Here is a 70,979-nt window from a genome sequence, read left to right as displayed (position 1 = left end):
GGCGGCAGGCACCCTGATCACACCGCAACAGCCTTGTCCAGCACAGCCACATCTCCGGGGTCACAGGGATGTGACCCCCGCCCCTGTCAACCAGGGTGCACCTCCTGGGCTTCGGGTCACTAGGCAGCTTGCCGTCCAGTGGGGTGGGACGGCCCAGCCCACCTTCCAGGCCATCTGCCCTGCCTCCTTGGTGGCAGCGTCTGCGTGCAGCCTGCTGGCCGGTGCAGGGGCCCCACAGCCCTGAAAGGTAACACCTGTCTTAAGCCTCTCAGAGCCTGACAAGGACAGGTATGGAGGAACTTGACTCCCCTGAAAGGATTTGGGCCCTTGTCCCGGGGCCCAGCGAGCCCATGGAAACATGACCCGCCCCTGTGTGAACAATGCCTTTCATTGGAACGTTGAACTGGCCACCAACTCACTGAGTGACTTTGGGCAAGTCATGTCCTCTCTCTGAACCTGTAAAATAAAGATGAAAATAACAGCTTCGAGGCGCCTGGGTGGCTCAGCTGGTTAAACAGCTGACTCTTGATTTCGGCTCAGGTCATGATCTCAGGGTCCTGGGCTGGAGCCCCGAGTCTGGCTCGGAGCTCCATGTAGAATCTGCTTGAGATTCTCTCTCCCTTCTCCCCTACCCCCCCTCACTCATGCACGTGTGTGCTCTCTCTCTCTCTCTCTCGAATGAATGAATAAATATCTTTGAAAAAAAGAAATAAAAAGAAAAACAACTGCCTTACGAGGTTTGCAACCCCTGTGTCACTTGACCATTATTGCACATTTTGTCTGGCACATAGTAAGTATTACTCTGGACTGGAGATGCTTTTTTTTTTCTTCAATATTGAAAATCACGATAAAGTACACCTAACACAAACTGTGCCATCTTAACCATTTTTAAGTGTGCAGTTCAGTGGTATTAAACACATTCATCATGTTGTTTGCAGCCATCACCACCATCCGTCTCCATAATTCTTTTCGTCTTGCCAAACTGAAACTCTGCGCCGGCTAGACACTAACTCCCTGTTCCCCCTCTCTGCCAGCCCCTGGCAACCACCACCCTACTTTCTGTCTCCATTGGAGAGGCTTTTAAAAAATTCCAGAATCTCTTGGAGAAGGGAAGGGAGTGCCTGGATGATCACTTAATACTTCAGGTAGCAGCCTGGACTTTAAGTTAGCATTTATGTCGGCTGACTAGGAACAGAGCTGAGTGCAAGGATGCGCGAGCCTTGGAGGGTGACGGTACAATCCAGTTATGACCCAAACTTGCTCGCCTTCTTATTTTCCTTTAGTTTTATTTTATAGAGCTATAATTTATATACAGTAAAATGTACCCTGGATTAGCTTACTAGGGCTGCCGTAACAATACCATAGACTGGGGGCTGAAACACCTGAAATTTATTATCTCATGGTTCTGGAGGCTGGCAAGTCCAAGATCAAGGTTTGGCCGAGCTGGTTTCTTCTCAGGCCTCTCTCCTAATCCTGTGTCCTCACATGGTCACATGGTCCTCGTCTGTGTCTCAATCTCCTCTTTTTGTAAGGACAACAATCCTATTAGATTAGGGCCGACCCACGCGCCCTCATTTTAACCTTCCCCTTTCCCCAGCTTTATTGAGGTACAACTGACAAATAAAACTATATGAGCCTAAGGTATACAACATAATGATTTAAAGTACATATATGTTGTGCAACGATCACCATAATAAAATCCGTCAACACATCGCTCACCTCACCTCTTTTTGTTTTGTGGTGAGAACATTTAAGATCTACCGTCTTAGCAAATTTCAAGTATACAAGACAGGATTGTTAACTACAGACACCACACTGCACGTTGGAGTCTCAAAACATGCTCATCTTATAACAGAAAGTTTGTGCCATTGACTAACATTTTGCCTTTCCCTGACCCTTTGGCCCCTGGCAAGCACGCTTCTCTCTGGTTCTGAGTCTGACTCCTTAAAACTGCACACGTAAGTGAGATCATAAGGTGTTGGCCTCTCTCTGACTTATTTCACTTACAAGATGTCCTCCAGGGCCATCTATAGCATCACAGATGGCAGGGTTTCCTTTTCATGGCTGAATAATATTCCATTGTATTTATACACCACATTTTCTTTGTCCATTCATCCGCTGTAGGAAACTTAGTTTTTGTGCCTCCGCTCTTGTGCATAATGCTGCCATAAATGCAGGGATGCAGATGTCTCTTTGAGATGGTGATTTCATTTCTTTGGATCTATACCTATAAGTAGGGTTCTGGGCACATAGGATAATTCTATTTTTAATTTTTTGAGGAACTGCCATGCTGTTTTCCATAGTGGCTGCACCAATTTGCATTCCCACCAACGGTGCACAATGGTTCCCTTTTCTATACGTCCTTGTCAACACTTGTTTCCTCTTGTCTTTTTGATACGATAGCCATTCTAGCGGATGTGAGGTGATAGCTCACTGTGGTTGTGATTTGCATTTCCCCTGTGATTAGTAATGTTGAGCACCTTGCCATGTCCCTGTTGGCCATCTGTGTGTCTTCTTTGGAAGAATGTCAATACAGACTTCATTTTAACTTAATCACCTCTTTAAAGTCCCTATGGTCATCTGAGTTGTGACAAAGGGATACACCCATGTGGCTGAATGGCACAATGAAGATGTGAAAGGTATCCATCATTGCAAAAATATCACTCCCGTGTCCCTTTGTGGACAGTTCCCACCTCTAACCCCTCATGTCACCATCAATTCAATTCGTCCTTTCTAGACTTTCACATAAATGGGATTACTCAGTGTGTTCTCTTTGGAGTCTAGCCCCTTCCCTCAGCAAAAATGATTTCAGGGTTCTCCTGTGTCTTGTAGATAATGTAGTTTCTTCCCCATTATCATCAGTAGCAATCCTTTGTATGGATGGACCACCATGTGAGGGATATTTGGGTGGCTTTCAGGTTGAGGTTTAAGAAGATAAAGGTTCTGGAAACATTTGGGTCCAGGTCTTTGTGTGGCCATATATTTCCATTTCTCTTGGATATCCCCGCCACCCCACAGGGTGGGGTGGGGGGGCTAGATCACTGGGTTGAATGGTGGGTAGATGTTTAACGCTTAACTGTTCTCTGGGGTAATTGTGCTGTTTCACACGCCCACCAGCAGTGCGTGAGAGTTCCAGTTGCTCATTAGCACATCAACACTTGAAGTGACTTTAGTTCCAAAGGGCGTGTGCTGGTATGGCATCGTGGCTGAACTCCCATTTCCCCGATGCCTAGCAATGTTGACCATCTTTCCATGTGCATATTGGCCACCATATATCTTTCCTTTCGCCCATGTGGGGTTGTCCTTTTTTATTGTAGTAAAAGATTCATAATGTAAAACTTGCTGTTTTAGGTGTGCAGTTTGGTGTTGTTAAGTACATTCATGGTGTTGTGCAACCATCCCCACCATCTGTCTCCAGAACTTTTTCATCGGTGCAAACTGAAATTCTGTCCCCACTGACACAAACTCGCCATTCTCCTCCCCTGCAGCCACCTTCCTACTTTCTATGCCTATGAATTTTACTACCACAGGGGCCTCATAGAAGTGAAATTATAGTGTTTGTCCTTTTGTGACTGGCTTATTTCACTGAGCACAATGTCCTCGGGGTTTGTCCACGTTGTAGCCTGTGTCAGAATTTCCTTCCTTTTTATGGCTGAATAATACTCCATTGTATGGACAGACCACATTGTGTTTATCCGTTCAACCATTGGCTGACATGTGTTAGCTATTGTGAATAATGCCGAGATGAATATTGGTGTACAAATATCTCTTAGGGTTTCTGCCTCAATCGGGTAGTCATTTCGCTACTGAGTTATGAAAACCTTACTTTTGAAGTAACATCTGAGTTTCAACCTTAGTGATGGTTAACTGCTCAGTGTTTCAGCCAACATCTTAGTTATTGACTAACACTGAAGTTATCCACCAACCCTAACTTTTAGCCAAGGTCTTAAAGATCTTGATCTTTAAGTTAGTCATGAGTTAACTCCTTGTTTTTTAGCTAATGTTTTAATTAGCGAACTAACCTCTTTGCTTTCAGCTAAATACCTTACTTCTCAGTTAACACCTACCATCTTCTTTTTCAGCTAACGCTTTAGTGGACATTAATTTCTTTGTTATTTCAGCCAGAATAAGACAAGACCCTGACGAACTGGGAAAGGAAAGTGGGAGGCTTAAGAAGGAAATGTGAAGATGTGAAAGACTCAACCTCTATGTGAATTGAGGGAGACCTTCTTTACCTCACCTGAACTGTATATTGAGGAGGAGGATGAGCCCCATCTTGTTCTCTTGACGCCATCATTGGGCACTGAGCCCCTCAATGGGCCCAGCCCCTTGTTCTGTACATGTTTAACGACCAAAGTATAGGAATGTGCCCAGCTTAGCTGCCCTTCCCAGCCGTGCTGAGGCCGGATAGGCTAACAGAGCTTTGAGCAACACGAGCCTTGATATCTCCTTCCAGCAAATGGGTGGCCCTAGGCCAAGCATGTGCAAGGTTATATCTCCACAGTGAAAAAATAACTCAGGGATGAGCAGGGTTGATTTATGGGGACTGGCTATGGGAGGAAAAAAGACACATATGAGCCCGGGTTTGGAGCTCATGAGAGGCTGGGAGGAAGACGCAGAAAAGGCCGAGCTGCCAAAGGGAGCCAGGGTGCTGCAGTCCTGGGGTCAGCTTGGACATGGCCTGGAGTCATGGAACCAGTGGTATGTATCCTTGGTGGCTTCCCAGTGTCCATGGCACCAAGCTGCCTCATCCTGTTCACACCTACTCACCCCCTCCTACTCTCACACAAATCCCTGTACCCTGTGGTGCAATCATGCCCGAGTGGCCGTGTCCTCGGCCACTGAAAGCCATGCAAATTCACCGTGCCCTTGTAGTCAGTACCTGGAGCCCAGAAGGACTTTTCCTCTGCCTCAACAGAGTTCCTGCAGCCTCAGTGCAAATGTCCTCACCTCTGGGGATCCTTTCTCAGGGTCAAGTCTCTTTTGGGATTTTTTTTTTCTTTTTTGTAAGAGTCTTTTTGGGATCTAAGGCTCTGTGGCTATAAATAAAGATCTGATCTGAGCCTGGCTCTTCATTAAAGTTTTTTGAGTGGATGAATGAGTGAGTGAGTGAGTGAATTAAGTCAGTAAAAGAATGAATGAATGGACAAGCGGGTGTGTGGTGGGCTTAGGGTCACATGCAATCTCCAGGGATGGGGGGAACTCTGGAGGCAGGGACCCTTACTCTCATATCTTGCTGACATGTCATGTGTTATCCAGAAACACCTGGAACCCAGGGCCCAGGACCAAAAAGTGCAGCTGGCCCTTCTATGCCTCCTGTCCTAGAGTTTCTAGGGGATCTGGGGTCTGCTCCCTGTTCAAGCCACCATGCTGAGGCTGTATCTGGGTCAGATTAGGTGCCCTGCCCTAGCTGAGTGGGGTGCTGTGGGATAGCACCTTGAATCCTGGCATTGTCTGGCTCGTGAGCACTACAGAAGCAGCATCCTCTGCTGGGCCCAGGCCACTGAGCTCTGAGCGTCCATCTCCAACCTTGCGTGACTCCCACCTCAGCCTTGTACCCCTGAGCCCGATGTGTGCCCCTCGGTGGGTCACCTTATCTCTCTAGACTCACATCTGTTGCACTCCTGCATCTGCATGACCTGACCTACACTGGGCTTCCCAAGCTTATCTCCTACCCTGACCCCATCAGCCTCAGACACATCCTAGTTCTTACCTCTGGACCTTTGCACTGGCTGTTTCTTCTACCCAGAATGCTCTTTCTTCCCCCAGATTTTCATTACTCCCTTTCTTTGGGTCTCTGCCCAAAGGTCACTTTCTCAAAGAGGCCTTTCCTGACCATCCCAGGAGATATGAGGTCAGCCCAGCCCTGCTGTACCTTCACTCGCTGGGTGGTCTCAGTGCCTGGAAGGGGACATCTCCTCTATTTGGGGGCCCAGAGTCTCACGTCCCAAATATGCGGGGAGCACAGAGCATTGGACTGCAGGATTCTGGATCCTCTACATGCTGTGGGCTGCTGGTTATACTTTGTTGTAATATGATCTGTCATTTCTCGAATCCCCTAGAGGTATGGTATCAAAAGGCTGGTTTTACAGTTGGGGAAACTGGGCTCAGAAAGGAAAGTGGCTCATCCAAGGCCACACAGCAGCAAGTGGTGGAGACTGCCAATCCACATCTTGCCTACACCCTTGGCTGCCTCTCTTGGCTCAGCCTTTGCCCCACGGTTTCCCTAACATTTGCTACTTGCTCTGTAAAACAGATCCCCAACTCCAGGAAGCAAGGCATGGGGTAGTAGAAGACGGAGCCTATACCCAGGAGGAGGCTGTGTGACCTGGACCAAGGTCTACTTAGATTGGCTGGACTCTGAATTTTTATTCCATTCTGTGTCTGTGTCCCTGCCTTGCAGTGGGCGAGTCGGTGCCCTGATGTGGTGCGGGTAGAGAGAAGCAGGGTAACCAACTCATCCTGTGTGTCTGGGACAATCCCAGCCTGAGCATTGAGCGCCGTGCATCCTGGAAACCTTAGTCCAGGGCTAATGGGGCCTGTTGGTCATTCTCAAGCAAAGGGAAGGCAAGGCAGGCAGGAGGCCCAGCGGTGGAGAAGGCTAGGAGGTGGGAGAGAAAGTGTGTGAGTGGCAGATATGGCTGCCTTAGCTTGTGGAAGCCCCCTGGGTCGGGGAACAGGGAGGAGAGGGAGAAAGGAGGAGCAATTGGGTTCCAGGGGCCTTGAATGCCGAGCACAAGATGTGGGCATCAGGAAATGCTGTGACTTTTTGGAAACTGCTCCCTCAAGGAAGGAGAGCTCGGGAGAAGCAAACTGAGCCCCTTGAGCTCTCTCTGGCCTCAGCAACCCCAGCCCTGGAGGGAGGGGGAATGGGGCTGACCCTCTCACCCAGCCAGCCTCCGGGAGCAGCCAGACACAGTGGGTCCTTTCTTCCAGAAGAAGAATTTGGTAACAAAACACCGAACCACACCCCCGTGACAGCCTCTGCCTGAGGGGCTTTGCAAGGGGTGGGCAGAGAGATACCCAACCCCAGACAGCCGCTGCTGCTCCGGGAGGTTCTGTAATTGGAAATACTCACCCTGTCCCAAAGCCAGGAGCCAGGGGGTCCTAGGGGCCAGCTTAACCCTGGCCTGCTCCTGCCCAGTGGGGGCGGCACATGCCTGTGGTTTGGGGCGTTGGGGGCCGAATCCAGCTGGATTCTTGGCTGTGAGCTCCAGGAGCCAACGCAGCTGCCCGAGGACGCGGGGAGAAGGCAGAAGTGCTGACCGGGCTCCCCCAGCTTCGTGCCTTGCTCACTTCCTCAACGACCCACTTTATGGAGGAGGAAACGGAGGGCCGGGGAGAGCACGGGGCCTTCACCCAAGCTCACTTCGTAGGCCGCACACTTTGTCTGAACCGGTGGTGGCGTCCCTGGGGACGGGCTCAGGGCCGCTGAGGACAGACAGTGGCCTCAACGTGTCACCTAAGTGGGGAGCGGGGACAGTATGGGTGCCCCCCCACATGCTTGCAGCTCTCTTTTAGAGCTCCTTCTAGGAGTAGGGCTTCACAAAGGCAGGCTATGCAGTTAAAGCAACATCTGAAAACCCTCCTCCAGCCTGTTGGTTCTCAAGGTGGGGTCCCTGGATGGCCAGCAGCAGCTCCTAGAACTCATTAGAGATGTCCCCTCCTGGCCCCTCCTCGGACCTACAGAATCAGATACTCTGGGCGGTGCCACAAGCCCCTGGGATGCCGATGCTCCAGCAGCGCTGAGAACCCCAGCTCCTGTCCAGTGCGACAGGGGACACTAAGGCCCAGGGCCTCCCCTTGCTCCCCCTGGGCATCTTCTGGCTTCCAGCTTCCCTCCTCTGGCTCCCCAGCAGCGTGTTCCTCTCTCTGAAGTGAATGACCTCTTTTGGCTTGAGAGTAATTCACTGAGGTGGCCCCCTTGTCCCAGTCAACTCCCAGCCAGGACTCAAAGCTCCTCGAGGGCAGAAGCAGCACCTGATTGTCTGGTTCTTCTGGGGCCTCACTGCGCTGCTGGGCAGTTCTGAGGCTGATTGACACGCTTAGTCAATCAACCCATTTAACAAGCTCTCTCTTTAAACACCCGATAAACTAACTACCTCGCACTTCTGCCAGGACCTGGCAAGCTGCTCCCCCATTGCTCTGGGGTGCAATGACCAGCTGTGCCCTGGCATCGACAGCGGGACGGTCTAGCCCACGGTCCCCGGCCCAGCCCAGATTTCTCCCTTTGTCAGGGTCTCTTTCCAAACCAAGAAGTCACTCAGAACGGAGGAGGGCCGGGTAAACTCAGAGATCTTTGATCCCCCCCACGCACTGTCCTGGCCTGGCGTTCACACTCCTCCTGTTGACTCCCTCCCCACCCCCAGCCTCTCCGCCTGCCTAGGTGTCACTCTGTTCTAAGGGCAACACTTCAAACTGAGACGGGACTCTGTACCTGCAGGGCTCCTGGAATTGTCACTTACTCTCCTGGGTTGACACCTGCCCGTCTCTCTCCACGCTCCCTTTTACAGTGGCCAGCCAGAGCTCCAGTGTTCTCTTATTCTAGGAGTGGGGTTTCACCCTCAGAGCTAAATCTGGACCCTAGATCAGATGAGAGACGCTCTGTGGCAGCAATGAGATTCCGAGGTGGCTGCAGCTTGGTGTGTGGCTCTGCCCTCCTCTGAGCCCGAGTCTTCCATGAGCGTACAGTAATCCCAGAGCATGGGGCTCCGCTGCCACATGACATCTAAGCACCTTGCTCTAGCCTGAGCCAGAGGAAGGGATTAGGCTGTGTGGGACCCAGCACAGGGGGCAGCTTGCTAAAAGGCTCTCCCTCCTCTTTCACTTCCCTGGGATCTGGACAACTGTACCAGCCTCTGCCAGGCTCCCTGCCTCCAGTCTTAACCCTGCCCAATCGGCCCTCAGCATAGCTGTGACCACAGCACGCCACTGTGAATCTCCTCGGAGAACTCCACCCTCCCCAGGACACAGCCTGAACCCTTAGCCTGGCATTCAAGGCTTAGCAATCTGACCCCAGCGCCTGCCATTGTGCATCTTTGCCTGCCGGCCTTTCACCTGCCTTCGGGCCCAGGACACAGCATTCTCCCCAACACAGCAGGCTCATCCCGCTTCCAGGCAGCTGCCTTGCTGTCTCCAGTGCCTGGGACACACCCCCTCCTTCCTCTTCAGCCCTGGCCACTCATTCAGTTGAAAGCTCACTCCACACTACTGAGCGCCTTCTGTGTGACAGGCCCCGTGTACTCTGGGCAAGAACCACTACAATCTGTTTCCTGCTCTCATGAGCCTCCCGTCTGGGAAGGAGGGGTGATGCAGGATCCCTCGGTGGGGGGGCGTGGGGGGGTGGGCAGGGGATTACCTGGGCAAGTGCTGAGTGTGCATGAGTGAACTGGGGAAGGAAGGAAGGGAGGAGCATTCCAAGCAGAGAGAGCAGTCTGTGCAAAGGCCATGAAGCAGGAGGGAGCAGGACCAGGTGGCCTTCTGGGGTACAAGCCCGGTGCCGTTGCTCAGAAGAGCCCCACACTTGGGGTTTAAAACCCCTAGTTGTCGCCTTGAAATTCGTAATAATTTTATGTTCGAATTTGTGTTGCTTGAGTCCAATGTGGAGCGTGTACCAGGGACGTGGAGGCTCAGCTGGCATTGTGGCACGCGGTCCCACCTCCTGCCACCAGCCTAGGACACGGAAGTTCCCATCAGAACCCCATCTAGCTGATGTGCCTTCCGCCGGGGCTTGGGTGCTGGCGGAGAGAGGGTCAGGGTCACACGCCCCCGGCACCTCAGAGGAGGCAAAGCAATGGGTCTTCTTGCCCCAGCTGACAGGGGCATCTAGGTGCCCAGCACAGAGGGCTACTGCCCTAGCAGGGAGGGTATGCTACCCTGTGGAGTGCCTGTCCCCATGGGTTGAGGTGGCAGGCCCAGGAAGGGGGACGGTCTGGCTTGGACTGCCACCTGTCTAGGCCATGGCCCACTGGTCCCTGTGGGAGGGGCGGCCCAAATCAGCGGGCACGTGAGTGCTGAGTTGTGAGGCACCATCCCAGGTGCAGGCGCCGTCTCCCACAGTGTCCCTGCGCTCAAGAGAATGTGACATTAAGTAGCCAATACAGAGCACCATGAGAGAGAGAGAGAGAGACAGAACAGAGAGAAAGAAAGACCATGGAAGAATGGGAAAGGTTTATGTCTTAGTCCTTCAACCATACTTTATTCCTGCCTTTTGAATCAGAGTTAAGGGGCCTCCAAATTACGCAGCCGGCCCAAGGACAGGGCACATGTGAGGACTCAGGATGGGCAGAGGGAAGTGGCCAGGGGCAGACTACTGTGCACACGCGCATGCCAGAGGGGCTCGGGGAACCATCTCCTCTGGCTGGAACGGCCAGGGGACTTAAAGCCGACTTCACAGGCAGAGAACACTGGACCCAGAGAGAAGGGCCTCTTCGCCGTGGAGTGCCCTGAGACGCCACGCAAGCTGCAGACCCGATCACAGCCGTGGCCTGTACTGGGAGGCAGGGTGGTCTTCAAATCCAGGGTGCTCTTTGGGTTCCAATCAGAGTGGGGGAGTGGCAAGCAGGAGGGGGTGGCATAAATAACGGGGTCTGGAGCCTGCCAAGTCCCTGGGGCTGCCTGCCCCACCTACCCATACCCTGCTCTCAAGCACCCAAGCAGCCATTCTGAGCCTGCCCATCAGATAAAGGCTAGTCTTACATCATATCTCTTCAGGCCCCCAGCGCTGAGGGAGCCAGTGCTCAGCCAACAGCAGGGGTGAGTTTCAGAACAACAACAGGAGGAGGGAGGATGTTGGAAGGGGAGATATGCTTTCCCTCTGACTTTCCTACCATCTCCCACAAAGCCTTTGGCTTCTTGGGGCCATGTTTTTCTGGTGTAGAGAGACCAACACCAGTGTCTTTCAGGCAGGCATTCAACCTACACCCGCTAGGGCTGTAAGATCAGATACAGGATGCCCAGTTAAATTTGAATTTCAGAAAAACAATGATATGTTTTTAGGATAAGTATATCCCAAATATGAGATGAGGACTAAACAAGTGTTCGTCATTTATCTGAAATTCAAATTTAAGTGGGTATCCTTTTGTTTTTATTTGCTATATCTGGCAACCGTACACCTGGTCAGCCTGCATGCTTCACCTCCAGACAGTAGCCCTGAAACTCACGTAAGCTCCCTCACAGCTGAAGCCCAAGTGAACATTTTCAGGAATCTCCAGATGAAAGGGACTTAGAAATCACGTTTCCTCATCTGTGACCTGAGGCCCAGAGAGCAAGAAGGCTTTGCTTGTAGTCACCTAGACAGAGTGTGTCTGTCCCGGACACTTGGAAGGCGCTCGGCACTTCCAAATGCTCCTTGGGCCACCTGGTAGGTGAGTGTGCAGTTGCTGCTTCCATTAGGGAGAGGCAGGGGCTGCTTGGGACTCATGGGAAGTCTAACCCCAGTGTAATGCAAGACTTGACTCTGACCCTAACCTAAGGCCCCAGCGTCTGTAGCCACCACCGTCCTCCCTGGTTTGGTGGCTAAGGATGTGGGGTTCAGGGAAATAGAGGTGGGTTTGAACCTCAGCACCTCTGCTCACTGGCTGGGTGATCTTGGCCAGGTGCTTCTTTTCTCCACGCCCTAGAGTTCTCATCTGTAAAATGGGGATAATGATATGCCCACTTCATAGAGGTAGTGATGACGGACTGAGGGAATCCATGAAGCCAATTCCTCCTGCCCACCTAGACCCTTGGCAGGTGGCATCCAGCTCTGTCCTCCGCCTCTCGCCACCCACGTACACTGACCCCTTCCCCCTGGGCTGGCTTCAGAAGCCTCCCCTGACTTCAAGGCTGTGAGGTTGCTTGGGGACCTGGAGAGAAAGCCCCCCATCGCACCAGAGTAGTTGTGGGGCCATTGCAGAGAGAACCAGAGGTTCCCAGGCTCACAGAATCTATCTCATCTCTCATCCTCACCACCTCTTCTGTGCATTGCACCCCTACAGTCGCTCTGCCCAAGGCCCCTGGGCAAGCCATCCCCTCTGCTTGTTACACCCTCTGTCCACCATCACCTGACAAGCTGGAATCCCGACTGCATCCCCCAGGATGTCCACATCTAGCAGAACTACAATGACAATTGTGATGATAGTCAAATTGTACCTAGTCTTTAGTAGGGACTAGGCACTGGTCCAGGCACTTTGCATATACTGAGTCGTTTAATTTTCACTGTAGCCTAGACCATAGATTCTGTTTCCATCCTAACTTTACAGAGAGAGAGAGGGTCGCGTAACTGATCACTGACAGAGCCAGGACCTGAACCTGGGCAATGCAGCTGTAGTCTGGGCACCCAAGTCATGGCCATGCTGCTGCCCTCACACCATGATGATCCCAGCCCCTAACACAGGTCCAGTGTGTAGTAGGTACTCAATGAATAATCATCGAGGACAGCCCAGGTGGCTCAGCGGTTTAGCGCCACCTTCAGCCCTGGGGGTGATCTGGAGACCCGGGACTGAGTCCCATGTCAGGCTCCCTGCATGGAGCCTGCTTCTCCCTCTGCCTGTGTCTCTGCCTCTCTCTTTCTCTCTGTCTCTCATGAATAAATAAATAAAATCTATAAATCAATCAATCAATCAATCAATCAATCATCATCATCAACTACATGGCCATCTGTATCATATCAGATCCCAGGTTTCTCTTCCTGGGTCTGTTTCCTTGACAACACATTTACTTCCAGAGGTCTCATGGTCTCAGAACCTAGTACACAGTAGATGCTCAATAAATGCCTGATGAATAAATAAAAGAATTAATGAACCAGAAGAGATGGTGCTGGGGGCCTAGAAAGACAAACAACGAGGGAGAGGGCCAAGAATTTTTCCTGCAAACGAGGCCACTGTGAGTGAAGCCTGGACATCAAATTCATTCCGATGACCCTTTGTTATGCACTAAAAACAGTTGGCAGTACAGGGTGGCAAGGGGCACATTGCCCAATTCAAGAGGCAGACTGTGGGGGCGAGGGCAGTAACAGGCTTGCAGAAAGCCCCCCAAGGGTGCTCTGTCCAGCATGCTTCATGGTCAGCCACTCACTTTCAGTTAAAAAAAAACAAAAAACTCTTGGGCTACCTGGGTGGCTCAGCGGTTTGGTGCCTGCCTTTGGCCTGGGGCGTGATCCTGGAGTTCTGGGATCGAGTCCCATATTGGGCTCCCTGCATGGAGCCTGAGTCTCCCTCTGTCTATGTTTCTGCCCCCCCCCCCCGCCCCGTGTCTCTCATGAATAAATAAATAAAATCTTAAAAAAACCTGTTTTATTGAGATATAATCATATGCCATAAAATTCACCCATTTGAAATGTGCAATTCAGTGCTTTTTAGCATAGTTACAGAATTGTGCAACTATTACCACCACCTAATACATCACACCAAAAGAAACCCCGAATCTATTAGCATTCACTCCCCATCCCAACCTCTCCATCCTCAGCTCTAGGAAATCACTACCCTACTCTCTCTGACTAACCTAGTCTGTGTTTTTCATATAAGTGGACTCATACAATCTGTGGCCTTTTGTGACTGGCTTCTTTCACGTGACATCATCTGTTCGAGGTCCCTCCACACTTCGACCTGTGTCAGCACCGTATTCCTTTTTGTTACTCAGTAACATTCCATCGTGTAGCTATATTGCATTTTGTTTATTCATTAATCAATTGATGGACATTTGGCTTTGTAACTACTTTTTTAGCTATTAATATAATGCTGCTATGAATACTAATATGTGGATGTATATCTTCAATTCTCTTGAGTATTCTGTTCCTAGGAACGGAATTGCTCGAACATATAGTAACTCTGTAGCTAACGTTTTGCTCCCTCTTAATTTGGGATAAAAAATGAATAATATCTTTCTTCAACAATTAAAAAATACATCCCAACACCTAAGGAGTCCTGTAGATTCTACAAAGTCCCACATAGGGGACCCCTGAGGGGTCCGGCATGCCAATGGGTCACGTCAAACTCCCAGCATTGTCACCTGCTGTCTGACTCTGCCCAAGTGTGTCCACCTCCCTGAATCTCAATGTCCTTGGCTATGACAGGGAGATTTCCATACACAGTTTGAAGGGATGGTATGAGAGGCACCTGAGATATCACGTGAAGACCACCTGGCCTGCTGTGGGGTCTGGACGTGAGATGGCAAATGTCATTTAATGCAGCAAACATGTGCTTCTTTGTGCCTGGGGCTGGATGCTTTCATTTTAAAGATAGGAAGACAGAGGCCAGGGAAAGACTAGGATTTTCCCAGAATCAGGGCAATGAGGACAGGCACAGGGGCCCCTGCCTGCCCCTCAGTCACAATTTTAGGCAAAGGAGAGGTCGAGCTGTAGCACTCCTGAGTCATGCTGAAGCTTTTCAGCTTGACCCCTTCTCCTCCTGCTAACTGAGACGGTCAGCTGTGTCTTGGGTGGGGGGTTCTTTCCCTCTCCGTGCCTCAGTTTCATCATCTGAAAGATGGTACTTCCCCCCTGGGCAGTGTGATTAAGTGAGGTAACAGGATTAAGCTCTGAAGCCTGGTGGATATAAAGGGTTCGGCTGTTGCTTCCAGCTCTTAGGAGAGTCACGGGGGCCACGGGGGTGGTGGGGAGAGGGTAAAAGGAAACACTATCGTTTAGAGAAATTAGGACTCCGGGTGCGCCCATGATAATGGCTAGATGAGGGCATCAGCAGCAGGTTGCAGGGGGTGGAGCCGCCGCCGGGAGCAGCAGCGGAACTAGCAAAGCTGAGCGTGCGCGCCGCGGGTGGGGCCCTGCGACCCCACCCGGAGCGAGTTTCCCGACAGAGGTCCCAGAGGTCCGCGCTATGGTCACCGAAAACCTTGTTCAGAGGCGCGCAGCACCGTTTGGAACAGCCGTCGGCTGGGAACACTGCACGCGGCCAGCGACACAGAAGGCAGGTGCTCCGTAGCGGCTTCACGCGAGGGAATAGCGACAGCCGAGGGAACAAACTGGAAGGAGCCCTGCACCCACCTGCGCGGATCTGTTGGGCAAAAGGAGCCAGACACAGGGGGGACGCGGTGCGTGATCCCGTGGGTATAAAGTTCAAACACAGCCGAGTCGATTCTATGGTGTTAGAAGTCAGGAAAGCAGCCCTTCTTTGGGGCGACTGCGGGGGCTCCTGGGAGCCGCTGCGACATTGGGTGACACGAGAGTGTTCAGGTTGTGAAAATTCACAAAGCTCTGCAGGCGTCCTTTCTGCCTTTCTCCGTGTGATTGATTTCCTGCGAACGTGGGTCCTGGAAACTAGACGCGTGTGCCCTTTGCAGGAAGGTGCACAAAGGAGCAGGCCTTGCGCACCGGAGGATGGTGGCGTCCACCGGAGAAGACAAGCCGGGGCGGAGAGGAGGAAAGGGAACAAGCACTGCACAGGCCAGCGACAGAGGGGCCCCGCAGCCCAAAGGCACAAATGTTTTTTATCTGTGGCACTGCGCTCGAGACAATTACAAGCTCAGAGACAGAGAGAGAGAGAGAGAGAGAGAGAGAGAGATCCCGTGTCCAGGCCACAGCTCCTTGCCCGACGCCTCCGCCTCCGCCTCGGGGGCATTTCCGTGCCCTCTGCAGCCCGCCGTGTTTGGGCAGTAAACCGAGTCATGATGATAACCACAGCGCTAATACTAATGCCACCATCTCCCGATGTTTCCCAGGTGAGGGATGGTCATGGTTGTTATTAGTGGGACTGTCACTTTGTTCTCATTCCTGTCGTACAGATGGATAAACTGAGGCTCGGAGAGAGGCGCTCATCTGCCCAAGGCCACATCGGAGGGGTAGAGCCGGGGCTGAGGCAGGTGTATCTGCCTCCAGCACCTCATCTGAACCGCCTGGCCCGGCCTCCTCCTTGGGACTGTAGGGAGGACACTACCACCCTTGCCACCCCCACCGAGCAGGGGTGAGAGAAGTAAGACCCATCCTCAGCTTGTTTCCAGGCCCCTTCTGAGGGCCAAAGCAAGTGACCTCCTCCTGCCAGGTCCTATAAACTCTGGGGAGGGGTCCACATGGTTGGGTTTGGTCCTTGGCAAGGGGCAGGCTGTGATCTGCTCACGCTCGTTCATCCAATGACCCAGGCCATGCCCTGGCCTTGTCAGAGACTCTCTCCAACTCACAGTGTCTCTCTGGGCCTCAGCCTTCCGTAAAATGAGGTTGAGTGGTGAGAGGCACTGGCCTCTCATGGTCCCCTCGCTTCCCCCTTACATCCTCAGAATCTTCTGCGGAGCTGGATTCTGAGCTTAGCCAGTAGCGGGACCCAAACTGGCACCTGGCCGGCTTTCTGGACTGGACTGGACTTTTTTTATTTTCACAGAGGAGGGCCCTCACAGGACTGGCCCCTTCATTCCTTCTCACAGGAAGTGTTTACGGGCACCTCCTGCATGCTACTGCGGAGAGGAGTCAGATGGGCTCCACTAGCCAATGCCAGGGAGCAGAGACATGGGTGCGCTGCCTCCCACAGATAGACAAACAGATGTCCTGCGTGCCGGCATCATCTGTGCTCTCTGCTAGTTCTCCTGCAACGAGCAAAAATCCCTCCCCATCTCAGGGTGGGCAGTGGACAAACCGTGTGAATCGAGAGAAGGGGGTGTAACTGGAGGTGTAGACATTGCAGCGGGAGCAGGAGTCTGTGTTTACAGGAACTGGGGCCTAGTAGGAGCATCAATTTCTCTAACAAGCCAGAAGGAGTACAAGTAGGTGGTGGTGGTGGTGGTGTGCATGTGTGCATTTTGGGGAATGCGGGAAGAAAAGTAATCTTCATGCCGGCGATCCTTTCTTTCATTTTAGACCTTTTAGGTTAAAATCAGCAGCACTACCACCCAGTGGGCCCAGACTCTGGGGCATGGCCTGCAGGGGTGTGGACCTTGCGCTGTCTCCAGCTTCAGGATCTGGGAGAGTCACCTCGTTTTCTTGCTCGCCTCACCTGGAAGGTAGGTACAATGCCAGCACCCACCCTCTAGGTCACTAGAGGACTGAATGAAAGGATGTACTTGAGGTGCTTCGAGAGTGTCTGGCTCCTAGCGATGATTGCTATTAATTTAGGTCAAGGGTCTCCCAGCTTGAATGAACACACAGCCCCTACAGATGGATATGTGTTTATGCAGCATAGGTGCGCTCCTCAACTAGCACGTGATGTATCCCGGAAAGACATACTCGGGGCGCCAGGGTGGCTCAGCGGTTGAGCCTCTGCCTTAGGCCCAGGGCGTGAGTCCCACACGGGGCTCCCTGCAGGGAGCCTGCTTCTCCCTCTGCCTGTGTCTCTGCCTCTCTCTGTGTGTCTCTCATGAATAAATAAATAAAATCTTAAAAAATATAGAAAGCACATACTCAAATGGATTTTTTAAAAAGATCATGAGTAGATATGAGTGTTCTAATCTTTGCTCACCCAGGGACTGCAGCCAGGACACCCCCTGCCCAGCCCAGAGCTTACTCTCTGCCCGAGAGACAGCTGAGGGGGCTGGGTCAGGGGCCAGCGTCCCAGATGCCCCATCCCGTGGGTGTGCCACTTCCTCATGAACCCTCTAGGAAGGAAGGCATTAGACCTCCCACAGGGACCTGGTCAGGGAGAAGGACACAAGGTGGACATTTGTATCTTATTTCACCTGTAAGCCTTGCCTCCAGGTAACTGTTCTAAGCATTTCATGAATATTAACTCACCCCACTCTCAACGAGGAGAATTTCTATACTAACTTTGTTTTAGCAGATGGGGAACTGAGGCCCAGAGGGGTTCAGGAATTTGCACAAAGTCACACAGCTGAGAAGGAATAAAGCCAGGCTTTGACCCAGGGTGTCTCCAGGGCCCGCCTTCTTTCTCATGCTCACCATGGCTGACCTCACCTCTGGCTTCCCAGGGTGGGGAGTATCTATTCACAGCCAAGACCCGGGGTGCGGGGGGGTGGGGGCAGTGGATCTCACACCCTTGGCTTCCCCCAAGGGCCTGCTGCAACAAGCACTCTAACCACTATATTATTTTTACCTCCATTTATAGATGCAGAGACTGAGGTCCTGTGAGATGAAATTAGCTGCCCCCCAGTCCCCTAGCTGAGAAGCAGGAAAGTTGGGAATTCAGACTCAGGCTAATCAAACTTCCAAGCCATGCTCTTCACCACCAGCTGCGCTGCCTCCGGAAAGCCCTATTTTAAGAAGAGCACTGGAGAGGGAGTCCTGAGGCCTCAGATCTAGCACTGACTCTGCCATTGGCTCACTGTGTTGTCTCAGGTGACTCCCCAGAGAGGGTCTCAGTTCCCCTGGGCAAACATGTGCCCTGACGGTCCCACTGTGTGTTCAGGGCAGGCACTGCCAGAGTCCAGCAGGAAGAAGCTATTTGGGATTTAGGATCCCTAAGTTGGAAGGCTTCCTGAAGGAGGTGAGACTTTAACCTCCCTTGAGGGGGGCCCTGATGGCCACACCCTGCACAGGCTGCGTTGTCAGCCCATTTTGCAGAGTAGGGAGCAACTGACCTGAGGTTACACAGTGAGCAAATGGCAGTCTCTGAATTCGAAACCAGAGCTGTCAGAGCCCTTCTCTCCACGTCACTACATTGGAAGACAGCAGGCCGTGCCCACCCCAGGAACTTTAAGGAATGGAACTAAGATACGAACACCAACATTCAGGACCCAAGGCAGGGTGAACCTGGCAATCAATAGGTGCTCAGTCCATGTCTAAGGGAAGAAAGAAGGACGGACGGACGCCCCACAGCAGTCTCCAGCCCGGCAGGCCTCAGGCTTCCCACCGAGCAGCCAGGCCCAGCTGGCCCACTGTGGTTCAGGAACCTGCAACATTTTGGGGCCGTCCCAGAAGCACACTTCACATAGCGCACATATTAGACTAATTAGAGCAATGTTTTCCGCTTTGCTGGCTGCCAGGCAGCTCCTTGGTGTGCCCAGCCCTGGCTCAGGGGAGGTTGCTGCCTTCCAAAGCCAAGGGCAGGGCAGGACTGGGCCCTGAGAAGCCTCCAGAATTGGGGTAGCTGATACATTCTGGGCCAAACCATCCCCCTGTACCCCTGCCGGTGCCCACCTACCCACCGGGTGTGCGGGAGCCACCAGCTGGGGGATCCTGTGGGTCATGTAACATGGACACTTGCCCTTGCACAGCATGGAAGGCGAGAGGCACCTCCATGCGGTCCCCATCCCACAGCATCCTTGACCTTCTTGGTTTGTGCACACACACACACATCTGCCCGAGGCGAGAGTCACCTCTCAAGTCACCTCTCAAGGTGAGAGGCCTTGGTGCTGCCTTCCAGGACAGCAGAACGAGTCTGAACCGGTCACTTCAGAACGTGGGGGGCCGCGCCACCAGCAGGCATGTTATGGTCCTGTCTCAGGAGTCAGGCAGACCTAGGCTCAGACTTAACCACTTTTCCCTTGGTCTCCTGATCTGTACAATGGGCTAGTGTGGAGAACAGCATATATCTGGAAGGGTGGCTCCAGATATACTCCTGGAGTAAATCTGACCTGGCCCCTGCTCACTCCAGAATTAAAAAGGTTAGCAGGGCGGCTCAGCTGGTTAAGCATCTGACTCTGGGTTTCAGCTCTGGTCGTGATCTCAGGGTTGTGGGATGGAGCCCCCCACTCAGCTCTCCGCTTACAGGGAGTCTGCTTCTCCCTCTCCCTCTACCCCTCCCCTCCCTTCTCCTCAGCCTGTGCTCTCGCAGTCTCCCCCCCCTCTCAATCAATCAATCAAATCTAAAAGAAAAAAAAGTTAGCTGCATAAGCAAAGCACTTAGGCCAGTACTGGGCACAGAGTAATCACCGTGTAAGTGTTGGCTACTACTGCTATCACTACAAACATCATTATCATTCTGATTCAGCCATTGATCACGTTTCTTAACTTCTCTGACATTCAGACTGCTCTTCCGAAAAATTGAGATAGTCCCTCTACTTGCCTCACGGGGTTGTTGTGGGGATTGGATGTGCTAGCGTCTACACAATAGATTTCCACACAGTACCAGGCCTACAATTAGCGCTTTGTATCATGATCCCGGGACCTGGGATAGGAAGAACTGAGTTCAAGTCTCTGTATTTGTTGCTGGGCGACCCTCAGCAACTCCCTTAACCTCTCTGGTTTCCTCATGGGTTGGGATACAGCTGGTGCTTCATAAATGTGGTCCCTTCACTGCCTTCCTAAGCATGTTCCCCCACACAGCCCACTGCCCACAGAGTGGCCCTTAGAGGTCACTGAGCCTGCAGAGAGGTCCTTGATACACTGGGATGAGCACTCTTATCTCCCACAGGAAAGCTGACAGGTGTGGCGACATCTCAGGCTCAGAGTGGAGGTCCCCCGAGTGTTGGGAGGAGGGCATTGAAATTAAATCCCAGTGCTGTCAGAGGGCAGATGGGGACATCATGAGGCCTGGGTACCCTGGTGCCTTCCTGCATCTCAGTCCCCCATCCCTCACCTGCTTACCTGGCCCCTGCTGACTCCCTTCTATCTGCCAGGAAGGCATCCACCACCCTCTACCCCACCATGTCCCCAGACTAGACTCCAGCCTCTTGGCCTTGGAGCCCCCGGCAGGACCTGCTACCAATGAGTCATAGCATTGACCGACCTCTTTCACGCATAGGATAGTGCTGACTTCTCCCTGACTCTGGGAATGGGGGTTTCCATCCCTTGTCCACACTGAGACTTCCCAAGACTGGGCCTGGGATTCTGACCCTGTGACCCAAAGTTGTCTGCTAGACTTTGCTCTCACCTCTACCTCTTTCTAGGAAGAAAAAGAATATTTCACAACTGTCGGGGCTCATGGCAACCAGTTGAAATAGATGCAAGCTGCAAACAGCCAGCTCGGCCGTATCAGGACACCTGGCCTACACCCTTGCCTTGCACGAAGTATGGCATTTTCTGCCTTACACTGTGGCTCTTTATGGATGATTCAACCTCCTCTCAGTCCTGTCTCCCCAAGGTCTGGGCCAGGGTGATGCTATATCTCACCCTACTATTGCCCCCAGTACACAGGTACTGCACACAGTAGGTGCTTCAGACACATCTGTCCATTCAAAAGCTGCTTGTATGCCAGGCCCCACACCGGGGGCAGGGAACAGAAGCTGATCCCATGCTAGGGTAGGTAGTTAGCAATACGAACACAAATGTGTCAGATGATTGCAGATGGTGGAGTACAAAGGACATCCAAAGGGGGTCGTAGGGAGGGCATCAGAGGGAGTGATCTGCTATTTAGGTAAGTGGTCAGAGGAGATCTTTGTGGGAAGGTGACATTATTGCCAGACCTGGAGGCTAAGAATGAACCATCCATGGAAAATCAGAGGCAGGGGAGATAATGAATGGGTTCAGCATGTGCAAAAACCCTGAGTTGAGACTGAGCTTGGGGAGATGGATGAGTTGGGGGTGGGGTGGGAAGCGGAGTATGTGGCAAAGATGCGACGAGGGGCTCTTGGTCAAGAGTTTGGACTGTCTACGAGGGTGACAGGTGTGGATTGAAGGACTCAGACAAGGGAAGCCACATCATCTGATTTATATTCTGAAAGAATCCGTCTGGCTGCTGAGTGGAGCACAGGTTACAGGAGGGTTGTAAGCATGAAGAAGGGGATGATTTCTTCCAGTAGTTTAAAATGAATAAGGTTCGACTTAACAGAAGATTGGAATAGCACCTCATTACCCTTGTTCCTTTGAGACAGTGGACTTCCGGAAATTTGAGCTTTCTGAATAATAAATCAGAAGAATGATGAGCTCCCACCAATAAGGAATGGCAGTCTACAGAGCACACAAGCCCATAAACTGTGGAGAGCTGAGATCATTTGCCAAAGTTCCAATAAATTCCAATAGTTATAAATTAAGTGAAATTGAATTTTAAGGCACTCTATCTATTAGAATAGTTACAGTTTGGCACACCAATGTACTTGGTACAAGACAGTGTTTTAAGCAAATCTGAAATAGTTGCTGATTTCAAAATCAGATTTCATGTAAAAATCTGGATTTCTGGCTTCTTTGGAATATTCCAGAACTCTGGCAGCCCTGGGTTCTGCATTCTCACCCAACCACAGTCAGGAAGCAGAGCCAAAGCCACCTCTTTCAGATAGGATGCATGTGTTCCAGTTTGCTGTAATCTCCACCTTCCATGCTGTGCCCCCAGGCCAGTCGCTGGTTATTCTAGGCACCTGAGCTTGTGATTCCTATTCTTGTCTCCAAATATTTAAAAGTCCTATAATCCAAGGTTTGGTGAGGATGTGGAGCAACTGGAATTTTTATACTTTGTGGTGACAGTGTAACTCACAAAGAGTTGTGTTGTGTTGTGTCACTTTGGAAACTATCCAGTAATTTCTAGTGAAGTTGGAATCATTTTATAAACTGAAGACATGCATTTGCCATAACCCAGCAACTCCTGCCCTGGGTTTATACCCTAAAGGAACCTGTGCTCATGTGTACCAGAAGACACCCACAAGTACTATTTGCCCGAAGCTAGAAGTAACCCAGTGTCCATCAACAGAAGAATGATAAACCAATTGTATTGTATCTCTACACTGGAATATTATACAGCAACGGTAATAAATGAGCTATAACTTCATACAATGGGAATGAATGTCAGAGACACAATGTGAGTGAAAAGAGCAAGTGTCAGAAAAATATAGACAGAACAATTCCATTTGTATGGCGTCCCTAAGCAGACACACTAAACAATAAGCAAAGGAACTGGGCAGACATGTTACAATTAAGAGGAAAAGGAAAGGAATAATCTGAACACAGAACACAGAATGTGAATACAGAGTTCCAGCTGGTGCTCACCTCTGAGGGAGGGAGGAAAATGTAAAGATTCTAAGAGGGTGATGATGCTATATTTCTTAAGCTGGGTAGTGGAAATGCACAGTTTGCTACATTATTATTATTATTTAAAATTATTATTGATGATATGAGTTATTTCAAAATTTTTTTAATTTTAAAAGACGTATTTTGGAGCACCTGGGTGGCTTAGTCTGCTGAGTGTACAACTCTTGATTTCAGCTCAGGTCATGATCTCAGGGTCGTGAGATTGAACCTGCATTAAGTCCTGCTCTGTGTTAAGCAGGGAGTCTGCTTGAGATTCTCTCTCCCCTTATCTCCCTCTCCTGCCTTTCTCTTTTAAAAAAGAAAGAAATGACTGGTGGTTTTTTTTTAAAGACATATTTTGCTGAAGGCAAATATAATCAGGAGAGAATAAATAGCACACATCTTAAGTGCTCATCTCAATGCATTTTCACACTTGTATCCACTGTCATGACTATCACTTGAGCAAGATATGGAAAGTTTCCGGCATCCACGGAAACTTCCTTGTACCCCTTTGCAGTCACCCCTTGCTGCCTGGAGACAACTGCTGCCCTGATACTGTTCACCGCAGGTTAGCTTTGCTTATCCTAGGGTTTCACATACATGGATTTTTTTTTTTTTTTTTAGATTTTATTTATTCATGAGAGACACACGGAGAGAGGCAGAGACACAGGCAGAGGGAGAAGCAGGCTCCATGCATGGAGCCCGACATGGGACTTGATCCCAGGTCTCCAGGATCACACCCTGGAGCAGCACTAAACCACTGAGCCACCAGGGCTGCCCTACATACATGGATTTGTGCAAGATGCACTCTTTTGGGCCTGGCTCTTTCCCCTCAGCACACGATGTTGGAGATTCATCCACATTATCAGTTGTTAGTGTGTTTTTGTTGCTCAGTAGTATTCCATTGTGTGGGTGTTCCACAGTTTATTTATCCACTTCTCTGGTGATAGACTCTGGCTTGCTTCGGTCTTTATTGACACGAACAAAGCTGCTACGAACATTATCACACAAGTGTCTGTGCAAGTGCATGTTTCCATTTCTCTGGGTAAATAGCTAGGAGGAGAACGATTGAGTCATCAGTCGTGGATGTGTGCTTCCTTAAGGTAACTTGAAAAGCTCCTTACCTGCCCGACTTTATTTATTTATTTATTTTTTTAATGATAGTCACAGAGAGAGAGAGAGAGAGAGAGAGAGAGAGAGAGAGAGGCAGAGACACAGGCAGAGGGAGAAGCAGGCTCCATGCACCGGGAGCCCGACGTGGGATTCGATCCCGGGTCTCCAGGATCGCGCCCTGGGCCAAAGGCAGGCGCCAAACCGCTGCGCCACCCAGGGATTCCCCCTGCCCGACTTTATAGGAAACTTCCCAGCTGTTTCCCAAAGTACCTGGCCATCCCAGAGCAGAGCAGGAAAGCTCCAATTGCTCCGTGTGCAGAGCACAATACTCAGTTGTAAGCTTTATAGACATTTAGCTATTCTGGTGGGCATTACAATGGTATCTTGTTTTAATTTTTTAAAAACCATTTTATTTATTTATTCATGAGAGACACAAAGAGAGAGAGGCAGATACACACATAGAGGGAGAAGCAGGCTCCCTGCGGGGAGCCCAATGCAAGACTTGATCCCGGGATCACGACCTGAGCTAAAGGCATACGCTCAACCTCTGAGCCACCCAGGGATCCCTGGTATCTAGTTTTAACTTGAACTCTGATATTTTGTAGATTCTTGGTATAGAGCACCATTTCCCTTACTGGCTATTTGTATAGCTCCTTTTGTAGTATATGGGCAAGTCTTCTGCTGTTTTTTTTTATAGTTGGATTATGCATTTGATTACTTTTGATTCATAGTTATTTATATGTTCTGGGAATAAGTCCTTTGTCGGGTCACACACACACACGCCTATATGCATTTACACACACTGACAATTTTTTCCCAGTCTTTGTCTTGCCTATTAGTTTTGTTAATGGTGTCTTTTAATGAGCAGAAAATTTGAATTTGGATGAGATCCAATTTTTTAAATTTTTTGTTTTAGGTTAGAGCTTTGCCTCCCTAGTGGAGCAAAGATATTTGTTATGTGTCCTCTGGAATTTTGGTTCTGCTTTTTACATTTAAGTGTATGATCCATTTCAAATTGTGTGTGTGTTTTTTTTTTTAAAGATTTTATTTATTTATTCATGAGGGACACAGAGAGAGAGGCAGAGACACAGGCAGAGAGAGAAGGAGGCTCCTCACGGGGACCCTGATGCGAGACTTGATCCCAGGACTCTGGGATCATGACCTGAGCCAAAGGCAGGTGCTCAGCCACTGAGCCACCCAGGGATCCCAGATTGATTTGTTTTCAAGACGAAAAAAGCTATAAATATTTAATGTAAACAACTCTACAAGTTTGGGAGTAAGAATACACCCATGAAACCATCACTATCATCGAGGCCTTAGATGTATCCCCCCCAAGTTTCTTCATGCTCCCTGTGAAAATTGACTTTTGTGTATAAAGAGATCTTTTCCCTCTATATCCTATTTTTTCCATTTGTTAAAAGTATTTTTCTTTCCCCATTGGGTTGACTTAATGCCTTCGTTTATTATTTTAAAATTATTATTCTTTAAACTGCTATGATTCTCTTTTGTAGATATGGATGTATATATATTTCACATTTAGAAAAGGGCCTCTAAAAAAAAAAAAAAAAAAAAAAAAAAGAAAAGGGCCTCTACATCAGGGCCTCAGAGAGCATTATTGTGCTTGGTGCTTGGGAGAACGCAGTGATCTGACAGTTTCTTCCTGCCTCATTGGTCTGACAGTCTAGCCATAAGACTGGAGCTTCTGAGTTACGGTGATGCAGATGTGGTTTCTTCTATTTGGAAAGACCCAAGTGGAGGAGGAGTTGATAGAAACCAGTTGCCCAAATGCAGACGGGGGGACACCTTCCCAGGTAACATGTTCATGTGAGCAAGTTCTGATGGTCTTAGTGGGCCACAAGCTCAATCCGGGTCAATAATTTAAGGTAACTTAAGACCCCCTTCACTGCCTTCATGGTTTTCATATAGTTATTACTGTGTACAGAGGACAGGAGGAAACCGTGGAGACTCGACAAAGGTCCTTCTCCCATCTGTCTCATACCCTCTCCTCTATCCAATCCTATTTGGGGGTCTTTTGTCCATCTCTGGGAGAGGGGCAGGACAGACAAGAAAAATGTGGAGGGGGCTGCATAGCAGGGAGAGACCAGGAGACAGGTGGGTCTGAGGTCCAAAGAGTAGAGCTGGGATGCTTCTACCTCTTAAGTAGCACAGGGGGGCAGACCCCAGCCCTCCGCAAGAAAGCATGGACTGTGCAAGACGCCAATAGGATTCACAGGGAGAGGGGCTTGCCCTGAATCTCAACAAGCCTCTCTCCCTTGCCATATGTCATGGAAAAGCTCCCCAGGCTCCCATCTCTCCACACCAAACTCTTCTGACGTTAAACAACATCTTTGTCCTTGAGCTCTGTGGCCTCTGGTCAAGGCCCTGAGAGGAGGACTCAGCCCTTCCAGGCTGTTCACTGGAAACACACCCCTTCAGGACCCAGAGCTGTGCAGAAGGGCCCGAGGAAGCCTGTGGAATGTGCCACCAGCCCCCTGGCTCTGCCTGGAATTTCACGGGGACATTTTGCAGTCACTAAACTTAGCACCGGGGCCTGTGGCTTCTGGGTAGACCCAGGCGTGCCAGGGGCTGAGAATGAATCACAGAGTGAGTCGGCAGGAAAAAATTCAATGGGCTGGGCTCTGGGGACACATCTCACCCTGGGTGGAGGGACAGAGTTCTGAGTGGCGGTCCCTGGGGCCCCCTGGGATTCCCGAGGTCTGTTCTGTTCTGTTCCCCTTTGTCCAGGGATGCAGTCTCTTTCCCTCCCGAGTCCCCCCACATTCCCCCCCAACAAGGGTCTGCACTCTTATTGGTCAAAGTCATTTATTTCATGTATATTCATTGAAGGCCTACTATGTGCCAAGCATCCTGCTACACCCTGAAGATGTTGTGGGGGGATTTGGCAGAAATAGTCTTGCCCTCTGGAGTTTAGATCCTCCTGAGGCAGACAGATGGGTCCTGGCACGGGGGTCTGTGGGAGCTGAGAAAAGGAGCCACAACCTAGGGGAAATCAAGGGAGGGCTTCCCAGAGGAGGCAGCATTTAAATGGAGGTCAGGAGGTGGCTGAAAACTTAGCTGAGGAGAAGAAGAAAGGTGCACCTGTTCAAGCAGGCAGCTACACCAGGCTGCAGGGATTTGGGGACCACAAGGGACAGTTCTCTGATGCCCAACCTGCTTCCCATGACCCACCCCATGATGCCATTTTGACTCTTTGCCTGCTTCCCAGATACTGTCACACAGAAGAAAGAGAACACTCTTTAGGGTTGGACAGGCTTAGTCTGGAATCCCGGTTTCCACTCCCTGACAAGTGTGACCCTGGGCAAGCTAGCTCATCTTTATCAGCCTCAGTTTCCTTCTCTGCAAAATGGGGATAATGACAGTTCCTCTTTTCTAGGGTCATGGTGAGAAATGACGGCATTTCCCGAATGTGCTACACGCAGCAGATCCTTGATGAGGAAAGCCGTTCCAATTCAACCCGTGGTGTCTAGTCCCCGTCAGTCAGTGAGTATCCCGAGGGCAGAGCGAACCCTTCTCAGCGGCCCCAGCCTAGCACCCAGTCCAGGGAGGTGGTGGTGGGCCCCTGGCATGGACGGGAAGCTTTGGTCTCCACGTAGCCCCCAGCCTGCTGTTGGGGAGGCACTTCAAAGTGTGTGGGGAAGGTTGCCTGAAGGCCTGGATGGGAGACACCGTCCACCCCCCTAGGCCGCCCAGCTCCTGGGGGACAAAGAGAAGGTCAGCCTGTCTTCTGCGGCCAGCAGCTGTCACCAAAGGACCCAAGTCCTGTCCTTGGTTTCTCTCTCCCATGTGGATGTGGCCCTGGTGGCTGCCAGCCCTCAGATGGACAGGAACAGCTTTTGCTGCCCTCACCCCGAGGACTGGCATGCACCACTGACCCACATCTGCCAACCAGTCCCATGAGCTTCAGTGGGCCTGAGGCAGGGTCGGAGCCCTTGTGCTTGTCCTGTCTGACCGCTCCAGCAGCATCCCCTGGCTGGGGGGGGAGGGGGAGTTGGCTCCCACCCAGGGCCCAATGTCCTCCTGGGCAACTGGTCGCAGGAAACTCTGCCTATGACTCCTCATACATTCCCATGGGGCCATTAAATTTTTATTTTTAGGATTTACTGAGCACCTCCTGTGTGACCAGAGTTGTCTCATGAGTCTTCTTACCCTAACAACCCGGGAGGTGAGGATTATGGCCTCAGTCTCCAGACAAGGAGATCACACACAGAGAAGCAAGGCGGCTGTCCTGAGGTCACATATTCAGGACAGGGCAGGCTGGGGAACAGAATCCGGTCTGCTGACTCTGAAGTCCATTGAAGCCAGGAGAGGACTCGGGTTAGCAGGGTGTCCCTACCTGTCACAGATGAGGAAACTGGTTGTCATCGGCCAGTGAGAAGCAGAGCCCATGTCTGAACCCCATAAACTGAATCCAAAGACTGCATAAAAACAGGCAGCCGTTGGGGTCTAGCTGTGGCAGCGGGCCAGACAGTGGACCTGGTTTCCATGCTGCCCTGGCCCAGCACCATGCAGGACACACAGCAATGCATAAGAAGAAACATGGTGGAATAGATGAGAGCTGGAAGGGCAAGTGGGGATGACCCAGTCAGTCCCCTTGGCTGGGTGACCAGAACAGACACTGCTAGGTTAAGCTGCCCAGAGCCTTTCTTAGTGTCATGTTCAAATGGAACCCCTCCCACTTCTGTAGTGGCTGCGGCTGATTGGTCTAGGGGTTGGCACCAACTGGACCAGTCACAGCCTGCCCCCCTTGGCCATGGCCACTGGTGATTGGCCCAGGCAGAAGCAATCTAAACTGGGCCAATGAGTCCTCATCTAGGAATGTTTTTTCAAACTTGGGACTCAGAAGTTTGAGTTCAGACTGTAAAATGTGAAACTCAGGGGCCAGGGGCAATTATGTTTCCATTTATGAAGCCACAGTGGTAGTGACAGCAATTGTCTCCATCAGGACAGCTTTAGCTAGCAAGTCAGTTTTTTTTTTTTAATTTTTATTTATTCATGATAGTCACACACACACACACACACACACACACACACACACACACACAGAGGCAGAGACATAGGCAGAGGGAAAAGCAGGCTCCATGCACCGGGAGCCCAACGTGGGATTCGATCCCGGGTCTCCAGGATCGCGCCCTGGGCCAAAGGCAGGGGCTAAACCCCAGGGATCCCTAGCTAGCAAGTCAGAATGAATCTGGCCATCAATGTCTTAATAAATAAAATTATTTTTCTCTTATATGATAAGAAATCTAGAAGGAGGTGATCATGAGCATTGGTCCAGTCACTCAGTGATGTCAGAGCAAGAATTTTGTGATTTTATTGCTTTTCCCTCATGGCTATAAAACAGTTGCTCCTGTGGAACAGGATGGAGCCATCATATCAGCATTCATGGAAGGATGAAGGGGAGAAGGGCTAGGCCAACTGTGTTTGATGCCTTTTGTAAAACAAACCAACAAACAAAAAACCCAAAAAACCCCAAACCTTTACAGAACCCACAGCAGATATCTGTTTACATCTCATTGACCAAAACTATATCTCATGGCTTCATGGCTACCATAAAGGAAGCTGGGAAAAAATATTTAGCTGAGTACATTGCTGAGCAAAATTAGGGATCTTTTATTTTTTACTTTTGTTTTTCTTAAAGAAGTTTATTTTATTTTATTTTTTAGAGAGAGAGTGTATGTGAGCAGGGAGAAGAGAGGAAAGAGAGAGAATCCCAAGCAGGTTCCATGCTCAGCGTGGAGCCAGACGTGGAGCTCGGTTTCATGACTCTGAGATCATGACCTGAGCTGAAATCAAGAGTCGGATGCTTAACTGACTGAGCCACCCAGGTGCCCTCAAATCAAGGCTCTTTAAAATGAGAAGGGATGCTAGGTGGGCAACCGCCCACTTTTGCCCTGTGACAGTCCTCAAGAAGCAAATGAGAGATGCAGAGAGTGTTGTAGTGGCATCTGGATGCCTGATGCTAGGTTTCGGTTCAACTTGCCCTTGGATTCTGTGATGCCTTAAGTCCTACTTTTGAGCTAAGCTGGTTCAAATGGGTTTCTAAACTAGCTCAGGAACTGCTCTAGATCCTAGGCCCGTGGCCCCCTCCTGAGAACAGGGACTGGGAATCTGTGTTCATCAGGGGCCATAATTTGGGTGACATGATCTTGTTATGATGCCAACAGTGGCTGGATCAGTAATCTAGGCCCCATGACCTGGCACAATGACAGTCCCCCTGGGGGAGAGAAATGAAATATGGTGTCCTGGGCATAAGCTTCCTGAAGACAAAGGAAGAGGGATCCAGGACATGTCAATGTGTTGGGTGGCAGAAAGCAGTCACTGCCCAATTGAGAGGAACAAGAACAGTGAGGGACTGAAGGGGCCATTGCTAGGAGAACCCGGGAGATGGGGCGGCACTCAGCTCTGGGAGATTGCATCAATCTCAGTGTCCGGGGCAAGGATGGCCCCATGCTAGCAATCATGGTCTCTGGAATTTGATGATTTCAAATCAAATCTGTGATTTCTCTGAACCTCAATGTTCCCAACTGTCAAACAGGACCACTAATAATTCTCATCTTTGTTGATTGAAGATTAAACAAAGTCATATAGTAAAGCACTTGGCATAAGATCTGGAACCTACTAAATGCTCAATGAATGATAGTTTTAACATTATTATTATAGTAGGTACTCAGGAAACATTTATTGAAAGGAAAGAAAAAGAATAAATTATGTCCCAACATTAGCTTCGCTGTAGCTAAGAGTCCAGTATGGACATGGTGGGGTGTATGCTGGGGTGAGAAGAGGTTGTTAGTATTTCCACTAACCTCATGGGTAGGCTTTGGCCAAAGGCAGCATGATGGTTTCATAGACAGACAGAGGTTCCCTGTGTCTCCCCACATGAGTGATGACAGGTGGCCCCTGTCACCATGATGTGCTCCCAGAGGAGCTACCAGACTGCTTTGGCTTGCCGAGGCCAAAAGAAGAGTCTCTTGATATATCCACTCTGGTGTCTCAGATGCACCTCATGGTCTCCCCACAGTGTTCTCTTAGTTAAAGACACCTCCATTTAGCAAGAAATGTGGCCTGCAATGCCTTTTCTTCCCTCATTCCATTTCCACCAATCACAAGTCCCACAATTTTACCCCAAGAAGCTGTCAGGTGTGTACATTTGTCTCTGCTTCCATCCCTCCTAGTAGGTCAGGTCAGCTGCCATAATAAGCAGCCTTAGGTGTCATAGTTCAACACAAGGAAGCTTTGTTCCTCTCAGCACAGTCCAATGCAGGGAGATGGTGGGGCTCTGCTCCACACAGCCATTCATCGACCCAGGCTCCTTCCAGCTTGTGACTCTGCTATCCCTAGGCCTTGGAGTCCTCCATTGGATCCTTGGCATAAGGTGTGAGGGCAAGAGAAAAAACCTGGACAATGCTTATGGCCGGGCTTACATCATTTCCTCCAACACATTCTATTGGCTAGAACTGAATCACACGACCCCTTGTAACTTCAGAGGAAGCTGGGAATGTAGTCCAGACGAGTGTTCTGGATAAAAAGGAAGTAAGGTGAATAGTGGTCTAGTCTCTCCAGAAAAATGCTTATCCACACCCATCATCTCTTGCTTTGTGTCCTTGAATCCATGTTGGCCCCCTTCAGGCTCTCCACAGAGGGGCAACAAGGATCTTTTCTAAGACCAGAATCTGATCATATCATTAATTTGCTTCAAACCTTCCAATGATTTCCCACTGCTATCAGGATCAAAGTCAACATCCTTTCCCACAAAATCCTATATGGCCTGGCTGTTGCCACCCTCTCACAATGGGCCTCTCATACCCATTTCTCCCAGTTAAAAATCTGATTTTTCAGCTTGGGAATTAAGTGATTTTCTAATTCACATTTTGCTAATCAGTAGAAATACATTTTTTTAAAAAAAAATTAAACTGAGGATTTTTTTTGAGAGTTATGTGAATATAAAATGGTTATATGTTTGGGATTTTTTTTTAGGAACTCAAACTTTGGGCTTCTTTGGTTTTGAAAAACACATGTTTCTTGGGTCAAGTAAGGTCAAACTGTTTCTCTGAAGTCCTACAACAAACAAAGTGGACAGAACGTCACCAGGCCCTTGAAATCCAAGGCCCCTTGAAATCTAACCCTAGCCTGTCTTCCCAGCTTACAGGGGGTGGTGTACTGGTAAACTGGCTCAGCAGAGGGGGAAGGAAAGCTCTGACCTACAGTGTTTGCCAATTTCCACAGTGCAAAGTCTTCCACGGTCGTGGATTCCAAGCTACCGGGGTGACATCACTGAATGCAGAATTGGAAAGAGATGTGCACATTTGGCTCTCAGGAGCCAGTAAGACCAGGCTCTGCCACCGATTCTGGCAGGGAGATGTTTTCCCAGACATGCTGTGCTAGGTCTCATCTCCAGACCTTTCTTCATGCCGTCCCTTCTGCCTGGAATTTCTGTTCATTCATTCAACAAATATCTATCGAGTGCCTTCTGTAAACCAGGCACCAGGACTGTACCAAGAAATTTTCTCATTGAAGGCTGAGCCCTGCCCACTAGTAGGTGCTAGAGAAATTCCCATCATACTGATGAAGTAACTGAGGTTGATGATGTGATATAATTTCGCACGGATCACAGAGCTTGAGAGCAGAGAAGCCAGGATTCAAACTCAAACTGTATGAATCCAGCCCTTGTATTTAAGCAGGCAAGTCTTTTGCTCCTTCCTTCCTTCTCCTTGACAGACTCACGTTTACCCCCCAAAGCTCTGCTCAAGGGCTACCATCTCACTGAAGCCCCTCCTGATCCCTGGTAGACTTCTTATGTCAAAATAGATTTAGACATGCCATGATAGAGAAGTAGCCAGGGGTGAGAGGGAGATGAGTGGGGAGTGAGAAGAGAGAGGGTGCAGGGAAAGAATAGGAGATGATAGAGCAAGAAAGCAAGGAAGAATGAAAATCAGCAAATGAGATGTAACGTGGTTGCCAAAGATGTGTTAAGTAGCATAAAAATTGAATAATGGGTCCTCACTTGCCTTGTGAAACATGCTGCCTGGGAGTTGCACACTCAGATTGCTACCTGGGCCTTGCACGGGATAAAAATGATTAAGACCGACCTGATTTATAATTAAGGCAGAGTAGAGACCATGCCCTCTCTAAAAGGAGCAGCCTTTGCTCAAGTCCAACTGACTTTTGCCACAAGAGCCCGTTCCAGTGTTCCCCACCCCCAGCTCACCAATCTCAGCCAATTTGTTTATTTATTTCCTGAATCAAGTTGCAGGGTGATTGCAGCCTGCAGCCTGACAGGTCTAGGGGTGAGACAAGCAAAGCACCGAGGGCACAACATTTAAAGAGGCACCCACCACTCACTCCCTGATTTTAGGGGGAGATTCAGAGAAATTTCAGGTGTTTCAGGGTGCAAGTATACTAGAAAACCGGAAAGTAAAACCTTCCAAACAAACACACATGCACATTTTGACAGATAAGCAGCAGAGGCCCAGGGAAGGCCTTTGTCCGTGCTGTTCTGTCTGAAATGTTCTGCTCCCCTTGTCACCTTGCTTGCTCTTTCTCGTCACTCAGCGTCACCCCATCAGCATCCTTCCATTTCTGCCTTGCTCACAGTGGTTATCGGTACCTGGCCCCAATCTCAGGCAGCAAGGGAGATCTCAACTGGGGATGCATTGCCTTCCTGGCTATGAGGCACTAGGCAGGCTGTTTGAGCTGCCCTGGGCTCAGTTTCATCATCTACGCAATGGGGATGAGAACTTCTTTAAGAATGTTCATCAAGATGAAACAAGATGATACTCACATAGCACATGGCACGGTGGCTGGCTCAGACTAGATGCTGGACAGACATTGGTTAAAATAAAGCACTGAGAAGCAGTGGGCATTAGGATTAGCCAGGTAATTGGTCTGGACTGTGGTCAGCTCGGAGTGCCAAGCAAGAGAGTGGGTGGGCAACAGGGAGTAATTGAGGGTTCTTGAGCAGGGGAGTGACTGGCTGGCAGGGGAGTGTATGAAGCTTATTCTGGCACCGACTGTGTTGTTTATCAGTGTCTGGGTGAAGACCTTGGCTCCAGTCGAGACCTGAGGGAGCTGCCAACAGAAGGGCCCGGTTAAGCCCTGGAACAATGGCTTTCAGGGGCCTTTGTGAAGCCAGATTCCTGCTGCCTAAACCACCCAACTTCCTGCTCCCAACCTGCTGGGAGCTGCAGGAGGCGCCTTTATCTACCGGTAATGAGCCAGGGAAAGAAATGCTAATTCATCTGTAATCCCCAGGCCACTCCCAGATCCCCATCTCCACCCGGAAACTTTTGCCAAAGGTACCTGCACAGGCTAATAATATTGGTTCTGAGTTTATCTAGGCAAATGGGGTCCTGAAAGGGCTGTCTAGATGGTGAAATGTGACATTAACCCTTTGCACTTCAAGCTTGAGCAAGGTGTAGACGGTAAATCTGACATTCACTCCTTGCTGGAGGTTAGAGTTTCAGACCAGAAGAGAGAACTCCTGTCTACCAACAGGCACGTAGGCACCATCACGAACAGAGATTAGTTTCATCTAGAAGCTGAAGATCTTGGGCTCTCAATCTTATCTCACCCCTCCCTTTGCTGTTAAGCAAACTGCTACCTAGTGAAGATAACAAACATGCTCAAGGTCACCCGTCTAATTTGGTGTCAGGGCTGGGATAGAGTTGCCCTCACCTGATTCTCAAACTTGTTAAGGCACACTGTACAATAAAATTGATTGGCCAGAAAATCTTTGTCCAGTTGGAAAACGAGTGCAAAGTCAATGAAGTTTGTTTTCAAAGCCTGTTTTTGCGTCAGCAAGATGAAAGAAAAAAAAAAAAAAGACTTTCATACCATCATACCGAGTCCATAATTCAGAAAGGTTATTTTTGTTAATCTGGCTAGTTTTAAAGTTGACAATTACTATTTGTTAAGAGAATAATTGAGCTTGGCTCTTAACATTTATGGAAAGGTGCTGGCAAAGGATCTAGTTTCCATACCTGGGCTGTAACATCTCCATGAGGTCACTAACAGGCTGGTGAATCAGCAGGTCAGGGGCAGCGCGCGTAGAGCCGCGCCCCCAGCCTTGTGAGGCTCAAAACACACAAATTCAAGAGATGAAATAGAGGAGGGCAAGCTCCACCCATCTCCCCACCAGGCACCTGTCTGTGCTATGCACAGGTCTTTCTGGGGCACTAAGGTGAGTAGGATTCAGCCATGATATCAAGAAACTCAGGGCTGTCTCCTTACTCAAAACCAGGCAGCTTCACATTCTGTGTCCCAGCAAGTCCACCCCTGGGCCTTCTAGTTCGTCTCTGAGGGATGTTTGCACGGGTACACAAGCATGTTCAGGGCAGTGAATTTGCAGTGACAAAAATTTAGGAGCGGCCTAAATGTCTGTCAAGTAACTTGAAAATGGAAGGCACATTCAAACAATTGAGCAAGGCAGTCACTGAAAGAAGGCAGTGTGGCCCTATGCACCGATGCAGAAGGAGCCAGAGATGTTGCTGTGTTAGAAGACCAAGGGACACAACACTTGCAAGCTGGTATTCTTGTTGGAGAAAATGGATATTCACTTATCTGAGTGTGTGTGGGCAGATTACATTTCTGGAAGGACAGGAATGAAACGAATAGGTGGTCTCTGGGGAGCAAAACTCTACCTGAGGAGAGAAAGAATCTAGCTTTTAATTGTACATTTTTCTCTTTTTCTTTCTTTCTTTCTTTCTTTCTTTCTTTCTTTCTTTCTTTCTTTCTTTTCTTTCTTCTTTCTTCTTTCTTTCTTCTTTATTTTTCTTTCTTTTTCTTCTTTTTCTTCTTTCTTTTCTTTCTTTTCTTTCTTTCTGCCTTAATGTGCAGGCATTACCTTTCCATAAGTCTCCCAACCAGGGCCCCTGAGTGGCACAGTCAGTAGAGCAACCCATTCTTGGTTTTGGCTCAGGGTCATGGGATTGAGCCCGGAGGCGGGCTCTGCACTCACTGTGGAGTCTGTTAAAGTTTCTCTTGCCCTCTGCCCTTCCCTGTGCTTGCACTCTCTCTCTCTCTCTCTCTCTCTCTCTCTCTCTCATAGGTAAATAAATCTTTTCTAAGTATCTCTATCCAAGAGAATAAAAAATTCATGTCCATGCAAAAACTTGTACACGGATAGTCACAGCAGCCTTATTCATAAGAGCCAGAATGTGGAAACAACCCAAACGTCCATCAACTGATGAAGTGGTAAATAAAATGTGGTCTAGGCACACAATGGAATACTATTTAGTCATAAAAAGGAGTAAACTACTGTTACATGCTACAACATGGATGTACCCTGAAAACATGCCCAGTGAAAGAAGCCAGTCACAAAATGCCACAAACTGCATGAAATGTCCAGGATAGGCAGAGCCAAAGGAGCAAGGTGTAGACGGTACTCTCTCTGTGTCTCTCATGAATAAATAAACAAAATCTTAAAAAAAAAAAAGGGAGGGGGTGAATCTTATAGTATTTATTTATATATTTATTGTATGCCAATGAAGCAGTCATTTAAAAGAGTAGTTACTGTCTTTCTCCATTTCTTAAGGCTGCTGTAACAAAGTACCCAAAACAGAGTGGCTTTTAAGAACAGACACTTACGGGCAGCCCCAGTGGCGCAGCGGTTTAGCGCCGCCTGCGGCCCAGGATGTGATCCTAGAGACCCTGGATGAGTCCTATGTCAGGCTCTCTGCGTGGAGCCTGCTTCTACCTCTGCCTGTGTCTCTTTCTCTCTCTCTCTCTCTCTCTCTCTCTCTCTGTCTCTATGAATAAATAAAGTCTTTAAAAAAATTAAAAAAAAAAAAAAAAAAGAACAGAAACTTACTGTCTCATAGGTCAGGAAGCTAGAGGTCCCAGAGCTGAGTGTCAGAAGGGTCGGGTCCTGCTTCCTCTGACAGCTCCAGGGGAGGATTCTTCCTTGCCCCTTCCAGCTTTTGGTGTTTGCTGGCAGCTGTTGGCATCCCTGGCTTGCGGACGTGTCACTCTGGTCACACGGTAGAGTTCTCTCCGTGTCTCTGTGTTCAAATTTCTCTTTTTTACAAGGACATAGTCATACTGTATTGGGGCCCACCCAAATGACCTCATCTTAACCTGGGTCATTCTACAAAAACTATTTCCAAATAAGGTCACAGTCATAGGTACCAGGGGTGAGAATGGGCATATATCTTTTTGGGGGGATGCAGTCTAACCCACAATACTATGTCTATAAATGTTTTTAATGAAGAGACTGTATCTGCCTAGTAGAGGAGAAAGGCCTGCATGCAGAGGAGAGTGCCCATTACAGTGTGTATGATGTATTCAGGAAGAGGACTCGGGGCTGTGCAAATTCAGGATAAAGAAGACATGGCTCTGGAAATCAGGGGTGGCTTCCTAGAGGACGCATTTGAGTTGGGCCTCCTGTCAGGTGATTATAGAATCTGTCCTATGAACCAGGATCCCTAGTTTTTGAAAGTGAAAGGAGACACTGTTAATAATCACGTGGTATAAACCAGGGTTGTGGCAGGTCTGTTGGATGCTGTGCTCGCCTTGGTGTTAGGAGATGGTGAGAATTTGAACATGCAGAGATTGAGGAGGAGTGGCATTAAGAATGTACCGGATGGAGAGAAACAGTAACTGCTAAGGCTCAGAGGTAGGGAACCAGCAGACCGTGCAGGGAAGGGCCCAGTGTCCTGGAAGAGGGAGCCGGCTGCTGAGGGGGGCGGCACAGATGCCCCAAACTCAAACCAGGAAACCAGCTAGCAGAGCTGCTTTGCACATCAGCTGGAGAGCACAAAGCTCCCCACTGATGCATCTGCTGACATGGGCCGCACCCCGGGGAAAACAGGCTTGTCTTCACTCCATTGTTCAGCTCTGATTACAGCGTGGAAGCCAAGGGCAGGGGGTTGTCAGTTTGGTTGTTAAAACCTTAGACAAATATATATTTTTTTAATTTTTCTGGAAACTTTCCTACTCTGGTGTCCAACATGCCCTGTTTGCATTTTGTTTTGTTATTGTTATTTTTGGAAAGGGATGTGTTGAAGGTATCGACGGCTGCATCAAGTAAAAGCTGGTTTTTAGTTTTTTAATCCCTTGGAAGAATATCAATCATTTGTTGTTCTCGTTAAAAAAAAAAAAAAATACTTTTTTTTTTCAAAGAACATTTTACATTTATGGGAGAGGTAGGAAAAGCATTTTATAGCAAAATGCTGAGGCTGTGTTCCTAAAGGAGGGATCTGGTATTTGAGCTTCCATAATCCCCAGTGGGCTGTATGTTTTTCTCCAGGTGCTCCGGGCTCCCAGCGAGCAGACCCCCTCCTTGGCGGCCCTACCCCCTCGGCTTCCCACACCTTCCCACACTCCCCAGCTTGTTGGGGGTGCCCTGGGGCACAGAGTCCACATGCTGGTCACCCCAAATGTGCACCTCCTGTCCAGATCCCCCACCCTCAGGCTCCAGACCCATGTGTCCAACGGCCTTCTGGACAATCCCCTCTCTCTTTTTCTAGGCAAGTGATATTCACTTTCTACTTGAGGTAGTAATATGAAATGTCCTTTTGAAAGAAACTCATTCAAGTTTTTTTTCTTTTAAATGAGAGTTCTTTATAGAAAATCATTAGGTCGAAAACCGTGCAGGTGGCATGCAGATAAAGTTGTGGGAATTCTTGGTGAAACCAGTGTTGTTTCCCATGTAAACCAGGCTGCATCCTGCCCCCCATCTCCTGCCTGAATCATCCCTTTCACCTCTAGATCAATGCCTCCTCATTCTGTGACATCTTTCTCACCCCAGACCTGTCTCCCTGCCCCAAGTCTAAGCAGCCTGTCCTCACGCCCCAGCCCAAGTCCCACTTCCTCGTGGAGGAATGGTAGAGGAATAATGACATCTCTTTTCCTCTGTCATTTCTTGGTATCAGGGACTCCTAATAGACCAGGGGTTCCTGGGTCAAGGCCTGGTTGGGCTTCCCTGTGCCACCTCCCAGCACAAGTAACAGAGGGAGAGCTGGCCCAGATGCTTGAACTGACCTGGACTGGGCCACTTGAACCACCTGGACTGGTGGTTTCTGCTTTTGGGCCTGGGCCCCAGAGTTTACTACTTGTGGAGGTGACAAATCTTGACGGGGGAGCAATTGGAGGGGATGATGGGTGCAGTCTCTTCCCATGTTTTTGTACCCTCTACCTGTTTGGATGGTATTTGCATCCTGGCCCATCCTGCTCTTGCATCTCTTCCTAGGCAGGCTCCTTCTGGATGCTGCTGTGGCTGGGAATGGGTGGGTAAGCCCACCCTTGATCATGGGCACAGGAGTATGCAAGCCCAAACACCTTGCCTCCAGGAGTGGCAGGCTTGCAGTGTGACTTAGCCTCCAGAGTAACTGGGGAACCAGGATGGAGCTGCCATCTGTGGGGTCCTCACTCAGCATCCTCTCCCCTTCCAGATCCTGCTTCCTCTGTGCCCTCATCAGATTCTCCCAGGAGTTGTTCCTATCACATCCCTGGAGCATGAGTCTCTGACACAGAGAACCCAGCCTGAGATGGGTGTTTGGAACTCTGGGGCCCCAAATGAAAGCATCTATCTTGTGGTAGGATTCAGTGGTCTGGAGACTGGGAAAGAGATCTGGGGGTCTTAGGGTCATAGGAACCAGCAGAGGAGGTAAGGTCACTCAAGGAAAATGTAAGGCTGAGAACAGAGCCTACCTGACCTCCAGCATTCAAAGCTTACCAGTCAGGAGTCAGCCACATAGAGGCCCCAGGGATCGAAGAGAGCCAGGCAGGTGTGGCCAAGCACCAAAGGACACAGGGGTCAGAGAGGACCCAAATTGAGTCCTGGGCTGACGAGAGAGGCCAGGTCTTTGACAGGCAGGGGTCTACAGGAGGGATGGAGGGCAGTGGACAGAGGCCAAAAAGCCCTGGGGGGTTGGCAATCAGGGGTGGGAGGTCGGTGGCCCCTTGCCCATGAATCCACACTGAGTCTCATGCCAGGAGCTGGGGTAGCTGAGTGTGGCACAAGTTGAAGCCTAGAAACAGTTACTATAGTTAGCAGGAGAAAGGGTTGGCCATACAGATGGCACTGGGGACAGCTCTGCCCACTGGTGTCCCCATGGCCTGAGTCTTGGCCTGAGTCTAGGGTGTCCCCAGACTGATGGGGACTGGTGTCCCCCCTAGACTGAGTCAAGGCTGGGGCTGGCTCTGAATTAGAGGCAATTCCAGAAACTCCAGTAGGGTTGGAATTAGTGTGAGGGGAGTGAGGTGCCTCGGGTGCAAAGCTGAAGGAGGTGCTCACTCTTCCAGGGTCAGGTCTTGTGCCCTTCACCCTGGTCTCAGCATCATTCTATAGCTTAGCATTCAACACTCATGCTCTGGCCCCAACCCACCTCCACTGTATGTCCCCCACCCCAGCACTATCCACAAACAGGGTCCCTCCACCTCCTGCAAAAGTGTTAGCTCATCTATGCCTTTTACTTGGATCACTTTTCCCTTCTCTGCATGGCAAACACCTGATTATTCTGCAGGACTTTGGGCAAATGTCCAATAGATGCCCTGCAGCCAGATCACCTGGAGCCACCAGTAGTTAAATAGTGTGGCCTTGCTGCTCATGGGGATTCTGAGTTCTCTGTAGAGAGTGCTGAAAAGAACTCATTATAGGATTTGGGCTTCAGCTGGGTGATTTAGGGAAGGAACACAGGTAGGAGGGGCTCACCAGATTGGATGCTGCCAGAAAGCAGAAGCAATTGTGCGACCGAGGATCCTCAATCAGTGTCATCTACAGAGTGGGAGACCAAAACGATGATAATGCTGATAGGTGATAATTGGTAGAGACATATTTATTTTAGCTTAATAAGAGGCTCAATGAGAGAGGGAGCTTGGGGTTTTGTGGGTAGCATGGGGACCTCGTTTTGTCCATGCTGAGAAACAATTGTGAAGTGGCCTTGCTGTGTCTCACCCTCTCACTGTCCCAGAGGGACCTCGGGTGAGGTTGGTGTTTTGTGAGCCTGTTTATGTCCCATGGGGGGACATAAACAGCTAGAAGTCAGGCCAGCTTCCAGGGGCTGCTTCTCTTTTTATTTCTCCAGCTCTGAAAAGTCTCTTCACAGCTTCCACAGTGAACACCCGCTGCCTGAATGCATCTTTTCCTCCTGGGTGCTCTAAGAACTTTTTTTTTTTAATCAGCATATAGCATACAAACAGTGGCTGTTTGCACACTAATTTAAAAGAATGTTCCTAATGGTACAGCTCATCGATTTTTGTTTTCATTTGCAGACACCTGTGGAGCACCACCCAAGGTGGAGATAAAGAACACTTCCACACCCCAGAAGGATCCCTTGTGCCCCCTCCCAGGTGACACCCCACCCCAAGGCATCCACTATCACCCTGTCACTGCAGAGGCCTCTTTGGAACATCCTATAAATGGAATCGTGCTGCACATTCCTTTGTGTCTGGCTTCTCTCGTTTACCGTAAAATCTACAGACTTTACCCATGCTGTCATAGGAGGCAGCAGCTTCTTGTGTTTGTTGCTATGCAGTGTTCCATATTCCAAAGCACCACAGCAGTTCAGTGGGGGAAAGGAATGACTTTCAACACATCATGCTGGAATGACTGGACATCATATGGAAAATCGCAAACCTTGACTTGATGCTCCATGCATAGACATGATCCAAGGTGGATGATAGACTGCAGTGTAGAGCATTCAAGGCAGTCTTTATGGCCTTCGGGAGGCAAGGATTTCAACAGAAGACAAGGCGCCCTACCTGGGAAAGAAGAAATACAGATGTTGTACTTGATTGAAATTAACAACATCAAAAGATACCTTTAAGAAAGTCAAAGGGCAAGTCCCAGCGAGGAGGAAATATATTTTTTTAAGATTTTATTTATTCATGAGACAGGGATCCCTGGGTGGCGCAGTGGTTTAGCGCCTGCCTTTGGCCCAGGGCGCGATCCTGGAGACCCGGGATCGAATCCCACATCGCGCTCCCGGTGCATGGAGCCTGCTTCTCCCTCTGCCTGTGTCTCTGCCTCTCTCTTCTCTCTCTCTCGCTCTCTCTCTCTCTCTGTGACTATCATAAATAAATAAAAATTTTAAAAAAACTAAATATTTACTCATGAGACACACACACACACAGAGAAAGAGAGAGAGAGAGAGGCAGAGACACTGGCAGAGGGAGAAGGAGGCTTCATGCAGGGAGTTCAAAGCGGGACTCGATCCTGGATCCCAGGATCAAGATCTGAGCCAAAGGCAGGCGCTCAACGGCTGATCCACCCAGGTGTCCCTAGGAGGAAATATTTTGTTTACTCTTTCGATCTTGGCTTATCATTTCCTTGATGGTTTACTACATATTTCAGCATGCGTCCCTTTTTTCCCTTCACTTTTATCCTCCAGGTTAAGATAAAATTGGCACGTGACACACAATTACACATTGTGTAAGTTTAAGGTGCTCAGGGATGAGAATATTTAAGCATGCAATACAGTATCATTAGCTATAACAGCATTAACAGCATGCTGTACATTAGATCCCCAGAACTTATTCATCTTAGGACTGGAAGTTTGTACCTTTGACCAAGAGCTCCCCATTTTCCACACTCCTGATGCCTGGCGACCACGACTCTACTCCGTTTCTCTGAGTTTGACTTTTTCAGATTCCGCCTACAGGTGAGACCATATAGTATTTGTTTTTCTCTGAGTTACCTCGCTTAGCATCATGCTCTCAAGTTTCATCCAAGCCACAGCAAATGGCAGGCTTGCCTTCTTCCTCATGGCTGAATACTATTCCGTTGTACGTGAACACCACATCTTCTTTATCCATTCATTTATCGATGCTGGACACCTAGGCTGTTTCCCTATCTTGGCTATTATGAGTAGTCAGCATGAGTTTTCTTCTTCTCTCTTTCCCATGTGTATTTCATTCAAAAGTCATGTGGATTTTAGTTCCAATTCCATCCAGTCCATGACATGAAATTGATAAAAAAAAATCTCCTAAGATTTGGAGGAGCCAAATTATTTAATTTTCACAGAGCCGTTTGTGCTTCAGTTCCTGACCAGTACTTTGGCAGCTGGGATGGACCCTCTCGAGGCTGTGGTGTTTATCCCCCTCATTGTCTACAGGATCATGAGGCCAGTATTATCATTATCTCCTCCTTCCAGCTGAGGCAACCAAGGCTTCAGGAGGCTAAGGGTGCACCAAGGTCATCCGCAGCACCCCTAGCCAGTGTTGTGGTCAGTGCGTGCCTGGTATACAGTAGGTGTTGACTAAATGCTTCAAAACCTGCAGGATTTCCTCAGCTTTGGGGCTCCGCAGACCCTTGTGTGTGTGCGTGTGTGTGTTGCCAGGTACTAATTGCATGTCCGTGTAGCAGTCCCAGGCAGGAGACATGATTTTACCATTGGATATGGATGTCAGCTAAATGCTGCAGGATGCCCACATCCTACCTCTTCATGCCAAGAAATAACCAAACGTTAAGACCATCCCTGCTTTTACAGTCCTAACCCAGCCCTAAAGCCTGGGACACCAAAGACAGATGACAAAACACAAACAGGGCAGTATCCCCGCCCCAGGACTCCAGCTACTTTCCATTCGTCAACAGTGCCTGAAGTTACACCCCAGCTCCAAGGTCAACGTGTGGCCGCTGGGAGGTGAGGCACTCCACCTCCCCAGGTCTCTAAGCCGCAAAACAATGGAGATGCACTCAGAGGCTTGCTCCCAACTCAAAGGGGCTGACCAATTAATTCACAGCTCCTGCCTCCCACCTCCAGCCAGCCGGTGCCTGGCTGGGCACTGCATGTCCTGTTTTTTCCAGGACAGCTGCTACCCTAAATCCTCAAAAATAGGAAAAAGGCCAAAAGAGAGGGAAAGAAAACATCTCTCCTTATTATCAATCGGCTTACGTATGGAGATGTGTGAGGAACACAGAGATAGTCCCCAGACTTGGGGTCAAGTTCTGCCTCTGTCATTCACAAGCTGGGCCTCAGTTTTCTGGGCTATAAAATGGGCGTGATATCATTGCTCACTTCAGAGTGTCATAGGGAGGACTTAAGAATGTGCAAGGGTTTTGAGCTTAGGATCTGGAATCTAAGGATCAGGATTCAAGGGCTGGCCTTGGGCGGATCCCACAACCTCTCTGAATGTCTGGTAGGAGTCTTGCCAAAGCTGATGGCCAAGGCCCTCCTGACTCCGTCTTCCTGGCTCAGGAGCCACAGTGTGCTCATATGAAATGACGGGATGCTGGTAAGAATTGCTGCGAGGACAGAACACAATAATGTTTGTGCAATGGAAACCATAAAGTATGGCATCTTTATATATTTCGTATATATTTGCTGAGAAGCTGTTATATTCTGGACACTGAGGGGGGTTACAGAGATAACTCTAGCACCTCAGGGATTCCAGGGCCAAGGGGAAGAGACAGGGTAAGCACACACCATCCACTCCCCACCCCTGCCCTATGCTTTGGGTACCACTGCATCCCCAGCCAATGGGTGAGGAAGCTGAGGGCCAGGCAGACATCATACAACGTACCTGTCTAGCTGTTTCTCGTGTGCTTTGTGCTGCTCCAATCAAAACAGGCTCCAGCTGGTTTTGATGGAGGAGATTTGGGCTAAGGAGACAGGAATGGGAGTGGCTTATTATGGTGGGGGTGGACAGGAAACACCAGATCGGCTTAGTGAGCAGCAAATAGGTCTTGGTGGCGGAGACTCAACTGTCCCAGGCTACAGGGACAAGCAGGGGAGATGGTGCAGAAGACACATCTGGGGAGCCAGATGTCTTAGCCTGAAGCCATAGGAATGACATCTGCATACCTGGCCAAACCCAGAGCTCAGGCCTGGGGATGCAAAGGGGAATCAGACATTTGCTAGGCCCTGGGAGCTCATGACCTTGCCAGTGAGTCAGATCCACAGGGTGGAAGCTCAGGCAAGTGAGGGAGCCCACAGGGCCTCCAACCCAGCCTGGGGCACCAGAGAAGCCTTCAGGAAATGTGAGGCCTGCCTGGACCTGAAAAGATGCACAGCTAGGCGAAAAGGGGTGGGGAGGACTTGGAGGGAGAGGGAATGATGTGTGCTAAGAATCTCAGGCTGGAGGGAGGCAGGAGGCATCTGAGGAGGCATAAAGGGCTAAATGGGATCCAGAGCTTGGGGGGAGGGATCAGCCTTGGACAAGAGGAAAAAGGATGGAGAGGTCAGTTTGCAGATGGTGGGAGGGGGGGGTGTTGAGGATTGGAAGAGGGAGTGGAGTGACAGGAGACACCTCTATCCTTGTTCCCCACTCCCCACACCCCATGCTAACTCTGCTCCAGCCACACCTGCCTCCTGGCTGTTCCTCCAGCATTTCTGCACACTCACTCCAACCTTGAGCTCAGGATCTTAGGAACAAAGGGACCTCCAGGCCTTTGCACACGCTGTTACACCCTTGGCCTAGAATGTCTGCCGGGCTCACTCCTTGTTATTGTTCCAGTGTCTGTTCACACATCCCTTCCCTGATGGGCATTCCTTGGCTATCCCATCACTGCTGTCTCTTTACCCTGCTTTATTTCTTTCTGAACACTTATTACTTACTGACATATAATCATGAGCTTAAATGCATATTGTCTGTCTCATCCATTTAGCATGTAACTTGCAGAGAATGTCAGTGTTGCTCATGGCTATATCCCTGACACCTAGACCTGGTATGTAGTGGGTGCTCAAAAAAAGTGTGTTGAGTGAATGAAAGACCAACTAGAACAGGCAGGAGGTAAGAGGGACAGTCTTTGGTGACCATTTTACAATTTTTCTCCCAAAGACACATTTGGAAAGACCTCTGCTCTCTGGCATACAAAATGAGCATGCATATGGCTTCCTCCAAGCCTTGCCCACCCCCCACCTCCCACCTCTGTAGAGATACCTAGGTCGCTATACTCTGCCTCTGGTTGGATGGAGGGCTCTGATTTTGCTGGGGAAGCTGGCATGGGGTAGGGGGTAAGGGTTGGAGTTGGGACATCAGATTAGATTTCAAGGAGCTGCTCTCTGGAACTTTGACTGGGGCAACTGGGATGAGTCTCCCCTGTTCCATGTATCTCTCATCTTCCAGCAGGCTAGCCATGGTTTATTCCCATGGGGCAGCAAGGTTCCAAAAGAGTTAGCAGAAGCATGTAAAGCTTCTTGAGACCTAGGCCTGGAACTGGCACACCATCACTTCCACATTCTAATGGCCAAAGCCAGGAATAGGGCCAAGCTCAGATTTAATGTAGGGAGAAACAGACTCTGACTCTTAGTGGGACGAGCTACAAAGTCACAAGGGACAGTGCACCCAAAGAGGTGTGAAGTGTTGTGGCTGGTTTTGCAACCAATCATATATATTAAGCCACAGGTGCAAGACATGAAATAATATGAATTATTGGTCACTTCTAGGAAGTAGGGGTGAGCGATATGGATCTCCTCTTATATTTTCTGATATGCCCTTTCATGGTGTTTTATGTTTGTTTCAAAAATGAAACATTTTGATTTTAAAGAAATGAAGAATGTATCCTTGAGGTGTGTTTTCAGATTTACGAAATGATACTCTGTGCTCGAGGAGGGGGAGTATCTGGCAATCCTTTGCTTGCAGGAGAGATTGGAAACGCCCTATGTGAATGAACACCAGTGGGTCCTGCTTAGGCAGCAATTAAGGCCTCCACTTGATGGAATTTTGTTCACGGGTAAAACGAAGAATCCCATAGCCTGAAATGTTCTGATACACTGCAGGACACGTAATGTGAAAACAGCAAGGTGTGCAGGCACTGTACGCGCCCTCTGGTGTGACAGGTGTACAGACTGTCTCTGGAAGGGGGCACAGGACAGCAGCAGGGGCTGTTTGGGGGTCGGGGTGGATGGGGAACAGCTTTCTCTTTATATCCTTTCGTACCCTTACAATTCTGTATCACATGAGTATGGCTCCTCTTCAAAAATAGATAGAAGTTCAAAATGATTTGTTTTTGAAAGTAAATCAAAGTTTTAGAAAGAAAGAGGAATTCTTTGTGAAATGCCTGGGGGAGGGAGACAAAGGATGACATAGAATTTGTTCCAACCACTGACTCATTCTTTGACCCATGGGTAAGTCACTGGCTGTCTCTGAGCTTCAGTTTCTACTAGCTACAAAATGGGCCAAGTCTCCTTGGCTCCCTCCCAGGTTACTGTGAACAGGGCCACTGTGTTAGGCTACTCCAGGGGGTGCTGCTCACATCACAGTCCATGTGACTGGCGGCTCTTACAATTGTGCAGTGCACGGCATGAGCAACCATAGGAGGCAGCCCTGATTGGAGTCCTAAATGGGATAATGGTGAGGAGACAGCTTTGAACATCATGAGGGTTCATGTGCATATGTGTGTGTAGAATGTGAAAGTGCATTCCTCTGACTAGGTGTGTATTTTCTGCTGACATGTGTCCTGTGGACATGAGCTGGGCTCACCCTCCCTTCCTTCCCCAGCTCAGGCTCCTGAGTCTTCTAAAAACCATGCCAAAGAAAAGAAGGGGCCACATATTAGGCTGCTGAGGCCTCACACTTCACATTTAGGGGCTCAGTCGTGAGGCAAACTTGTATCTTCAGGCTCTTTCCATGCTGGCTCAGCATCTCCGTCCCCCAGATGCAAGAGAGGAATTCTCACAGACCAAGATGCTGTCTGCTTTTCAAAGTGCAGAGATATAAGCTCAGTCAAATCCCAGCTCTGGCACTTACTGCCCTTGGGACCTGTGAGCCTCAGTGTTCTCATCCGTGAATTGGAGATACCGATCGTGAGGGCGGCTGTAAGGATGAAATTGTACAGTGAGGTCAGGCACATACGAGGTGATGCAGTCAACGCTGGCTTCTGGAACTGGCTCCTGGGACCACTCATGTGCTCAGCCCTCATCATCTCACAGTGGTTATGTTTACACAGACATAAGATGCACAGAAGGAAACACAGCCTGTGTCCTCAGCATTGGTGATCCCAGGAATGGGAGGGCATCATAAAGAAGAGAACTCCATGCAGGATTGTAAAGTTGGCAGAAACCCAAGTGAAGTCATTTGCATTCTGTAAATACAGAAATAGTTAGAAAAAGAAAAAGAAAAGAAAAGGCTGGGCACAGAGGATTTTTAGGGCAGTGAAACTACTCTGTATGCTACTACAATGGTACATACACGTCTTGTACATTTATCCAAATCCACAGAATGTACACCACCTAGAGTGAACCTTCAAATAAACTAGGGACTCTGGGTGATAATGATGTGTCGGTGTAGGTCCAGGCTCTACAACAAAGGTACCAATCTGTTGAAGGAGGCTGCGCATGGGTGGGGCCAGGGAGGATGGGAAATCTCTATGTTCCTCTCAATTTAACTGAACCTAAAATTGCTCTAAAAAAAAAAATCATTTACTTAAAACAACAACAACAACAGCAATTGTTATAGTCCACAGAGGGCACATGTGTCTATCACACAGAAAATCCCCCAGGCCTGAGAGAGATCTTCATTGTGTGGACCAGACGGTGCAGGGAGAGCCCTGCAGCAGGGGCCAGAGGCCTGAATCTGAGTTCCAGGTCTTTCTGTGCCTGGCCAGCTGGGTGCCCGGCAGTTGGCCACTACTACCAATAATGTTCAGGGCCTTTCTTGCATGCCCTAGCCTCCCTCACTCACCACACTTCCTCTTCCACATTCAAGAGTTTTTGACACACTCCTCTCACCTAGGAAGAAGATCTCACTGTCTTACAGCCTCGGCAAGGAAAGAAGCCTCACAGGTCAAGGCCATGGTGAGAGGAGGAAGATCTCCATGTACAGAGGAGTCAGCCCTAGGGCCAGTCCCCGACCTGGGGGTTGGTCTTTAATTTATGTCCCAGCAGCCAGAAGCTGGGCAATACTGCTAGGCCTCACAGCCAGCTTCAGGAATGGGGAGGCCAGAAACCCCACATCTAGTTCCTTCCAGGGAAGACAATGGCCTCAGCCTCTTGGTTGCCGTGTGACCTTGTGTGGTCCCTACCCTATCTGCCTCATCAGATTCTCATGATCCAGGTTTCTGACTGGTTTCAGGGGCTCTCTAGGCTGGGCCTGGGGCCAGGGGTCTGCATGGCACAGGAGGCGACGTTTCCCAGAGTGGGCTGGGGCCTAGTGGGCACAGTGCCCACCCCTCAGAGGTGCTCCGGACTCCAGAGTTTGTGCGGGGCAGGGCAGGCAGATGGAGGGGAGAGGGCAAGACCGCCAGGCACCTGGTGGGAAAGGAAGACAGGTGTCTTCTGGCAGGGGGGGGGCAGCCTGAAATCTACAAGAGAAGGCCATCTACAAGAAGTGGCTTTTCTGGGCTCCTTCACCTGAGTTCAGAGATAGGAAACAGGCTCAAAACAGCACGCGGTACCTGGCCGAGTCTGAGCCCTGCTTTCGGTCTGGTTCTTCCTCGGCACAGCTGAATGCCCCTGGGGCAAGCAGCCGCTTTTCTGCTGGAGCCTCAGAAGCATCACCCTGTGGTCACAGACCCTAAGTGCCCTACGCAGTTTAGAGGCAAGGACCAGGCGAGGGGATGTCAAATTCCAGGTGAGAGGCCCCTTCAGGAATGGTCAGCAGTGACCAGCGCTGAGTTTGTTCCCACAGTCGTGGTTCCAATGCCAGCTCTGCCACTTGACCAGCTGCGTCTCCGTGGCCAAGTAACTTCGCTTCCCTGAGACCCGGTCTTCCTTTGCAAACGGGGGGGGGGGGGGGGGGGGGGGAGGGGGGTAGGTTACAGGGATGTAGTGCGACCCTGTGTCACCTGCTTGCCCAGGGCAGGCCCTCCGACGGCCGTCGCCCCTGCCGCTAAGCCGCTGCTCTGAGTTACCAGGGCGGGGACAGCAGCCTACGGCGCCCGTCTTCCCCTCCGCTTCCTCGCGGTGAACTGGGGCCCCAACGCCGGGCTGGCCGGTGGCTTGCGGCGGGGTCACGAGCGCGCAGCGCGGGAGCAGCGCGGGGCCCGGAGCCGCCCGGCCGAGGCTGGCCTGTGGTCACGGCGGTTCTGCCGTCGGTACACGGAGCGCGCCCGCCCGCCCGGCCGCAGCCTCAGGAAGGACGGCTCCGCGCCCCCGCGCCTCCTCGCGCCCCCGCCCCCGCCACCTGCCACCTGCCGGTCGGTCGGCGCCCCCGGCGGCGGGGGGGGGCGGGCGGGGCGCACGCGGGGCCGCACGTGTCCGCCCACGCCGGCCGCCCGCGCCGGAGGCTCGCGGAGGGTCGGGCAGGCCGCGGCGGGCCGCTGGCGCCGAGCCCCGGGCGCGCTTCCCGGGCGGCTCCGGGCCCCGCGTGGGCGGCGGCCCCGGGGATGTGCGGCTCCGGCCAGCCGGCCTCGCCGGCCCCTGCCCCCGCCCCCCGCGGGCACCTCCCGCCGGGCCGCCGCCCGCGCCCCTGCCTCGGCGACTTGGGGCTCCCTCCTGGGCCACCAGGGGCCGAGAAACGCCGGGACTGGATGACCTCGGGTTGCGGGCTGCGTCGGGAACCTAGCCCGGCCTGCGGACAGTGCCGCAGCTTAGACGTGGAGTCCGAGGCCTGTAGTTTCAATAGAAAATGGGGTACAAAAGGGGAGATTAGGATGAACAAAGGAGTCCTAGAAAATACGCATCAGGGGCGCCCGGGGTCCCGGGATCGACTCCCACGTCGGGCTCCCTGCATGGAGCCTGCTTCTCCCTCTGCCTGGGTCTCTGCCTCTCTCTCTCTCTCTCTGTGTCTCTCATGAATAAATAAAAAAGTCTTTTAAAAAGTATCAGAAAGCTAACAACTGCATAAACATTACAAACTCCAGAAAAAACACACAATTTTTTTTATTAATTAACTTTCTGACATACCTTTATAATCCCCCCCCCCAACATTTCATTGGTCACCTTTATATGATGACAGTTTTCTCGTGTTGCTTTCAGGGCCTCAAAAGATAATTCACTCTTTCCTCTAACATGGACTGTTGAATGAAGTTTTTATTACTATAGACTGTTCAGGAATGTTTCAGTGTCACAACATGTACTTGGAAATGTTTTATATAAACATACTTACATCTTAGCACAATTTGTTAAATTTGGAATGACCTCCATCAAACTTTTTCCTATGTGATCCATTATGGATGCATTGGTTATTTTTAGTATAGCTGTAAGTTTGTGCCCTGTAAACAGAAATTCTGATAAATTGCATTTTGCATGATCTTTGCCAAAGAAGAACCAAAAAAAAAAGGATTGTGGTTTTGATTGTATATGCTGCATTATCTGGTCTATTCCTGCAGGAGAGAACTTTGGTTTGGATCAGGCATCCAGGACACAGCACTGAGAAGCAAACCCTCCATTCACAATTTCACATGTCTGATGGGAGGAAGAAGTTTCTACAGAATAGCTCTGGCTTTTCACATTCCAGGCCAAATTTTTCTTCACTTTCTGTGTACTCTCTGTGCTGGGTGACAATAAAGCATATTCATATGACTGCCATACAGCTGTGGGCATGGGTCTTCTACACCCAATGGCTGGCAATGACTTAGCCATATATGAAATGACTTTATGAAATGACTTTCAGCCACATACACTTATCTCAGTAAACTCTACTGTATCTCCAGCCTAGTTTTTCCTAAGCTGAATCCCCAAAATGCCCACAGCCATTCTAATGTTACTCACTGGGATGCCTGGGTGGCTCTGTGGTTGAGTGTCTGCCTTTGGCTTGGGTTGTCATCCCCGGGGCCCTGGGATCAAGTCCTGCATCGGGTTCCCCACAGAGAGCCTGCTTCTCCCTCTGCCTGTGTCTCTGCCTCTCTCTGTGTGTCTCTCATGAATGTATGAATAGAATTAAAAAAAAAAAAAAAAGAACAAGATGTTTTAAGCTCTCTATAGAACAAGTCAGGGAATCAAGAAAGAGCACAGGAAATCACTAAGTGGAAGAGGAGAGACACAAGTGGTCTAATGAGAAGGGGTCCTGTGGAGAGCCAGGGAGCCGTGGAGAAGAGAGGGTGAGGTGGAGATGGGCGTGGTCTGCTTGGGAGGAGCTGACCTCTCTTTATACTCATTGCAAACATTGTCCAGGAATCAACAAACATTTATTGGACACCTGTGGTTTGGAATAGAGAAGGGAACAAGACAGACAGAAATCTCTGCTCTTGTGCAACTTAAATTTTGGTGGTGGAGACAGAAAATAAGTAAGCAATAAAAGAAAGTGAGAGAAATTAATAAATGGCAGTGCAGAAAATTAAGCCAAGGTGAAGTGGTAGAAAGCTCCATGGCCTACTTACCTTGGGAGGTGACATTTGTGCAGAGACCTGGCCAGCTAGATGGATCAAGTCATGGGAAAATGAGGGAAGAGCATTCTGGGAAGAGGGACAGCAAGTGCAAAGCCCTGAGGTAAGTATAGGCCTGGTATGTCCAAGGAACACCAAGGAGTGGAGTGAGCTGGGGGAGAGTGGCAGGGGCCAAGATGAGACTGATGGGTGGAGTATCAGACATGCAAGAATTTAAAAATGAGGATATTGAATTTTATTTTACATAGGTAGGATTTCAAAGGAAATACCAAATCCTAGGGCTCAAGTGGCCTTGATGCTTTAAAGTACTGTTGAGCTAGAAATCAAGCCATATAAAGCCTTCACTGCGAGCTAGGCTCTGAGACATAGCTTTTCATAGCCATTTTCCATTTGATTCTTAAATGGTGGTGGAGATGCCTGATTTCCATTTTATAGCTGATCCAACTGAAGCCCAGGAAGGTGAAGTGCTTCATCCCACATCACAGAGCTAGAAAGTGGATGAGCCCAAGCATGGCTCATGTTCAACTATAACATGACTTCATAGCACTTCCTAAAATGGGTGCGGATTCTTTAAAGTTAATAAAGTGTTTTATCTGTACCTTATCTCTTGTGCTATTATGGAGTGTTATCACCTCTTTGCAATGGCCTGGGAAATGTCTCCGAGACCTTGAGTGAGTAGTCACAGCTCTGCAGTTGCTTCTTTCTGAACAGGATCACTGTGACTCGAACCCAGAGTCAGGTCCAGCCAGTGCCAAGTTGCTGCTAGCCCGAACACTGCCTTTGCGCCAATCAGAAAAAGGCTCCCTTTGCTCAAGACACTTGTTAACTTCTGGCTTCCAGAAAAGTATTGTAATAACAATTCTGTTAGAGCACCCTGTGAGGCCATCTGTAAACAACTATCCTCATCCACATGTGAATCTGTGCTCTCTTTATGTGAGAGGTGCTCACTAGGATGCCCTGCCCTCATGCAGGGTACAGCCTGAATGACACAGTGATTTTCTGTGCCCTGATTAAAATACTTGGGTTGGTGAAGCTATGAGCCCCAGCAGAAAGGAGATCTATTTGGAAGTGATCACACGTGAACCCCAGCTGTACCCCAGGGGTGACCAGACCATGACTGTCTGGCTTTTCCTAGAAACTTCCTAGCCCATCAGGACAATGGGTTCCAGTTCACTGCCTCATCACTGTGCTGTTCATCCCCGGCCACCACTCCCTCCTCCCCGTCTCCATTGCCTCTACACATGCTCCAGGGTATGAAATGTCCTGGGCAGCACTGGCTCCCCACACAAGGTCTCTTGGTGCAGTGACACAAGGCTCCTGCCCTGTCCCCCGGCAAAAACCTCCCGCCTCAACCCTGTAGCACTCACTGGACACATTTCCCCTGTGTGTCCAGCACCACCTCTGAATGACGGGGGCTCATCTTTGAAGTTTTCCAGCTCCTAAATTTAGAAGCATGGATTAAATCCAAATAAATGGAGAGTTATGTAACTTCATTTTCCTCTTCACTGTCCCTCCCCTTTGAATAATCAGCCTTAATCAGCTAATGATGGGGCCCTGAATGCAGCCCCAATCCTCAGAGAAGCTATTAGGCTTATATAAGGAGTGACATTGACCTGGTGTATTATGAGGCTTTAAAATACATCCTCTTTCTCCCTCTCCCTTTCTCATTCTCTCTCCCAATCTCTCCCTCACCCACACTTTCACACACACACACACACACACACACACTCACATACTCCCCCGACGTGTCCATCAAACACTGAAGCTGCTTAGCTAGTCCGGGATCAAATACATGCAAACTGAGAGAAGGTATTACTCATCAGGTGGTTTAAATTTATCACCTAAAAATAAATCACCTCAATCCCTAATGACAGCTAATCCAGGAAAAAAGGGAGCATTTTTATCATAGAATTACAGAGTGTTTGAGAGAAAAGGGAGGCTCAGGGAGGGAAATTTGAGGGCTTTCTAATCATCAGAACTGTCCAGCAATAGAATGGCCAGCTGGAAGAAATAGCGAGTTCCCTATCACTGGAGGTAAGCAGAAATTGGAGATAATGGATGAAAATTCTTGCACTGGGCACAGACCGAATGGTAACTGACTTTATACATGGTCAGCCATATGCTAGGAATTGTGCTCTACAGGCATTGTAACAGACCTGGCAAAAAGGCTTCATCTCAAATACCAAATCTGATCTCTTGGGAGTGGCTGCCTGGAGCTCTGGACACACAGAAGGATTCTTTTTTTTTTTTTTTTTTTTTTTTTTTAACACAGAAGGATTCTGAGACTCAGTGGGAAGCAATACCTTGGTTAATTCACAATGTTTTCTGCGGTGCAAAAGGAAAAGACAGAGGTCTTGATTGATTAGCAGTGTCTGTCATCAGTGCAGAAGAAGAGAGCAGAAGATATGCTATTTGCCAATGATGTATAAGAATCCCTTTATAGACGAGGAGACTGAGATTTGGAGGTTTACAGTTGGGAAGAACCAAGATTTGAGGAACCAGATTTGGCTCTAAGTCCATGCTCAGAGTCACTCTGCTGTTCTGCCCCTCGACAATGGGAGGAATGGTCCTGGGGCTGAATATGCAACCACCAGCCAGTAGTGTTCCCTCTTTTTCAGATGCCACAGCATTTGAATTGCAAACTCTGAGTGGTGGTTCAAGGAGGTCATCTACTGGGTCTGCCGGCTGCCCTGAGGAAAAGCACATGGCTACTCCTTGACTGCGGATGGACACTCCATACCCATCATCCCTCTCTGACTGCCAGCTTTACTGGAGATGAGTAGCCCCACATCATGGTGTGAAAATCGAGGCAGCCAAGCATGCGCCATCTGTCCTCCTTGAATCCTGTGCTTGGTGGCATGTTGGAGCCCAAATATCCTAGCCAGAGAGTGTATTCTACAGCAAATATGGTGCAGGAAACCCAAGGGGGCAAAGGGGCCATGGCGAGGACCTAGCCAGGCGCAACATGCCTTTTGGTCCACCTTGCCACAGGAGCTGGCTTCTCAGCCTCACCTGCCCTGTGCCAGCTGCCCGCGGCCATGCCATCTGATTGGATTTCATGGTAGCCCCCAGTTATATAGGTGGAGATTGCCTCTTCCCGATCATGTGACACCCCCCTAGGCACCCATCCCTCCAGTCTTCAGACTGCTAGTGCGGGGCTAGACCCCATCCGTACTCTACTCCTCTCCCTGCACACATTTCTCAACAATTCCTCCTTCCCTTCTCGTTAATCATCCATCCTTCCTGTCCCAGGAATCTCTCTCTCTAGCCCCTATGTTGAGCTTCTGTCCCTACTACTTCTTCTCAGGGGGGACATTGTTTACCTATATTCTTGTGAAGAAGCAAAGCCACCATGAGAACGGGGATTTCAAGTGGAGCCGTGCCAAGACCCTATAGTGTGGGGATGGTCCTGGTCCCAACCATCCACTCTCTCCTTTTGTGAAGATGGGGAACTGAGGCAACAAAGGCAAGGCACATGCATTAAGGCCACTCAGGACCTCGGCCAGGACCTCAGAGTTGCGTAAGCCAGAGGGCGTGGCTGCTTTTGTGTTCCTTGCAGATGGTGTCCTGGGACTGCAGGCAGGGGCAGGGGCCTGGCTGTGGAGGCTGGGAACGGAGACCAGCGTCCCCTCCCCTGCCGACATTTCACCTTGGATCCCTTTCAAAGTGGCAGAGTTTTACTAACGCTACAGAAGTGCCCCCACCTTTAAGATAAAACCCAAGGCTCTCCCTCCCAAAGAGATAAGTTAGGGGGTGAGGTTTCTGGTTACAAAAGCTGGACCCTGAACCCGTTTCTGGAGTGGACTTGAGCCTTTCTTCACGGCTCATTAACTGGGAGCTGTCTGAAAAATCACTGAGACCAGTTGTTTCCAAATTCTTGGCATCAGGTCACTTTTTTGCAAACAAATTCTTTCTTGGAATCATGTCAAGATGGGATTGGCCCATGACCCCCTCCAAAACTGTGTGCAAAATTATGTGTGTGCATGAATGTTCCCTGGACGGGAGTCTATAGTTATCTCGATTCTTCAAGGGCTTACTTGCCCCTGGAAGGGTTAAGAGGGCCTGGAAACGTCAGCTGACAGTCTAGGATACTGTGATTGTCACTTCTATTTTTGTCACCTGTTTGCCTTTCTAGCTCCATGTTGCTCCAGCTGACATTTAAATGAGCTTGCCTTTGTAGAACCCACACCAACTGGTGCTGTGGGTGCAGTGGAGGTGTGGGGGTGAGGAGGAGGGCTCCAAACCAACAGATGGAAGGGGAGTGCCTACTGGAGTTGCCAGGAGCATCTGCAGTGCTTTAAAGGGAAAGAGCAAGGTGCCACAGAAAGAATTAGGATGGAGACACCTGGGTGGCTCAGCGGTTGAGCATCTGCCTTCGGCTCGGGGTGTAATCCTGGAGTTCTGAGATCGAGTGCCGCATAAGGCTCCCTGCATGGAGCCTGCTTCTCCCTCTTCCTGTGTCTCTGCCTCTCTCTGTCTCTCTCATGAATAAATGAATAAAATCTGAAAGAAAGATAGAAAGAAAGAAAGAAAGAAGGAAGGAAGGAAGGAAGGAAGGAAGGAAGGAAGGAAGGAAGGAAGGAAGGAAGGAAGGAAGGAAGGAAAGAAAGAAAGAAAGAAAAAGAAAAAGAAAGAAAGAAAGAAAGAAAGAAAGAAAGAAAGAAAGAAAGAAAGAAAGGAGAGAAAACTAGGATGTAGGTGGGATTGTCCCCTTCTAGTCTCTTCTTCTGATACATGTATGGCCTTGGACAAGACTCTGCCTCTCTGTTCTCACGTGTAGCATGAGGACCAGGGTTTTCTGAAATATGAAGGATGGGACACACGACCTGGCCTTAAGTAACATTAGCTCACAAATGGAGAAAGTGATTATTTTCTGATTCCGTTTGGACTTCTCTTTCAGATCATGACCAGGGAGGAAGGCAGGATGGGCAGTGGGAGGATGCAGTGGGAGATGTCCCAGCAGGGCATCTTTAACACCTGGCTACCCCCTGAGGGGCTCCCTGGCAAAGCTCTGGCTGACCTGGCTCTTGGGGCAGCCACCAGTGTGGGTTGAACTGTCATGCACTTTGTTTTCTAGGCATTGTTGTACTCTGTGTATGCACAGCAATACCACTGTCCTTTCCAGCAGGGATATGAATGAAGTCTTCTATACTTTTTAATGGTCTCATAAAGAATGAATATGTGTCAATTTAATACAAAATATTAAGAAAACGATAGAAGAAGAGGGGACATGGACATGACAAAACTGTGGAGTCAGGGTGAGAACGCCCAGAGCCAGGGAAGACTGGGCAAGTAGATCTCCCAGATTCTGAGAAGTGCTATCAGTCTGGACCTCACCCTCCCTGAAGCCCGGAGGGGTCCTGGGGGCCCAGACTCTGCCAAATGACTCTGGAACAGGGGGAAGGGGTTCTGAGCAAATGCCTGGGGTGCAACAAAGGAGCCAAATGTCCTTCAGGTGAGTGTCTCAAACTGGGGCGCATATACCTTTTGGGGTACCAGGATCTGTCTTGTGGAGTTTGTGAAACCGGAAGATTAAGGACAGTGAAAATCAACTTCTGTATAGTTTAAGATGTTACCCTTTTACAAAAATAGTGCGGTAAAAAAAAAAAAAAAAAAATAGTGTGGCTTTGCTGTGGCAGAGAATGGAAATTTCACAGCCACTTTTGGCAGGGTCCCTGGGCCCCAGAATGGTGTGTTCCTCTTTCACCTGAGAGGTCCAACGCCAGGCAGTGCCCAAGAATGGTTTGAACCCTTCGTGGCCTGTGGTGAACTTCAGGAGCTCCCTCATATTGGCGAGGACTCTGGCTTCGAAGCAATAGAAAAGAGCTCAGCTGACTTTTGCCAAAGATATGGGGGCCCTTACTGGGAAGATAAGAGGTCACTCTTGGGATCAAAGTCTCCACATCAGCAGGGCTCAGATGAGGGGAGAAGAAGAACAAGAACCAGGAGATACAGTGTTCAAGGCAAAGACATGTCCCAGGATTCAAGAGTCAAGTCCCAGGGGAGAGTACCCCACTGGCTAGGCCGGCGTCATGTGCACACCCTTAGTCTGAGGAGCGCAGGGCACCCTGATCGACAGTCTTGGCCTGACTGTCAAAACCGAGAGTAGGAAAGTTCCCCAAAGGGAAATTGGGATGCTCCTTCCAGGAAGAGAGACAGAGAATGCTAGGCAGGCAAGGAAAACAAATGGCTACTATGTCTCGTCACCTCCCTGTGCCTCAGTTTTGTCCTCTGAAAACAGGGTTGAAAGTGGTCTGGCCTTTTGAGGGCAACTGAGGGGATGATATGATGTCATCCATGTGAGAGCTTGGCTCTAGTAACTAACACTCCATAAACGTCAGTGATTGATGTTTTGTTTTGTTTTGTTTTTATTGTTTGTTATAAAAAGACAGAAAAACAAGCCACTGTTGGCCGGACGTGAGCCTAACAGATGCCACATGCTCCTTTTGGTTACAGTCACAGAAGCTTTGGACTTGGCAGAGATGGGTTCAAATCCTGCCTATACCCATTGAGGAGCTGTGAGGCCCCAGGCAAGCGACCTCAGCCCCAGTGGTCATATCTGGCTGCCAGCTGCTAGCTGGCACAAAGCCCCGTGTTTAGATGGCAGATGTCAGCATAACCAGGCCCAGGGGCTCAGGGGCAGATAGGTGCCTTCCCTTGTAGGCTGAGGGTGGAGAGGCTGTATTTCTGCCTCTGGAGTGAGGCCAGGCCCCTACACCTGCAGCAACCATGTAGTGTAGGAACAGTCTCTGCAGAAACTACATCCTTGTGCCAAGGACTGGCTCTCTTGGCTAGCTCTGACCACGAGTCCAAATCTCCCAGTCCCCAAGGCCAATGACTCAGCCAGAGTTGCCAGGCCTTCTGCTCCTAGTGGGCATGAGGCAGACCAGCACAAGGGAAGGGGCCCTCTGTCTCAGCTGCTCTGCACACAAACAACCACCACTGAGTGCCTACTCTGGTCTCCACAGCTTTATTTTGCCACCATAAACTCTAGAGCCAGACTGCTGTGCCATAGCTTATGATTCATGTGACCTTGGGTGGGTCACATCACCTCTCTGTGCCCTACTTAGTTTTCTCATCTATAACATGGGGAAATGACAGTTTCTTCTTCATGGTGTGGTTAGGAGATTTAGATGAGATAAAATTTATAAAGCACTTAGAACAGGGCCTGGCAGTAAAAACACACTATACAGGTGTTAGCTAGCATCACGATCATCGTCATCACCATTGCTTCCAGGACCCCTTGACAGGTGGGTGTGGCCCTTTAGTGTTCTGTTTTTGTTTTTGTTTTTGTTTTTTTAGTAATCTCTACACTCAAGGTGGGGCTCGAACTCATGACCCTGGGATCAAGAGTCACATGCTTCAAGGACTGAGCCCGCCAGGTGCCCCTGAGATAACTTTAAAGGACACAAAGACATATGTGGCTTCAAGAATCCTTATTTTACTTTTCCCTTGAGCTCTCTGGAAGCTAGAGTATGTGTGATAATGACAGCTAGCATAGAAGTCCCTGCTACGTCCTAAGTTCTCTGCACAGAGTGTTTGGGTTCAGTCCTCTGAAGGAGGTACTATTATTATCATTCCTGCATCTCATGTGAGGAAACCAAGGCATGGAGAGGTTGAGTAACCCATTTTCCGTGTACACCCGTAGGGCTTAGGCATGCATGCAATGAGGCCAAGCCTGGTCATTCTAGGAGGAAAAAGAATTCATCGGCAGGGGGTCAGATGGCTCGTGGAATCTTCAGGAAGGCAGGAGGATGAGGCTCAGAAACACAGGTAAGAGCCAGGAGAGTGAAGGTGGAAGGGACACCTCTGAGGGCATGAGCTGGGAACACTGGTGACAACTGGATCTTTGCCACTGCTGGACCATGGTGGCCACCACCACCTCCATGAATAATTCCACTACCCCTAAACTTTTGCACCTGTCACAAATTACTCATAGTCCCATGGGCCTGTGATCTGGCTGCCAGGAAGGAAAGAAAAGGAGTGTCCTGCTTTTTTGGCTTTTAAGGTGGGTGGTGGGCTCTTTCTTCCCCCAAGACTCCACTGGGCAGGAGAAGGGTTCACAATAGTAAGGGGGTTTAGGTAAAGAGGAGCTAAGCAGACAGTTAATGGGATTGCTAGGATCTCTGAACAGTAATCTATCTAGGGAGGATCTATAAGTCAGTGATGCCAGAATAATGCTGTGTAACAAACCATCCGAAAACTCAGTGGCTTGAAACAATAGCCATTTATTCTCACGGATAGGTGGGTCTAGTGGTTCAGACTAGGCTGGGTTCTGCAGGGTGACCTGCCACAGTGGCTAGGGTGGCTCTGCTAACACTGTGGTTATATGGGGCAGCTGGGACAGCTCTGCCTCTTGTGCCTCTCATTCTCCCTGGACTAGTGGGCTAGCTGGAATTGTTCTCATGGTGGTAGCAAAGGCATAAGCAAGCAGGTGAAAGAAAGCACACAAGGTCCCTTATGGTCCATACCCAGAACTGGCACATTATTATTTCTGTTCCGTTCTATAGGTGAGAGAGTAAGTCACATGGTCAAGTCCAAAGTCAGGGGCAGGAAAGTGTACTCTATTGTAGATGAGACCCATGCATAGGTGCTGAAGGAGTGGGAGCAATGATTCATTCTATTCTACTTTCTCAAATGCTCCTGGCACCTCTGCTCTCTGACCATGAGCACAGGAATCTTGCATGGATCACCTGGTGCCCGTGGTACCTGTTGGGCCCTCCCTCAATATGTCTGCCAGCTTGCTAATAAGAAGGCAGAGCACAAAGATGGAAGGAAACCAGGTCCTTGAGGACATACATCCTTGAAATGCAGAGGTCACTCTGAAGTGACCGCTGAACTTCTCATTTAAGCAACTCCTAGACGGATGCTCTGTTTCTTACAGCCCATAGCACCTTGGGCATCAGGCTCTCATGCAGGAATGAGATGATACTAATGGCTAGCCCTTTTGGAGCATTTTCGGGGCAACACCACATGCCCAAGGTTACACAGTGAAGACTTGGCCAACTCATATTGGCTCAGTAGGCTGGCCCTAAGAGGTGCTCTAGCCCACAGCACCGTACAGAGCATGAAAAGTGCTCAGCCTATAGCACACACGAACAAGCAAATCGGTGACTCTCTTCCTTTGAGAATCACAGAGTATTTTAAGAATCTGAAGTTAAAAACTAAAATCTTAGACCCCTGGGGGATCCCTGGGTGGCTCAGCGGTTTAGCGCCTGCCTTTGACCCAGGGCACGATCCTGGAGTCCCGGGATCGAGTCCTGCATCGGGCTCCCAGCATGGAGCCTGCTTCTCCCTCCTCCTGTGTTTCTGCCTCTCTCTCTCTCTCTCTCTCTAATAAGTAAATAAATCTTTAAAAACATAAAATAAAATCTTAGAGCCACCACCCCTAAACCCTGCACACAAGCCCATCCGATTTTGCATCCAATTCCAAGGGGCTTGGGGAGTAACTATTATCATTACTATCCAAGGGAATGTGAGGGAAAGTGCCTGGCCCTGATTGTCACTACCAGAGCAGACCTCCATTGTCTCCCCTTGCCTTCCTTCCTGCTTCCTGGCCTGTGGTGGCCCCACCTGGTCAGGGCTAACCCACTGCCTCTCGTGTCCTGAGGGTGACCTGGGCTGGAGCAAGATGTGTATCTCTTCCACAAGGATATAGGATACCTAAACTTTTATATAGGTTTGGGGTGAGGGGAAAAAGGTTGAGGTGAAAGTGAGCAGCGAAAGATTTCTTAAAATCCAGAATTTCCATGGCTCCACCCCTGGGTAGACATTTGGAAGCAGTGCTTTTGGTGTCAAGCAGGAGTGGCACATGGTTCCCATCTCTGGAGGCAGCAGTGAACACCCGATGAAGGCTCGCTGGGCACCTGTTATAAAGGTTGAAGACAGTGGGACCAATTAGAAAATCCTGTTCCATGTTGTGCATCTGCTGCCCATTGCAGTCACTGGTTCAGAGTACAAAGGCCCTGGTTCCAGTTCAGGGTTTGCCAGCTACTGATGTGTGATCTCAGACAGTCTCCTGGCCTCCCTGGTCCCCCTTTTCTCTGCTAAATAAGGGGCAAGATCGATGATCTCTCTAAAGTGCTCTGCTGGCAAGGCCCCTGCAGACTGCCACTCTGTGGGTAATGCCCTCTCTAAAGCAAGGCCTGCCTGTGATAGCATGCCTCAATGGCTAAGCTGGATGTATTCAGCTCTCCTGACATTTCCCTATGAAGCAATTCATTCGCACATCTGGATTGTCTCCTAGTTCCAAGGGCGGAGTGGTCTGAGGTCCCTAAGGATAGCTCATAAGCTCTCAGGGTCCAGGTGGGGTCAGAAGGCAAGAATAAGTCCTCTGGACAAAAATATTTCCTACATGGCTTGTCAGGCTGCCTGAAAGTCCATCCCTAGCCATATTGGGTAAAGGCATGGACAGTCTCAACATGGCAGATGCTTAGTAAATATTTGTTGACCTGCAGTTAATATAAAGGTCTGCATCTAAGAGCGAGAGTCTCAGGCCTCTGTTCCAGCTGAGTCTTAACCAATGCAGAAAGCGCCCAGAATGTTACCTGCCAGCCATTTCTGGCATTCCTGCCTGCCTTTCAGCCTTCAGACACAGTCAGCCCCTCATGGACGCTCTGCATCCTGCCCCCTTCCACATCTGTGCCACTTCCAAACCGCATCTTGTATCATGCCATTCCCTGTTCAAAACACACCTGCCCTTCCCGCCCCTGTCACATGCACTGGGTGCTACTTCCATCCCCCACCCTGAGTGCCTGCCCACCCCTCCCTGCTCTCAACCATGCAGGTGCTCAGCCTGCAAACTCCATTTCAAGACTTCCCTCCTACCTTGTACCTCTATCTTCCTTTACATTGCGCACACCTAGAACTTAGAATGTGTGTCCGAAGAAGGAGGCATGAGTAGCCTGATAATCTCTGTGCCCCTGCACACACCAACAGGCCCCACCCCTCCCCAGTTGCTAACTTTGGATTAAGGGAACCTACCCTCACTCCACCCCAGGCTCAGACAGCCTTCCTTCCCACAGTGTGCCATCCTCATGATTTCCCGGGGAGCCCCACCTTCAGGGGAAGGACAAATAGCTCTTGGGTAACTTTGGCTAATCCTGACCTCCAGGCACAGATGGTTTCCCAGAACCTCAGAGTTGGGAAAAACTCCCAGATGTTCCTGGGCCAGTGGTTCCCATGGGAATTCCCCAAGCTGCTGGTTAAAATGCAGATCCCCAGGCTCCTCACAGGCACAATGAGTCAGCATCTCTGGGGGCAGGGCCCAGGGACCTGCATTTAAACCAGTGCCCCAGGTGATGCACTGATCAAGCTCAGACTTCTCCAAAATCACACCTGCAGCACACTACTCCCTGACTTCCACACTTCTTGGTGATAGTGGGTGGGGGGTAACTCCCTCCCAGGCAGCAGCCCTTCTCTGAACAGCCCTGACAGCCTCTCCCCTGGAGCTGCCCCCATGGCCTTCCCACTCCATGGGCCTACTCATGGTGCCCCTGCCCCAGTACAGCTCTCAGGACTTAGCCCAGGCTCCTCCTCCTAGCTCAGCCACTTGGGTGTGGCGGTGGCCAGGTGGATGGGAGTTGGAGGCATGTGAGAGGTGGGGGCCTGGGAAGCTGCAAGGAGCATCTGCAGGGCCAGGCTTCACTGAACCCAGAGAAACAAAAGCAATTATACGGGAAACCACTAGGGTCTGTGGTGGGAAGAGCTGGGCTGAGTGAGGATCAAAGTGGGGAACCAGGTTGCTCACATTCAAGGATGAGGGAGACAGCATGGCCAGGTCCCAGGCAGCTCCTGTAAGTCCTGCTCTTGCTGCTTCAGTCAACAAACATTCACTGAGCTGTTCCTGCTCCTTCACCAGGCCCCTTCTTGGGGCTGGCCACAGAATCCTTACTACAACATGCCTTCCAGTGCTCCAGCCTCATCTTCTCAAAGACTGGAGGACCTCAGATAGTTCTGCCTCCCCAAAACCCTCTTCTGGCTACAGTCTCCTCTGCTCACCCCTATTTTCCTCCCAGGAATCAGATTCTTTCTCAGGCCATGCTTCAAACCATCTTTCTCACTCCCAGCTTCAAAGGGGCCTTGAGTCCTAGGTCTAGCCAGTCAGAATATCACATCCTCCAAGCCACAGTGATTGGCTCAGGGATGGACATGTGACCCAAGCCCAGCTAATGAGAGCCTTCCAAGACCATTTGCTTGTGCCAGGGCTGCTGTGGAGAGTGGTCCAGGTTGTGCACTGGGCAAGTGCACTTAGCTGAGGTGAATAGAAGGCAAAATTTGTTGTTATGTTCTGCTTGTTAAGCCCTTTGCCTGGTGTAGGACTGTGCCTCTTTATTTTTTCCTGGTTTTCACCTAGCTGCTATGTAGGCTGGAAGAGGATTTAGCTGAGTCTTCAGGAAAAAAGCTGTCACTTACCCTGAGGACTGCATAAGGGTAGGTAGGATATTAGCCTGGAGCTGCTGGGGCTAGATTTGCCATCTTAAGGGGAGAGCTTAAGAACAAAGCCTTTACCTAAGAAAGAAGAGCTGATAAAGGAAGAGAGAGAGACTTCTGGTGACATTTTTTTTTTTTTTTTTAACTGCCTGGAACCAGCTGGACCTAAAATCCAAACTATCCTTGGATGGTTTTTTGTTCAATCAGAAGGGTCAATAAATTCCTTTTCAACAATTGGAACCAATTTGAGTTCATTTTCTCTCACTTAAACACAAGGAGATACATGTGGGCAGAGACCATTCTGGTCCAGCATTTCATTACACAGAAAAACAAAACAAAACAAAACAAAAAACTAATCCCAAACTGACAGGGGTAGGAATTTGTCAAGCTCACCTAGCAAGGTTATGACAGACCAAAATATCTACATTCCCCCCTGCCCCGTTTTAGATATAGTTAACACAGAGCACTGTATGTTTAAGGTGTACAGCATAATGGCTTGACTTGCATGTATTATAAAGTGATCACTATAAGTTTAATTAACATCTATCACCTCATATAGTTACAAAAAGAAAAAAACATTTTTTTTCCTTGTGATGAGAAATTTTAGGATTTATTCTCTTAGCAACTTTCAAGTATACCATATGGCAGTGTTAACTATAATCACTACACTGTTTGTTACACCCCTAGTGCTTATTTATAACTGGAAGTTGGGACCTTTAGACCATCTTCATCCAATTCCTCCTTCCCCAGTCCCTGCCTCTGGTAACCACAACCACAGGTATGAGCTCTTTTTCAATGAATTTGGTTTGGGAGGTTGTTTTGTTGTTGTTTTGTTTTGTTTTGTTTTAGGTTCTGCATATAAGTGGGATCACACACTATTTGTTTTTCTCCTTTTGTCTGACCTATTTGTTTTAGCATAATGCCCTTAAGGGTGCATCCATGCTGTCACAAATGGTAGGATTTCATTCTTTTTTTATTATTGAATGGTATTAGTGTGTGTGTGTGTGTGTGTGTGTGATATTTTCTTTAACCATCTATCTGTTGATGGACATTTAAGCTGTTTTCCTTGTCTTGCCCATTGTAAATAATGCTGCAATGAAAATGGGGGTGCAGATATCTCTGACATGGTGGTTTGGTTTCCTTGGGATATACCAGTTCACATTCTTCTACCTTGGACTCTCCAGTGTGCCCACAATCTTCAACTTGTCCCCTAGGTCCCTTGGGAGCAGCCACAGCAGAAAGCAGAGTGGGGGTGGAGGTGAGGCAGGCCACATCTCAGTCCCACCCAGAGCAATTCTGCTTTAGTTTAAAGCAAACGCACCCCTGCATTAAAAGACACACACACACACACACACACACACACACACACACACACACAGACCAGTCTACCAACAACTGAGATATATCCAGTGCTTCTCTGGGTTGGGCTTTGTGGAAACCAAGCGTGAGACCCTCAGGCCACAGGATGTACTGGGAGAACAGCTGGTGTGGAGGCAGGAGCCTGAGGCTGCATTCCCAGGTGGTCAAGTCATTTCCTACTTGGGCTGCGGTGTTTTCCTCCTCTAGGAATGCTGATAATAACCTCCTGTGGCTGTGCGAAACTTGTGGGCAGTTCCTGATGCTGTCAAGCATTATGGGGCTGTAGATGGTGGCCATCTTTCTCATGGTCAACTGAGGCAGCACTCATCCTTTCGGGCCAGGCTAATTGCTCATCAATGATTAATTTATCATAATACCAGCCACTCCTGTGTGTTGGTCTCATTTCCAGTGGTTTGCACCAACTCCAGCTCCTCAGAAGCCTGGTATTCAGAGGTTGGAGTAGGGATCCTAGGTCCCCACAGACAACCTCACATTTCAACACATAGCCCCCTCCCCCCAACTCCCCTAGGGTTGAGTTACATAGAACTCTTCAAGTCCACATGGCTCCATCTTCCCATGGTCTGTGTGACTTTAGTTAATGGTTCCTCCACTTTCTTCTACTGCTCAGGGCATAAACTTCGGAATCATCCTTGACTTCTCTCTCTCATGATCCATATCCAATCTGTCAGCAAATCCTACTGGCTCCATCTTCAAAATATGTCCAGAGTCCATCCCCATTGATACCACTATGCCTGAAGCCTCATCATTTCTCACATGGACAACTCAATCACTTCACTATGTGTTCATTTCTGTCTTGTTCCTCTATTAGGCAGGACAGGCTATGTTATGCAGTGATAACAAACAATCCCCTTATCTCAGTGGTATAAACACAAAGGTTTATTTCTTGCTCCTGCTGCACGTCCCTCTGATTAGAAGCTCTCTTTCATGTCCTTATCTACCATTTGGAATTCAGGTTGGTGGAGTAGGCAGTCTAGAACCCGACTCTTTAGAATACTGCCAGTCACCACAGAAGGGGAAAAAGAGAGCATGGCTTAAGTGTACTCAACTATTCCACCAGAAGTGATGACACCACTCTGTTCATGCTCCATTGACCACAAAGGCATATGCCATGCCTGACTCTAAAGGGTCAGGGGAGAACAATATTGTGATAAGAAGAACTGAAAACATTGAATAGTGTTAATGACAACCACCACCACCCCCAGCTCCTCCTCCACACAGCAGCCAGAAGGATTCTGTTAAAGCACAAGGCTGGTCACTTCCCTTCCTCTGCTCTGAATCCCCTGTGGCTCCAGCCTCCCTTGGGTAAATTTCAGAGTCCCTAGCATGATCTACGAGGTCTGGGACCTCTTGGGGCTTACCTCCTTCCCCCTTGCCCTCACTCATTTCTTTCTGTTCTGGTCTCCTTTCTCTTTCTCAAACCAACCAGGCATGTTCTTCCTTCATACTTTTTGCTTCTGCTCTTCTGTCTGGAATGTTCATCCAAAAAGAAGGTCTCATTCCCTCAGTCCCATCATCACTCCTTACCCCCAGCTCAGTGAAGCCCCCCCTGTTATGGGCTGAATTGTGTCTCCCCCAACCACTCAAAAATTCATGTTGGAGTCATAACCCCCCAGTACCTCACAATGTGACCACAATTGGAGAGATGGTCTTTATAAAGGTAGTTAAGATAGAATGAGGTCATTGACTTCATTGCGCCCTAGTCCAATAGGATTGGTGCCTTCATAAGAAGAGGAGACTAGGACACAGACATGTGCAGAGGGAGGACAGATGTGAGGAGACAAAGAGAAGGCCATCTGTCAGCCAAGGAGAGGAGCCTCAGAAGAAACCAACCCTACCAACACCTTGATCTCAGACTTATGGTCTCCAGAACTGTGAGAAAATGAGTTTCTGTTGTTGAAACCACCCAGTCTATGGTCCTTTGTAACAGGAGCCTAGCAAATAAATATATTCTCCTTGCCATATTTCTAAAGATTACAACTCTTCTTTTTATCTGCCCTTCAATGGTCTCTATTCCTTTTCCCTGTCTATTTTTCTCTGTAGCATCATATGCTCAAAGTTTTACTTATTTAGTTGTTTGTAAAAAAGAAAAATAATTTACTTGTTTGTTTTGTGTATGAATAATCTCTAGTAGCAGGTAAGCTTGATCAAGGCAGAGACTTCATCTGTTTTATTCATTGCTCTCTCCCAGTGCCCAGAGCCATACTGGGCACATAGTAGGTACTCAATAAATATTTATTGGATGAAGAAATGAGTGGATCAATGGAAAGAGGCTATAAGCACTTGGAACCTTCATCTTTTGCATCGTACTTCCACCTGACCCCCTAAACCCCAAAGCATTTTGTGTCCCTTTCCCTTGATGGATTCCATATTGGAGGGTAGCTGAGGGTTTTGAAAGTCTGGCCTTTCAAATTAAGTGGTATCTACCAAACCTTGAAATACAGAGATCCATTGATTTTCAAGTTCACAGTGAGAAATTATCTTCCAGAAGTCTTTATGTAAGTGCTCAAAGAGAATGAATAAGGATTTCAATGCAGAGGCATTTATTCACTGTAAATACAGTAAAGACCTAAATGCCCATAAATAAAGGACTGGGTTTGAGCTGCAACATCCACATAAATGGTGACTATGCAGACCTTAAAAGGAATCAGAGGGACTCATGTGTGCCAAGAGGAGGTTGGCTAAGATGGCATCAAGTGGAAGAGTGGTCTGCAGCCAGGATAGTGTGATAGTGCTTTCACATGTGTGTAACCCAACAACCAAAAAGGTGCCCAAGAGAGTGGAAAGTGAAGTTGTTGTATTAGTTAACTATTGCCACAATGATGCCATGTGACGAATAGCTCCCAAACCAGCTGTGGCACACAGCAATAAGCAACAATTGCTCACTAGCCTGGAGGTAGCTACTTTAGGTGCATGTAGGTCGAGGCCACTCTGCTGATCATGGCTGAGCTTCCTCAGATGTTTGGGGTCTGCTGGCTACCGGCTGATGTAGGGTGGCCTTAGCTCGGATGACTGGAGTGGCTCAGTTTGGTGCCACATGCCTCATCCTCCAGCCCACTAGCGTGGACATGTCATGGCAATAGCAGATGCACAAGAGTAGGCAAGCTTGACTGTGCAAAAATGCTTTCAAGCCTCTGCTTGCATTTTGATTGCTAATGTTCCTTTGGCCAAAGCAAGTCACATGGCCAAGCCCAGCATCTAAATGGACAAAGGCTGCCAAATGATGAGCCAAGGGTATGGATACAGGGAGAGGGGAAGAATTGGGGCAGTTTTTGCAACTTGATGTAGTTGTCTTCTACAAAAGCCTACTCAGGACCAGGATTTATGTATGAGCAACTCAGTATGGCAGTGCTCCTGGGGGGCAATTGGTGGGAGGAGGAGAAACAGGACAGGGAAGAAGAAGCCAGGCCAGGTGCAGCCAGGCAAAGTGGCTGCCTCAGGATGATACTGCAGGAGGGCTTTGGTGTAAGTTACTCCTCAGAGTTTTTTGTTTTTTTAGAAATTGGTCAATATTCTTTTTTGTTTTTAAAATTTATTGAGGTGTAATTGACCCACAATATTATACTGTTTTCAACATACACAGCGATTTTATATTTATATACTTTACAAATGGTCATCACAAGTCTGGTTATCATCTGTCACTCTACAAAGTTAATATAATATTATTGATTATATTCCCCATGCTGTATATGATATCCCATTATGTATTTACACAACTGGATATCACCTCAGTTTGTTCTGACCTTATGTCAGCTAGTCATTGGCTAAAGGCCTCATGGGGTTGGGTCGGGGTCATGAGCTCCCAGGCACTCCTGCCTCTCTGCACACATGGGCAAAGTGTCTCTAGAAACTCAAGAATGGTCCTTTGGAGAAATTCATGGGTGTAGGCAAAGTGCCTAGAAGCAAGGCACACAGAAGTCAGGGAAGGGGACCCAGAGCCCCTGAGGGAATTTGAGCCGGGCACCAAGAATGTCTACTATGGGGGCCAGAGAGGTAAGAAATTTTTACTTTCCATTTTGGGTTCTTCTGTACTGTTTTAATGTTTTACCATGAGCATTTATTGGTTCAATAACAACAACAATAACAACAATAACAATGTGATGATGATGATGATAATAATAATAATAATTTAAAAAAATAATAATAATAATTAAAGCCAATAGAGCAAACATTTTCCATGAAAGTCTCTCAAGATATTTCCAGAGGTGCAATGGTCTAAAGCTTGCTCAGAGGTGATGGATGGCCCAGAGGAGAGTCAGGAAGTCCTGGGTTCAAGTCCTACTCTGCCTTGTTCCAGCTGCATACCCTAGGGCAAGTTGCTTTCCCTCTCTGACCCTCAGCTTCCCCTCTAAACAATGTGGATACTTACCTGTCCCTTTATGGGTCTCTGCTGAGTATTCAAAGTGCCAGGGGACTGAGTGAGGGCACTGAGGCACAGAGTGGATGCTCAGTTAGTGGCGGTGGCATTCTCCAAGGGCCACTCACTGGGAAACGCTGAACCTCCCTGTCCCATCCAGATCAGGAAGGTGACCCAGAAGTCCCACACATGCAAGCTCTGGAGTCCCGGGCCTCTCAGTCCCTCAGCTTTCCTATCCTAGCAATGATCTCTGCCCCACTGCTCCTGCCACAGGCCTGTTGGTTGGCAGGTTCTGCTACCATAGGCCACCTCCATGGGGATCTAAATCTCAGGGACTCTCTGACCTGGTACCTCCCTCTACTAAGCATCAGCTTCTCCCTTCCACTGTTCATGTTCTACCCCAGAATAGCCAGCAGCTTCTAGTTCCCTACATATTCATACAGTTTCCCATCTCTGGGCCTTTGTCCACACTGTGTCCTCAGCTTAGCACACTCTTCAATTTCCTCACTACAGTTTTTCTAGTGGAAATCCTTCCAGATTGTGCTAAAGCACTGTGCCCTTCTTAAAACTTCACGGGAGTCCCCTACCCACAGAGCCCAGCTTGACCAGGCACACCCCCTCCTCTACAAATCCTCTCTACATTTTAGCTGCTTCAATTCTTTTCCTGGCCCAAACTGAGTTACAATTTGTAATAAATGTAACAAATATAATACAATGTATCTATTTATGTCTGGCTCTACTCCTCACTACCAAATCTGTACCTCCAGCAAACCAGCTCTATGAGC

The 70,979-nt window shown here is 49.3% G+C and overlaps 4 long non-coding RNA genes across 6 annotated transcripts in view; 2 read left to right on the top strand and 2 right to left on the bottom strand.

Moving 5' to 3' along the window:
* LOC112661022 (uncharacterized) overlaps window positions 1-755 on the top strand; it is a 7,629-nt gene extending 6,874 nt beyond the window's left edge. Inside the window, exon 3 of the long non-coding RNA XR_007404184.1 lies at window positions 1-755. This exon is cut by the window's left edge and continues 718 nt beyond it. This is a non-coding gene — a long non-coding RNA (uncharacterized LOC112661022).
* Window positions 756-16,321: 15,566 nt separating this feature from the next.
* LOC125753125 (uncharacterized) lies at window positions 16,322-41,234 on the top strand. Its single transcript, XR_007404183.1, has 4 exons — window positions 16,322-16,686; window positions 16,781-16,923; window positions 27,261-27,367; window positions 41,096-41,234. It is a non-coding gene; the product is annotated as an uncharacterized LOC125753125 (long non-coding RNA).
* Window positions 40,285-49,784, bottom strand: LOC112661017 (uncharacterized). Of its 3 annotated transcripts, XR_007404182.1 has the most exons (4): window positions 49,548-49,784; window positions 42,385-47,846; window positions 41,460-41,584; window positions 40,285-40,598 (listed from the first exon to the last, which is right to left on the bottom strand). It is a non-coding gene; the product is annotated as an uncharacterized LOC112661017 (long non-coding RNA). The 3 variants fall into 3 exon arrangements; XR_007404181.1 differs by lacking the exon at window positions 40,285-40,598 and having other exon boundaries at window positions 40,645-41,584; window positions 49,548-49,783; XR_003137376.3 differs by lacking the exon at window positions 40,285-40,598 and having other exon boundaries at window positions 40,645-41,584; window positions 44,345-47,846; window positions 49,548-49,760.
* A 10,456-nt stretch (window positions 49,785-60,240) lies between these two features.
* LOC125753175 (uncharacterized) lies at window positions 60,241-67,400 on the bottom strand. Its single transcript, XR_007404329.1, has 2 exons — window positions 67,199-67,400; window positions 60,241-61,894 (listed from the first exon to the last, which is right to left on the bottom strand). It is a non-coding gene; the product is annotated as an uncharacterized LOC125753175 (long non-coding RNA).
* Between the last annotated feature and the right edge of the window lie 3,579 nt (window positions 67,401-70,979).

This window comes from Canis lupus, chromosome 20 (genome assembly GCF_003254725.2).
Source record: "Canis lupus dingo isolate Sandy chromosome 20, ASM325472v2, whole genome shotgun sequence".
Taxonomy (NCBI): Eukaryota; Metazoa; Chordata; class Mammalia; order Carnivora; family Canidae; genus Canis; species Canis lupus.
The sequence above is the reverse complement of the archived record's forward strand: the minus strand, read 5'-3'. Positions and strand labels throughout refer to the sequence as shown.